The sequence below is a fragment of the Berghia stephanieae genome, chromosome 6, assembly GCF_034508935.2.
Source record: "Berghia stephanieae isolate SIO BIC M18660-M18661 chromosome 6, UCSD_Bste_1.3, whole genome shotgun sequence".
NCBI classification, from domain to species: domain Eukaryota; kingdom Metazoa; phylum Mollusca; class Gastropoda; order Nudibranchia; family Aeolidiidae; genus Berghia; species Berghia stephanieae.
The window spans coordinates 36,850,930-36,923,018 of record NC_088365.1 but is presented as its reverse complement, the minus strand read 5'-3'; the positions used below and the strand labels follow the sequence as shown (position 1 = coordinate 36,923,018).

The window sequence follows — 72,089 nt, the reverse complement described above, 5'->3', positions numbered from 1 at the left end:
TGCGTCTAAGAATTGATTTGTCAATTGATAGTGAATCAATAAATTTCTCTTTTTATGTCTCCATCATATAGCTCAACTCAATTCCGATGGGTTCATGATAATCACAACAAAACAGCGAGTTGGGCTTTGGATGACATCTTGATTGGGGAGCAGTGTGTGGCAATGTGTCATGGGCGTGGAGATTGCATCAATGGACAATGTGTTTGTGATCAGGGATACTTTGGTATGTTCAATTTAACTTTTTCTTTTGTCATTTATGTAACATGTCTAGATTTATAATTGAAAGCATTTGATATGAATATATAAAGAGTGTCTTTTAACTTTATATATCATGCCATTGATTTTATATGATTATATATATACGCAATATTTCTTAACAAATGTTAGACGCATATCAATAAGCTTTTTTACACTGACGAGGACTTTTAACTCCACAATTTCAGAACATTTATTTTTACATTTCTATTCTAGGACCTACCTGTCTACCAGTTGCATCAAAACTTCGTAAAAGACTCTTTGAGTCTTTTGAAGGAGGAATATTTACTTCTTATTGGGATAGGGTGACGGGTGGAGCTATTGGCTTTGGTTGTGGAGCTCTTTTACCTTATGCATATGGAAAATCGCTTTACTTCAATGGCTGTGGAGAACGGGAAGCAATTACCGTTGAGATGGATACATCCTATGCCATGTAAGTTGCAATTCTAAGATAAGAGCTGTTACCTAGGACTAATCATTTTAAAATGGAAAATAAAAAACATTTTTTTGTTCAATTACTGAAATGTTAAACACCATTTGTTTGCTATCCTTTGTGAAGGACACTTTAGATTACCCCAAAGTTATTTCTATTTGATCTCCTAATCACTGCTGGATGGACTAAAGGGTGCTTTACCAATTGAGTCATCAGGATTTATTACAGTCGACTCCGCTTAATCACACACCCTCAGAAGTTCAGGTTAGTGAGTCAATTAAGCAGAGTGTGCGATTAAGCGGAGAATCTAAAAATAGCATCTAGGCACCCGCTTTCATGTGCCATTCATGTAGGACCTCCACTTCTGAGTTTTTTTACAGGCTTGGAATCGTCATGTTCTTGACATGACCTCATTAGAATGTTTTTTTCTTTATTTATGGGGGGTTTTTTTCTTCTTTTTTTTCAAATTTTTACTAATTCATGTTTTATCGAAACAAAATGTGACATTATTGTTTGTTAGAACAGTAATCGCAAAGCGTTGATTGCTTTCTATTCTGTACGAGCTGTTTATAAACCTTTGTCTCCAATCTCGCCAATGTAGATCATCTGCCAAGCGTTCTCCTTGGATTAAGTGGTGTAATTTATTTACCAGTGTTTGTTAGGGGTGGTGTGCCACATTCCGGTGACTCATCCTCATCTCGGCATTGTCTTTTGTGTGGCTAAATGGAATCCAGTGGTTTCTGAGATGTCAGTTTACCACTGTTGGATATATTGATGTCAATTATAACGAATAGATTGAATGCTTTGGCCAAAGAGCTGTGTGGAATGGGAACAGCATCATTGATTTGATATGGCTGTTGGTTGTCAGTCCAATCAAGGTGTAGCGATTAAGTGGAGCGATTATATAGAAAAAATTCCGTTATTCAGGAATGTGTAGCATATAAAGCGGAGTGTGCGATTAAGCGGAATGAACTGTATTACCCATTATTGTTTTTCAATCTCCTTTATGTTTGGAACTCTTTTTCCCAAAAAATACAATCATAGTAAACTTTAAGGTCCTTTGAAATTAAATCAGAAACTGAAATTTTAAAATATGATGGGTAAGCAAAAAACACATTCCAACTCTTACGTTTTTAATAGATGGTTTGCACATTACTAAGCATTAACCAATCAGAATATTTCCTGACATTTACCCCGTTTTGTCCCCTTGATTGTATATTTCCTGTACGAAAAGGCCTGAGATGCCCATAGTACATGTCAAATGCACATCTAGTGATTATTTCTCACATTATTTTGACACACTGATAAATCAATTGCATCGTAAAACTTGACGATGCAATGCCTTTTTCTTTTCATTCATCTGTGTTAAAATTGTGAGTAATGCTTAGGATCTGTAGGAGTGATGCTTAGGATCTGTAGGCTGTTTACTCCAGGTGATAGGCTCTTAAGATGGCTATGGGTCTTTGGTTCTGGTCAGCGGTTGATTTCAGGGACAAAATATACTTTATTTTAGATTTTTGAGTCAAAAATAAAAACAAATGTTTATTCCACTAGTTTTAATAAAATATACGATAACTGACGTAATTTTCAAAAGTGTATGCACTATATGTTGATTGAAGAACTGAAGGCTCATACTATAAGATAATGGTTAAAAAGCATCCATGTCAATAGCTTGACATGCATAGCAACGGATAACCATAGGCTGAATAACAAGCCAGTACAACGAGTTGGTAAATTACACACCTGTGCTAATTGTGTTGCAAAATCCTTCTTGTCAACTCAATAAACCAAAGACCAAGGGCTGTTTTAGATCAAATGTAAGCCTTTATCAGAGTCAAACAATCTTAATTGAGTTGAGATGATCATTATAAATTATAATGATCATCTCAACTCAATTAAGATGTAATATAATACTTAATTCGTCGAGCATTCGTTTCACATGTAAAGGAAATGAGATCGATCCTGGATAAAACCGAGATTTTTTTTCTGACCCCCCCAGGAGTGATTAGGTTGCTGGGTCTGTTAAATCTGGAGGAAAGTGTGTTTATCAACTCATATCGTCTCGATTGCTATTGTTCGTTTAACACAATAGAGAGTGGGTTAAACTCCGACTCAATGGGGCATGGCTCTAAAGGACTACCAACATAGAGAATGAGAGAGGGGTGAGGGAGAGAGAAGGGGGGGGGGGAGGGACGAATGGATAAAGATGCATGGAAAGATATATATATATATATATATATATATATATATATATATATATATATATATATAGAGAGAGAGAGAGAGAGAGAGAGAGAGAGAGAGAGAGACAGAGACAGACACAGAGACAGACACACACACACACAGAGAGAGAGAGAGAGAGAGAGAGAGAGAGAGAGAGAGAGAGAGAGAGAGAGAGAGAGAGAGAGAGAGAGAGAGAGAGAGACTGACGGAATCAAAATCATCAAATGCATCAAATTAATTATAGTTGGAACTCAGATCAGTTTCATTTAAAATTAATAAACATGTAAATTAGAAATATCTGACTGGCACAAGTCGGCCAGTTTTTATATATATATATATATAAAAGAGAGAGAGAGAGAGAGAGAGAGAGAGAGAGAGAGAGAGAGAGAGAGAGAGAGAGAGAGAGAGAGAGAGAGAGATGATTTCTTTGTGTTCTCGTTTCAGAATTATTTATATTTTATTTATTTTAGTCTGATTTGATTTGTATAGATATCACCAACCAGCATGACTGCAATGGGTGTTGGCGAAATGGAAATGTATATTATTTACTTGTAATAAATGTCTATTTTGATTGTATGAAACTATTATACAAATTGATATTCACGGTCAGGGCACAAAACGTCAAATTATGCTTTTTAATTCCCTACCCTCCCTGTCCACAACAATGATTGGGTACATCGGTCATTTCAGCTGTGATGAAAAATATAGTCTGTCCTAAACAGGCGATCTTTTCAGTAGGCAATGAGTAATCAATACAGTCTGTTCCAAACTATAACATTGAATTAAACTTCGACACCACTGTAGATGAACTCGGATTTTTAATCTTTCATTTGTTTTTGTTTTTTTTAAATCTTAATGGTAATTAAATTGGCTTGATCTGAACAGAAAAATCTTCTTTGTGATCCAAATTGGCTGCTATGCTCAAACTGATGAATGCAATGTCAGACTTGGAGATGAGAAAAAATACAGAGGAGTATTACTTCAGTACTCAAAAAATAAGGCAAGCTATCTTATCAATTTAGAACAGACATCCTAATAAGAAAGAGAATTAAAGAAAAAGAATGATAATTTAAGCTGTTGTGTCAAAAGTGTCAAAATTACGGTAAGAGCTATGTTAACATTTAATCATTGCTAATTGCTTTTTATGTATTGGATAAGTGATTTTGTTCCAAATTGTCTACATTTGTAATATTTTATAGAGGCTATAGAGGATGGAGAGATAGACAGATTGATAGATAGAGAGAGAGTAGATAGATAGATAGATAGATAGAGAGAGAGAGGGAGAGAGAGAGGGAGAGGGAGAGAGAGAGAGAGAGAGAGAGAGAGAGAGAGAGAGAGAGAGAGAGAGAGAGAGAGAGAGAGAGAGACAACTGTTTGCCCACAATGTTGTTTTTTATCTTTGCAGTAAGTGGACATAACAAGTTTTTTATATTCAAAGGTTAAAGGGAAGGATGTGGAAATCCAGTTTCATTCACAACCAACACCAATTTATCTCAACTCAAAGGTTTCTATAACAAAATTTTTATCAAGATAAATTTTTATAGAACAAAAATGTATTTTGCAATCAGTTTATAATTCAACATCGCCTTGAATATTTTTTAACACGATTTCAGGGTGCAGACTGGTATTTGATCGCTCAACATGATCCTGATGACTTTCTACAACCAAAGAAAGTAGCCTATGACATTCCACGAACAGCAAAAGGTGTTGGCACACAATTCAGGTGGTGGCAGCCACAGCATGATGGAAGAGGCTTTGACCAGTGGGCTATCGACCATGTTGAAATAATTTCGTAAGTTTGATTTGAACAGGCTTTTCGTAAATGATTCTTGAAACAAAATCGATTGCATTTGGAGGTATATATAACATTTTTGTATGCTTTGAAGAGACCTCATAAGATACAAAAACGAAGCTTGTGGAGAAATCAAAGATAATAAAAAACCTAATTCAAGAACCATTTATTTTTCAATTTAAAAAAAAAATTCATTGACAAAGTATACATATGTTTCAGAGATCCAACTCGATTTTATTGTTCCAATTCTACATGATTTCAGCCATTTTTATCCAATATCAGTCTCAATAGCTGTTGTTTTAACTTCCTCTTTGTGTTATGCTTCAGTTGAGTCATTTGAAAATGATGAGTTTGCATAGGTTTTCCTGCAATGGATTTCAAGGTCTAAAATGTTGGTGTACAAAAACGTATGTCTGACTGACCTAAGGGTCAAGTGAATCGATTTCAACTCAGTGGCAAGTTTTTAAAATTTCAGCTTTTATATCGAAGTGTCCACTTAATGTGCTTAAAGTGCTATAAAAGCAGTTCTAAGCCAACAACAACACTAAACGTGTTGGACGAGACATGACATAAGGCGCTATTACAATCTTTATAATCTATTTTCAAACAGAGACAACTTTTACCAGCTAGGTACTCATTTTACATCTGAAGTCAGTGAAAACTTCAGCCTCAAAGAGAACTGAGGGAAACGTAAATCAAAGAATCCATAAAAAAAATATATGCAAAGTAACTCACAGGTTAGAAAGGAAATGTGGAAAACAAAAGAGGATTGGGTGAATGACCAATGTTTCCGTGTATACATAGGAATGAAATGTTGGGGTAACCTAAGACATGTCTTTGATTAAAGATGCTATTCATAACAAATAATGCTAAATTGAGTGTCATATAAGATGAAAAAGGAACCCTATTGACCAGCAAGAAAGAAGTAATAAATAGATGGGCAGAGCACAGCAACGGCTTGTATAATGTGAAGCTTAATGCAAACAAAAAAACACTCTATACAAGCCTGGAAGATTGAGAAATAGACAATACCCCATCAATATTAAGAGAGGAAGTGGAGAGTGTAATAAAGAGCCTAAGCAATAATAAATTACCTTGAATAGACAATATATCCTCAGAACTAATAAAAAGTGGCGGGGAAGAAATAATATCAGCACTTATAATGCTCTGTCAGAGAATATTGGAGGAAAAAAACATGGCCTCAAACGTAGACGCAATCACTGGTGATACATTTACCAAAATATAGTAAATTAAGAATATGTAGCAATTACAAATAATCAGCTTTATCAGTCATCCCAGCAAGATAATGTTACTCATTATCCTCAACAGACTAAAAATAAGTCAGAAGAAATAATTTCAGAACAAGCAGGGTTCAGGGCAGGCAAAAGCACAGTCCAGCAGGTGTTTGTTGAATTCTTACAGGGAAATGCCTAGAGCACTAAAAAGAGCTATTTCACAACTTTATTGACATCAGGAAAGCAAGCATTTGACAGGGTGTGGCATGAAGCCCTCTGGAATACACTAAGACACAAAGGAGTCATGAAAACAATAGAAGCACTATATATAGCAATGACTATCCCGCACAAATCTTTGGGCCTCTTTATCGCTCACGAAGTTCCCGAATTCGCGTCAAAATATGAGACGAAGCCGTTTCGTATATGCTATTTAAAAAAAAATTAATTACGACGCTGTTTATCAATGAACATGACTGAAAGTTGGCACACAGTTAGAAAAAAGGTCATTTTAGATTATGTCAAGTGACAAAACTCGTGCAATTACCAGAAGACCGTTAAAAATAGATTTTTACTCTTTGGAGTAAAATATTTCTAAAACTACCGGGCGTGAACATTTCTTCTTTTTGGTTGTAAAATTTCATATGAATATGACGAGTACTTTTCCCGTATTTTACAAAACACCATCCTAATTTGCTCTTCAAGTTTCAATCTTTTAATACACTTATTACGCAAGATACAACCAAAGGTCGAAAAAAAATGCCGAAAAAGCGTCCCATATTTTCGCGTTTTTTTCCTCTTTGCGGGTCATCCAAATAAATGACACCTTTGAAACTGCATAACTTGTTTATTTATGAATGGATTTTCAAAATTCAAAAACATTTTTACTCAGTGGAGATAGGGCTTTGGTTTTAGTTAAATTTTCCTCAAAAAGAGAAAAAAACATTTTTCATAGTCATTGCTACTATATAAGAACACTACTAGTGCTATCCTATGACAACCAACAAGGACTATTTTTCAAAACAATGGTTGGAGTTAGAGCATACTCTCCTCAACTTAATTTAACATTTATCTCGAAAGAATATTACAAGAAACCATCCAGAACCATCAAATTGTCTACCATGGTTGGGAGCAGGCAAATATGGATTTTATGCTTTGCTGATCGCACACAGCGAACAAGAATTACAATCTCTAACAAACCTTTTCAACCAGGAGGCATCTAAGTACACTATGGAAATCAACACGGATAATCGCAGATTCTAGTCAACAGCCTAAGTATAAGTGATGCCAAAGATAAAATCTTCCTAAACGATGAGACAATGGATGTCAAATCAAAGATGGGCATTGCAGCAAATTCTGGAAAAGCGAGATGAACTGTCACTCAAAACTCATATTGTACAGGTCACTTTTGCTGTCTGTTACTGTTACTTTATGATTGTGATACCTGGATGATGAATGCAGAACTAGAAAAGCAAATATCAATGTGCTCCAGAAAATTCTACATGTGTCATATCTGTAATATAGAACTAACATGGATGTTCTTGAACATGTGGAAATGCTGGTGAAAAGACAGGAACCATTGCTGGAAATGGTTAAAAGAAACTTTCATGGTTTGTACATCTGGTCAGTCACGGCAGCTTCTGCAAGACAGTTATGTAAGGCATGGTGGAAGGTAAATGGAGAAGAGGAAGACTCGAAGACAAATGAAAAGGTGGCTGGATCACATCAAGGAATGGTCAGGATTGATATAACGAGAAGGCCACTGACCAAGTTGTGTGGCCCCGGATGTGAAGGCTGCATCCTGTAATTCCTCCCGACGACTATCAAGTCACGGGAATAAGTGAATCAGTGAGTGACAGTAAAAAAAAAATAATATGAGAAAACCTTTTCCTAGGACATAACAGGTTTCCAACCTATTGGTCAAAGGCTGATACTTACAGAAAGGATGTGCCAATACTTTCTCTGCCGTCTATCTGGTTTTTAAGTATTATACTGTATTCATGGTTTTGTTTTTGTTGTTGGGTGAGTCTGAAACGGAGACTGAGTGTCAGACCACAAGACCACCAAAGGCCCCACTGTGGATAGTGTGGTTTGTAATTAATATTAACGCTCACAGTCAAAATGCCCAGTACAACCCCTCATCTTCTCTCCTTTCACTCATTCTGAAAACAAACTTATTTACCTCTGACAATGTCAGTTATACCACTTTAACTTTAATTCGAGTTTAAACAAAATTATTCTTGAAGCTAATAACATAATAAGAAATTTAGTAACAATAACATTGATAAATGAAACCAAGGTGACCACTTCAAGCAAAAGATGTCATCAAGTGAGTTGACTGTTTGCAGACTGCTCTATATCTAGTGCAGCCCAGATATATCAATAGCACATATATATCAAAGTCCTGTATTTCTCTGTTATATCACAAGTTTGAGAAGATATTGTCTATCGACATACTGTTGGCCAGAGGACACTTATATTCCTATTGCAGTTTTATTAATAAGGGCAGTAATAGATTTGTAGCAGAGAGAAATTATCATCCAATGAAATTACGTGCCAGGAAAAAAAAAATCACCCCATCTTCCGATCAATACAATGGCACAATATTCAAAACTTGGCAATCTGTTTTTTCTAACCCCATCCTCGACTGCACCTGGGACCAATAATAAGAGGTTGCGTATGATTATCAGGCAATGCTCTTCATTAAGCTATTGGGACCCTGTCGATTTTTAAAGGAACAAAAGGAAAACAAATAACAGTCTGTTTTTAAACAGGATGGGAAAGGTTTCCTTGTTTTAAAAACATTTAATATCCTCTATTACATTGTCAGGATGAAATGCCAAGTTGAAAAGAAGCTCCAATAATTGTCATTGCTCCAATGAGGTACATGATTTACCATGACAATATTATGAGCTTGAGATTCTAAAGTTATTTACATACACAACTGTTTCTATTTTCAGAGGACGTCGATATACTCGACGAAGACGACCATGGGGAAGGAGCTACAACTAAAATTAAAATCAAGAACTTCCTATATTAATATGATAATGTACTGTAACCTTAATTTAAAGATGATTTTACTTTTACCTTGTACATTTGTATCAAATTCTAAGTGATTTGACATAATGAAGTTTGCATGTTATGATCATTAAACATAGTTGATATTGATAGAGCATCTTCATAGGTTACATGTGTGTTACTCGGATTAACAATTTTTTTCTAAATATTATTTTATTTGATTACTGGAGTCATCGTTTTTATCCAGTAGTAGTATTAGTAGTATTATTTATTATAATACAGTGCACCTCAGTTACAATGAAGTCAACTGTAGGTCAAATTTCGCTATAACTATAACCGAGGATTTGTTGAATCCAAAGTGCCACTTTTGACACTAATATCAGACTACAATTGACAAAATGTATGTGGCTGCTCTTTCCATTTCAGAGTGTGGTACTTACTACTACTGCCACTTCTATTACTACATCTACAACTACTATTATTACTACTACTTCTGCTTCTACAATTAATAACAATAATAGTTATACACTGTACTACTACCCCTGTTTCTAATTTCATTTAATCAATATTCCAATAGTCTACATTTTATTCTATTTTACACTCTATATTGCACGACACCTCCTTTTTCCTGAATTGCACACATCAATAGTCATTGTCATATTTTAATTCATACTTCCTTACAAAGGGGCATTTTATTTCCCGTCCCATCATTGTTTTTGTTTATTCGCCGTAACAACGCCATTCACACATATCTCATTCGTCCTTAGTTTTATATTCTTCATGTGTTCTTGATAAAGTGAAAACCCGAAACATTTTTGTTTAATAAATTGATGCTTACAATTCAATACTTATCTATCTTTTTTCCTTCGAGCTTCATTTTCATTTTAACATAATAATAATAAATGCCACAATCGCACAACTTTTCGTGGTTTTTTAAAATTTACCCAGTGGCATCCCTCAATCAGTAAAACACAATACAGTAGACTCCGGATAAGACGATGCTCAGGGGAACCGTCAAAAAATCGACTTAACCGGAGTGTAACCAAATGAGCAAAAATGCCTGTGAATCATTTTTGTGAACAAAGCAAGCCAATCTAGAATATGTCTCGTCATGTCGCGCTTTTCGCTGACGTTGCTTGGTTGCGTCGAATTGACCAGAGAAGTAGAGATCCTGTAGTGGTCATCAGAGGCTCCTACCCCCAATAGCCCCAAAGAGGAATCAGAATATATAAAAAGCGGAATTTGAGATAAAAAAAGCGGAATCAACTTATTTTTATTGACTATGACATGCTTTGCAACAGAAAATGTAATAGACAATCCAAAAGTACCGTACACAAATGATGAAATATAAAATTAAAATGTGTAAAAATGTGCAGATTATGTAAAGAGTAAAAAGGGGGTCAAATAATAATAATAATAGAGGACACACAGGTCCTGCCAGTCTCAGAGCAAAGCATTGAATGGATGGATTTAACCTTGTCAGGACCCTCCTACCCCCTCCCCTCAAAACAAACCTAATCAAACAAACGCGCGTGCCGGCACACAAATACACAGGGCTAAAATTAAATAGGGAAAGAATCTGATCGTACTCAATAATATTACCGATCGGAGCCAAAATATAATATTACCTAGGTCATTGACCTCATACATTGGAGTTGGAGTCAACCCCCCTCCCATAAATATAATATTATCTGACATCAGCTGCACACACTTTGAATGGACTAATAATCAGACACACAAAATGTGTGTTGATTGACCATAGGAGATGCTGATGAAAAAGCCATAGCTCACTTTTTTAGACTAGAGATTTTTAAAAAATAATTTTCGTTGATTGGAAAGCTGAAAAGCGGAATGTTTGCCTTGAATGCAGAATGTAGACCAATTAAGTTGAATTATTCCGCGAAAATCAGAAGGGCAGGAGCCTCTAGGTCAAGGTCATGCTTCTTGTAAATTGTTGAGATGATTTTCTGTCGCATGCCAAACTTATCAAATGCATCGATCAGCTGGATCTTTCTTTTCAGCGATAGGTTTGCCATTGTAGTTGTAGACTTGACTTGAATTCTTGATAAAATTGATACTAATTAAGAGGACCGTTACATAGGATGGCCTGGGATTAGAACCTTTAAAAAAAAATAATAAAAAATCTCGAACTTGAAGTTGCGACGAAGTAAAAAGTGAGATGGAGAATATATCAAAGTTATTCGATACCGCTTATGTAAATTGAGCAGGGACATCAGGCAAAGCACCTACATCACATTGGTGTGCACCAATCGTTCGCGGATATTCTTAATTATTGAAAATTCTTACTGGTAGCTGGAAATAATTTTTAAAAATTTAAGGTTCCAACTATAACATACGCCCTTTACTAACAAAATTAACGACTTCAAAATAAGCACTTGGGGGGCACTTTTTGATCTTGGAAAAAGTCATACCCTTCACAATTCCAGACACTTAATTGGGTCGAAATTTGACAATGACCACCCTTTTAAAATTGCTTTTTCGTTGTCTTCAATCATTTAAAATGATGGTTCATAAAATGCAAATTAGTCAATTAGTCATGTGTGTGTGTACCGTACATCACAGAGATGTGTACATTAGAATTTACCTTTATCAGTGTCATTGACTGCCATCATCACATTCACAAGTCTGGATAAATGCAGTGTGGACTATGGTAAATCTAAAAAACTGCTCAATTTCACGGCCACAGCTTAATTGGGACGATTTGTTGGGAACCGAACTGTCCCAATATACCGGCTTGAACTGTAGGTACTTGTTATTGCATTTGAAATCAATAATACACAAAAAATAAAAGTAGACAATTTCAAACTAAAGAACGTGCTGACTTCTTGCTTGCATCGGACCATCACAACTGGAGAAGCCGGATGATCCGGTCAATTGCCCAAATGCCGGATTTCTGGCTAAAACTGGAAAAGTGACATCCTTGTGTTGTATCTTCTATCAGCCTATTCTTCTTTTTCCATGTTGCTTTCTGTTTGTCTTGAAATCACATTTCTTGGTTTTGTCCTGGCCGTGACAAGATTTCAACCATAAATCCATTACTAAAGTGAGTGAGTATTCATTTTTCCAACCATTATTTACAGTTTTGATTGGTAACAGATCTGACAAATTAATATTATATCAGCCACCCATGAGCAGCATTTCTTGTTATTTCAAGGCACACACACACAAACACAGAGAGGCCCAGGTCAAGCTATAATGTATCGTAAACAAGCATGCATTTGAACTACTAAAAAAAAAGAAGAGCTTTTATTTTTAGATGGCACAATATCCACTTCCTGTGCTCGTAGCGCTTTGCAACTCTAGATACATAAGACAAGACAAACAGCCTGTTATAATGTAGTATTACATATAACAGCCTGACACCTGATGTAATGTTTGAATGGGTATTAAATGATAATTTAATAATGCAAAGATGGATGGATGAAGATTAAAGTTTATTGATAAGCATGATACAGAGTTGGTTGCTGCTTGCCTCAGTATACAAAGATAACCAAAAAACAGGAAGTGAAAGTAGAAGACTGGAAGTATTGAAAGTGAAAGTAAATTATAAAACAGGGGATGTAATTCATTAAATTAATTACTTGGAAACATTACATCACTCCCCTTTTTAATAAATAAAATGTAGTTGATTAATTGATATATTTACAACAACAAAATGTTTAAAGATAAAGCAGGGAAACTGAGTTGAATATAATATAGTAGCAATAATAAATTGATTCACAAATAAATTGCAAACATCTTGCAGTTATGTCTAGATCAGGAAAAGCAAAGTAAATTAATTGTCCCAGACTTGATGATGTCGTATACTCTGATATTGTTCCAATGATAGCATAGATCTTTCCTCCTCAGGGTGAATTAATAGTAAGAATAAGATGAGTTTAATGATAGTGGTACACTGCTAACTTGAGTATTTGAATAACTGATAACACACATATTATATATGTATTAGTTTTTTATTAGAAAACCTTCCAGACACGGGCACAAGGTTTTCACATTATGGTGTAGTGGGAACTGATGTCATGCCAAGATTTTAAGACTAAATCTTAAATATAGTTTTTAAATGCTTGTAGTTATCACTTTAATGAAAAAAACCTTCCAGACACGGGCACAAAGGTTTTTTATTTAATTATTCTTATCCACCATATATATATATATATATATATATATGATTAATATTGGTTTCAACTTTTAACACTACGTATTGAGGATTTAATTAAGACAATTATTTAGTACAAAATCGTCAAATTTTTTGGGACGACGAATGTTGCGACGTGGTCTTATCGGGGGACCATTTGTTACACAATTTTCGGGTTATGAATGTGCAGGTGGGGAATGCGGTAGGGTATTGGTATTTTGGGTAGTGTTGTCTGGCGAGTCTGGATCGGGATGATCTGGTTCTATTTCAGCAGTTGTTGGTGGTCGAGGCGACTTTTTGAAGAAGCTACTGTTGCGAGTAACTTGCTGTTGACCTCTTGCAGCTGGATCATGAATCCTTTCTTTTGGGTTATAACAAGAGGTTGTGATTCGTATGGGGGGTCGCGTTTTGTAAGGTTGTTGTGTTTTAGGAGAACGGGATCGCCAATTTTGAGCTCTGAAGGCTTTACATATGTTTTGTTGTCAGCGTAATGCTTCATTTTGGCTTTTTGGTGGACGTCTCGTTCACGCAATGAGTTATCTTCGAAGGATTTGGTGGTTTGTGGGAGCATTGTTCGAAGTTGTCGGCCGAAAAGTATTGTTGCAGGAGCAACGCCTGTTGTGCAGTGTGGAGTTGATCTGTATGATATTAGAAATCGGTACAGTTGTTGTTTTAGCTGTGGAGTTGGGGTATTTCGGAGTGTCTTTTTGACCGTTTTCATGAATCGTTCAGTTTCGGCGTTGGCACGAGGCCACAATGGGGTAATTTTGCGGTGTTTGATGCCCATGTGGTGACAATAGTTGGAAAAGTCATGTCCGTTGAAGGGAGGACCGTTATCAGTTTTCAATGATTCCGGGATGCCGAATCCTGAGAAAATTTTGTCCTGGCGGGGAATAACGCTGTGACCTGGAATGGAGTCGAGTATTTCCACGATGGGGTAGCGGGAATATTCGTCTGTAACGACCAATATGTACTGGCCATTAGGCAGATGACCAAAATCTGCTGAGAGCTCTGTCCACGGGGCTGATGGAAGCGGGGACATATGTAACGGTTCGCGTGTTGTTTTCGGTGTAGAAATTTGACACAGCATGCAGTTGTTTACAGTGTTCTCTACTCTGTTCTGCATGTTTGGTATCCAGACCTTTTCCCTAAGTAAGGATATAGTTTTGACTATGCCTTGATGTCCAGAATGTGCTAGTTTGATGGCTGTTTCATAAAGCGATTGTGGTAGGACGATTTGATGACTTTTAGTATGACAGGGAGTTTGTCTGCAATGGCGAGTTCAGAGCGGCAGAGATAGAGCGTTTGAAAAAGCTTTTGGTTGACTTCTTGAGAATTGGTGTACCAATTATTGGATCGTATTGATTGGATAACGAGCATTAGGGTTTGGTCTTGTGATGTTTCGTGTGCCACTTCTTCTAGGGTCATGGATTTTGGTGTGGATGTGTGTGTGAGGTAGTTAATGTATTCTTCGGCTATGGTTTGTTCTCTACAGCTTTGAGAGTGTGTGACTGGGTGACGACTTAAAAAGTCGGCAGGATTGTCAAATTTATGTCATTTATGTAGCAAATGGTGAAGTGGTATGGTAGCATGCGTAGCATCCAGCGTTCAATCCTTGGCGATGGCCTGGCTTTGGGATTTGAAAAGATGGTGGTAAGAGGTTTGTGATCGGTGTGTATTTTGAAGGGTGATCCGAAGATGTAAATGTGAAAATATTCACACGCCCAAGTTATTGCGAGAGCCTCGCGTTCTGTTGCGAGTATCTCTGTTCGGTTGGTGTAAGTGTGCGGCTTGCAAACTGTATAATGCGACCGTCTTGAACAAGTACTGCCGATATCCCTATGGGACTTCCGTCTGTATAAATATCGGTTTGCTTGTTTGGGTCGAAGTAGGCTAAGGTGATTGCTTTGCTCAGAGCTGCTTTTAGAGAGCTAAAATCGGTGGTATGGATGGTTGTCCACTCCCATGGGACGGTCTTTTTGGTGAGTAGGCGCAGATTGTGTGTGAGTGATGCGTAGTGTGGAATATGGTGTGCACTGCAAAAATTTATCATGCCGAGTAAGCTACGCACCTCAGAAGCATTTGTGGGTGTAGCTAGGTTAAGAATTGCTTTGACCTTCTCGTGGCTTGGAGTGACTCCGTCTTTGCTGAAGGTGTGTCCAAGAAATTCGATTGATGTTTGGTTGAACTTGCACTTTTCTTTGTGGATAGTGAGACATTTTTCTCGTAAGCGGTGGAACAATGCCCGTACGTTGGCGTCATGATCTTGTTGAGAATTGCCATAGCAGAGGATGTCATCGCTGATGTTAATGACGCCTCACAGACCGGTGAGTGCTTGTCTGATCTGTTCTTGAAAGATTTCGCTTGCGGAATTTACTCCAAAGAAAAGACGGCGGTATCTGTAGAGTCCTTTGTGCGTGGCAAATGTTGTGATGTATCTTGATGCCTCCTCTAATTCAATTTGGTTGTATCCTTGATTCAGGTCTACTTTGCTAAATATTTTCGCTCCGGATAGTTGTTTTTAGCTCGTCGAGTGTAGGTGTCGCGTGATGTTCACGTTTGATGGCTGTATTGGCAGAGCGCATGTCCACACATACACGCACTTTACCAGGTTGCTTGGGTTTTGGCACAACAACGATAGGAGATACCCATGGGGTAGGGCCAGTAGCTTTCTCGATGACACCCGTTCTTCATCTTTGTTGAGTTGTTTTTCAACGTCTTGGCGGATATGAAATGGAATGCGTCGGTAATGCTGCGCTATAGGTTGAATGTTTTGGTCTATGTGTAGTTTGACTTGAGTGTTTTGCAAGCAGCCTAGACCGGTAAATAAGTCTGAAAACTCTTGTACGAGAGCACTCTGGTTTGGTGAGATATGATTGATGGTGTCAATCAATTGCAAATCACTGCATGTTTGCCAGCCTAAGATGGGGCGTTCATTTCGATCGACGACGTAAATAGGAGCCGTAGTTGTGGTGGTACCATGTCGCAGTGTAGCATGGAAGACGCCCAACACAGGAATGTGTGAAGGAGAGCCGTATGCTGAAATTCGTTTGGATGATGTTTGTAGCATCTGTTTGGGATTTAACTTGTCAAAGTCAACCTTTGCTAAGAGATTGATCGTAGCACCTGAGTCAGCAAGAAACTGAAATTCATGGTCTCCTATCGAGACAGCGAAGTGAGGAAGGTTACTTCCCTTGTTTGTGGCAAACACGTATTCTGTATCATTGTAGTTGTACGTGTCGGTGGTGTTGAGACGATTGACTGGAGTGTCCGAGTCTGAGTCTGAATTTATGACGTGGACGCGACGCCTTAGGTTGTGACTTTGACCTTGACTTCTGTCTGAGTCTGAATTTATGACGTGGACGCGACGCCTTAGGTTGTGACTTTGACCTTGTCTTCTGGAATGAGATTGCGATTGAGATGGCTGGTCTTGATGACGTGTTGTAGTAGATTTGCATACCAAGGCAAAATGATGCAGTTTGTTACATGCACGACATGTTTTGTTTCGAGCGGGACAGTGGTTTTGACCTCCAATGTGTGGCCATTCACCTCCACAATTGTTGCATTTGCCATGATGATGACGTTGATTGCGGGGTAGGGTAGATCGTTGTCTTTGATTATTGTGATTTTGACCGAAGTTCGTATTGATTGCGTTTACAGGAGAATCTGATGCCATGAGCTTTGCCTGGACTGTGGTTAGTTGCACGGTGCGGGCATAAGTCAGAAGGTCAGCCAAACTAATGTCTGGACTGGATAAACCTTTTTCACGTACTTTTTGCGATTTACATCCTGATATTAGCTGCGATTTAATTTCGGCATCCGCGTCGTGGAACTGACAAGTGAGAGATAGCTGTTTCAGTTCTGCGTAGAATTCCTCGATGTTATCAGATGACTGGTGTGTATGTCGAAAAACCTATCGTTGGTATTCCCTATTGCTTTGTGGGCTAAAATGGTTGGTGATTGTATCACAAAGTTTTGAAAGTGTCTCATTGCCTCTCGGAGTTAGTTGTTCTTCAGTGAAGGTATCAACGATGTCATTGAGTTCGTCACCGGCAAAGGTGAGTAGCAGCGCTTTTTGTCTTTCAACGGACTCTATTCCGTAGCCAACAAACAAGTTTTTCAAACGAGAGACCCACTTCTGCCATCTTACAGCTCGACCTGCTGATGCACAGTCGAATGTTGGGTAGGTAGGCAAGCCTAGAGAAGCCATTGTTTACAAACACGATTGTGATGAACTATAGGTTAAGCAATTGATAAAATACTCTATTTGAAGTAGTAAATACTTGCGTGGATGTACCCTCTCGTCGCCAATGTAATGTTTGAATGGGTATTAAATGATAATTTAATAATGCAAAGATGGATGGATGAAGATTAAAGTTTATTGATAAGCATGATACAGAGTTGGTTGCTGCTTGCCGGCAGGATACAAAGATAACCAAAAAACAGGAAGTGAAAGTAGAAGACTGGAAGTATTGAAAGTGAAAGTAAATTATAAAACAGGGGATGTAATTCATTAAATTAATTACTTGGAAACATTACACCTGATAATACAAAAAAATACATTTGAGGAAAAAAAATATATGTAAACACAAGATGCAAACATCATTTTCGTCCCAATCCCAGCTAAACATACCAACACTGGTACCTTGACTGGTGTTGCACTAACCCCCCAGCTCAGCCCTAGTCCCAGTCTGGCTCCGCCCAAGGATGATGGTCCAGAATTAAGTGCACTGGATGAGCATAGTTGCAGCCCTATGACCCAACATGGACCAAGACAAGTAAGGCAAATTGTTCTAGGGCAAGGTGACATCTTTCCAAAGGAAATAAAGCCAGGACTACATCAACATTGATCAAATTGAAACCATCTTTGCAACATCCATCTCAAGACAGTTTTAAAGACATCGGTGCAGTTAAAGAAATTGTACTACCGACAGAACTGTGTCAAGCAAAGCAGCAATGACAACATTGCCCAATCTGAAAATTGAGTTTACAGGATTATTCCTTGCATACAGAAGCAGACCACCATCAACGACTTTTCAAATCCAAAGATTAAAAAAAGCCAGCATTGTTCACTTCTTCAATATCTGCTATTATAAGACCCTACCTTAATCCTTTTCAACTGTGCTTCACGTTTGCCATTTGTTTCCTTTAATATTTTTTGATATTTCTCTTATATATTGACACAAAACACGTATATCTTTCCATGATCCTGGCAATATGGGTGTATTGCTATAGTCAAATTGTTCAAAGTATCTAATATTTAAATTTTTTTGGAGGGGTATAATTCAAGAATTTTCACATTCTTGCATTTGGAAATTCAAACTCTTCACAATGCTCAAGCTCTCAAGATTGAGCTGGAAATGGCTACTCAAATGGCATTCCCAATGCAAAAATGAATACAGGGAAAGTTGTTTTTCCTTCATATTTTCGCACAAGTGTATTAAATTAGTTATGTTTGTTTGTTTGTTTTTAAGGGTTTTACGGCGCTTGCAACACATTTAGGTTATATCAGCGCCAGTAAAAAGGAAGAAAATGGGATAGTAAAGAGTTATAGAATTACAATTAAAGCACCCAAGAAAAAGTAAGACATAGGGGAACTGGGAACAAATAGGGATCAGATGTAGATTCCAAGAGCATACCACAAATGTACTTAGTTTGAGATCACCTAAAAGTCTCATCCAGACACAAGCACAGGTCCCAACTAAGAGGAATACACTCAAATGTTTACCAATTATATTATATAATATGTAAACTAAACATAATACAATACATAACAGAGAGAGGATTTACAAGGGAAAAAAATATCATCTCCCAAAACTATAACTATACATTTGACTGTTTCCCTCCCAGCCAAGGAGCTCCGGCAAGGATCAGGACAAAACTAAGTAATCTCATTCCAAGACAATGACAGGACACAAATGGGAAACGGGTATGGGGGGATAGAAGACAGAGCATGTACCTCCCTGCCCATTAAATTAGTTACAAACTTCCAACAACAAATCTAGAGCTTAAAAATTACACTCAAGTCCAAATGAAAATTTTATATGTTTATTTTTGAATGTCAAGAGTTCACAAAGAAACATTTAAAACTGGCAGTATACTGTAAAGATGAGGTGATAAAGCCAGCCATTAAAAATAAGATTAGTCTTTTATAATACAACAGTCAAGAAGGTGGATGTAAATGGGATGTCGGTCATCTTTCAAGGTCATTTCTTGCCAGACTTTTTAATTCCACCTCCAGCTGAAATCACAAGATAGATGAGATACACAAGTTTTTATAAAAGTAAATCAACATCGAAATACCCTTTTCTATAATAAAGATATTAATGACATGACGGTTCTGCCTCGAGAATGTATGAAGCTAAAAGTTAAAATTACCTTGGACTGTACAATGTATTCTATCTTACACACGCACACACACAGATCTGCCGTGCTAATCAACAAAAAATCAGTATATCTTCAGAAATCGTTTGGTATCCATTCTTTCTTCTATGAATTGCCATTTCAAAAATGCTTTGATATGGAGGGTTCAATTTCGCTACATATTCATATGCTGCTAAAAAATTATATTTTGATCACGTTTCCTTAAAAATTTCCTAATTCAACAAATATGGGAGTCACTGTATAAATGACAGGTCTCCAACCTCCTCTTCTTCTTCTTGCTTGATATGATGTCATCTCAAACTTTGGGGGAGCAATGCAATACGATGATGATCCATGTTTACAATTCAGATATTACTACACAACAAAACATGCACCATAAGACATTATGATATGGACTAAATAAAGGAGACCAGCTTGAATTGTCCCCTCACTTCCAGGATTTGTCTGTGTTCTCTGACTGTAGGCTAAGTGAACTTATAACCATGTCCGCTTATTTCGTCATCTCATACTTTAACCAATAAAAAAATATTTTTCCCCTCCCAATGAGATCGCTTTGTTACCGACCAATCAGAACACATATTTACTTCACTAAATGGAATCCACACTAGTTCATATGGAACCACAGCAAAAGAAGCTTATCAGTGGAGCTCTCAATGATCCATTAACCCTCCTTGTTAGCTACCTGTCTAAGGTCAGTGGAGGTTAAATGATATCATCAGACAATGCAGTGTCGAATGGAATGATGTGATGTCATTATCCTGTCATCGTGGTTTTTCGCGGCCGCAATGGCAAATTTGCGGCCGCAAAATTCGCACTTTTCCGCAATTTACCGCAAATTTTACAAATTTCATGAAAAATCTAAATTTTTCACCATTATTTAACCCGAGTGGTTTTTTTAAAGTGGCGAATTTCCGAAAGTCAGCATCGTCCCTTTCTTTCATTTTCTCATAGCTCCTGGTCTGTTTAAACTGCTACTGGAAGCTGCCCAGTCTGGTTTTTAAACTGCCATACTACTAACAACAGACGTTACATTGCAATTAAAAGGAGTTTTTCTACTTTCACTTTCACCTTAGTGACGAGTGACGCTATTATTGTTATCTTCAATTGGTTTCGCTACCGGCGTTCTTTTCTCTTACATCTACTTGTTGATTACAAACTCGCTATGGACAAGTTCCTTGGTTTAGACATGAAGAAGGCAAAATGTGCTCGCCATGTCACTGCACACCAGCGACACTCAGAATACAGCCAGTGGACCCACGTCAGTGGTTCAAAGCTATTCTGCACACCATGCAACAAGGTTATTGACCACTTACGAAAGTCTTCTGTGGATAGCCACCGCAATTCCGCAGACCATAAAACAAAAGAAGAAAGAATGAAGAGGTCACATGCCACTGACGTGGATGAGAGTGAAGCGGTGAAGAAGCAGAGGACATTGGATTCTGTTTTGAAGAAACCGTCTACAGTTTCAACGCAAGGTGAGTGGTGCACCCTTTCCCTCTAAATGAGTACTTAGTTTTGGGTGGATATTGCTCTATAAATCTATACAATTACAACTATATAAAAGATGAGGGTATTATTATTACTATTATTATTATTATGATGATGATGATTATTATTATTATTATTATTATTATTATTATTATTATTATTATTATTATTATTATTATTATTATCATTGTTGTTCTTTTTATTATTACTTTGTGGTATAGTGAAAAGACACTCGCTTTAGGATCGGAAGGACCTGGGTTCGAGCCTCGCTCAGTGCATAGTTGAGTCCTTGGAGAAGGCTCTTTACTCACATTCTCTCATGAAATGGAGGTGTAAAATGAGTACCTGGCCGTTAACAGCGTTGTCTCTGTCCGAAAAAAATTGTAATATCCCCTAACAGGCTTCATGTCCCATCCTACCTGTTAAATGTTGCTGTTGGCCACGGACCCCTTGTAAAGTGCTTTGAGCACGTTTAGTGGATATTGCGCCATATAAAGCTTATTTTTTTAAAGCTATTCATATTAACAAACTATTTTTTAAATTTCTTTCTTTCAGCAAGAAATGATATCTGCAATGAAGTTGTTTCAATGTTTGCTGCAGCAAACATTCCCTTATCGAAGGTTGACCACCCAGCAGTCAGAAACTTCTTGCAGACAAGAGTTGAAAACGGTGGTGCCATTCCACAAGCTCATCAGCTGCAGGAATGCTACTTAAAGAGGGAGTTCACCAACAAAAAAGAAGTGGTGTATAAGAAAGTTATAAACAAGCCTGTGGCCATCATCTGTGATGAAATGTCTGATGATGTTGGAAGGTGGGTTTTGTTTTTTGTTTTTGACTGACAATGTTTGTAGAAACTAAAGCGAAAGAGTAATTTATATATAGGAGTAGGAGGCAGGTGAATACACACACACACACACACTCACGCACAATCATATATATATATATATATATATATATATATATATATATATATATATATATATATATATATATATATATATATATATATATATATATATATATGTGTGTGTGTGTGTGTGTGTGTGGTATATATATATATATATATATATATATATATATATATATATATATATATATATATATATATATATATATATACCACACACACACACACACACACACACATATATATATATATATATATATATATATATATATATATATATATATATATATATATATATATATATATATATATATATATATATATATATATATATATATATATATATATATATATATATATATGGGCGTACTACACAACACAACATACACAGTGATCAGTTCGAATCCTTAGTTTGAATTCTATAATTAAATGCTGAGAGCAATTATGATATCACTTTTGCATCCTTCCCTATATGTTATTTTGTGTTTTCTCTTATTTGTATCGCCTATCTTTTCAGGTTTGTCCTCAATGTCTTAGCTGCACCACTGGAACCCTTGAGCGCTGATGTGGACAAAGTCCAAAGTTACCTCTTGGACACAAGATTTTTGTCTGTCACAAACCACACAACCGTTGCGACGGCCATAATTGAATGCTTAGTCTCCACTGGCATCAAGTTTACTGACGTCGTCACCGTAAACACAGACAATGCAGCATACATGAGGAAGGCTTTCAATGATGTATTGAAAGGGCTCATGCCAAATGCTACGCATATCACATGCATGGCTCATATCATGAGCCTAGTGGGTGATGCCTTCAGAAAGCCCTTCAATCGCACCAACAAATTCGTCAAAGCTGCAAATGCGATATTTTGGAACGCCAATGCCAGAAAGGCAAGATATCTGCGATTCCTGACACCACTCGTCAAATCTCCAAAGATGCCTCCAAACCCAATCGCTACACGGTGAGATTTTGAGAATTTTCCTTTCTTGGTCATGATTCATCTGGGTCTTTAAAAAAACTTTTTTCACCTAAAGGTGACACATTGTTAATATTGGATATTGACAAATAGGAGGGTCAGTCATTCTTATTACCTAATTTGATATGTTAGTAAACATATTTAGTAGTATCATGTTACAGTTATAGTAATCTGCTCCCTTTTTTTTGTTGAAAAGATGAGCTTTAATTAAGTATCTGACTGGGAAAGTGCTTGCTATGGCTTAATAGAATTGATTATTCCATTATGTTATCTTTTTAGATTGTCATCATTTTTTTATTTCAAAGTTAGTTTGCTTTAACCATTGATATAAGAAAATGCACTAGAATTTTTAAAAATAAATATTGGAAGCTATCTTGCACAATTATTTCGGGGTAAAGTAAGAGGGTCATAGTCAACCATTAAAGTCAATGCCTAACATTAGTCCTCACTAGGTCAAGTCATATGATGATGGTAAATTCAACAGACTATACTATAAGGCCAAAAACTGATAGATTAAGTAGGTATAATGTTATCTTCTTTTCAAATAAAAATTCAATTTAACAAATGAATTAAAAATGCATCATTTCTTTTACTTCCTTTTCAAAATCCAGATGGAATTGTTGGTTTGAAGCGGTCTCATACCATGAGAAAAATTTGCAGCACTTTGCCACATTCATTGTGAAGGAAATGGAGCACTGTGGGCGCACGGCTCCAGAGTCGTTAGTCTACTTGAATGATATCCTCTGCTCGGTGTCGGAGCGCCAGTTAATTCAAGCAGAGATGAGCTTTATAATCCAGCAGTCTCAGTCCATCGTTGTAGCTACTGATGTATTCCAAAGCCAACGTCCAATCGCCATGACAGTAAATATTCATTTTCTCCTCCTACCTTTAAATCTTATTTTATAAGATTAAGAGCAGGTATCATTATTAATGAAACGATTCCATCTTTGTTGAAACTCTGCCTTTGGACACAACATTATAGTTGAATGTCTTTGACTAGAGCAAGAAAAGAATTACAAAACAAAAATACTTTCTTATGTTTTTTAATCCTTGCCTTATTCTTATTTCTATTTTCACCAGGCGTGGTCAAAGCTCATGGAAATTAAGGACCAGTTTTCATCTTGCCATGTGACCCTACAAGATGTAGAAAGACACTGTCCGCATGACCTGGACCAACATCTCAAGCTTCAGCTCCAGGATAGTTTTTGTCAAGCTTTCTCTTTGGCCAATGAAAAGCTTGAGAAATATTCATCGACGGAAGGCCAACCAGGGATGGAATTATTGAAGGAGATACCTTTTTCAATCCTTGCAATTTAGTGTTCATTGCTGACTCTGATATTGATTCTTTGACCATTCCTGGTATTCATGAAGTACCTCGTGTAGAAGTACTTCGATATAAAGAGTCTCTTGGTCCAAGAGCAGTGTCGGCATCTGGAGGCATTCCACTTGATCTGACTGTTTTTTGGAACAGTGTTAGCTCAGATGTTCCCCATCTTGCTACGCTGGCAAAGAGATACATATACACCTGCCTTAATTCTGCTGATGCTGAGAGGTCCTTCTCCATTTATAATCTTGTATTTTCAGACAGGAGAAGGCGGCTCAACGAAGCAAACTTAAAGGCTTTGGTGTTCCTTTATTATAACAGTTTTATTTCCTATGAATATCTTGTTTAATTAAATTTTGATACCTCTCTTTGCAGGTTTTTCGTACTTTTGTTTTGATATAAGATTAAGATTGATGTTTTAAATCATTTTTCATTCTGATCTGCACCTGAGTGACTTTTGTGTGCATCTTCAGATCATTGTAGTATTTGGGGTCCCCGGGAACGAAAAAAAGTTATCCGATTAGTTAACAAAATTTGCAAAATATGGCAATTTTTACGGCAAAATGTGGCAAATTTTTCTATTTTTTGTGGCAAAATTGTCATTTTTTTGTGGCAAAATTTGGGATTTCAAATGGCAATTTTCCGCGATGCCAGATTATCCAGGGTTGCACTCTAGATGAATTCTTAAAAATAATATAAAGTAGTTATGAAAGCATAAATTTTTCTCAGGTTTTATCAAGCTTGAGAAGGAAAACAAAAAAACTTACTCATGGGACCTTTTCCTGCTGCTTTTGCCTGAGCTTCCTTCATGGCTTTGGCTTCAGCCTTTTGCTTGTCCTTGAAAGCAAGATCATCCTGATGACAGATTTAATAAAGGAAATGAAAAGCAAGTTAAGTGCGGCTATGTGGTCTAGTGGTATGACACTCGCTTTCGGATCAGAAGGTCCTGGGTTCAAGCCTCATGCTCGGCGCATAGTTTGAGTCCTTGGAAAAGTCTCTTTACTCACATTCTCTCACCGTACTCAGGTGTAAAATGAGTACCTGGCTCTTTAACAGCGTTGTCTTTGTCCAAAAAGTTGTAATATCGCCTAACAGGCGTCATGTCCCGTCCTACATGTTAAATGTTGCTGTTGACCAGGGACCCCTTGTAAAGCGCTTTGAGCACATTTAGTGGATATTGCGCTATATATAAAGCTCAATTTTATTTATTTATTTTTAATTTAAGAATACCACCATTTTCAAACAACAAACTGTAATAATCTAACAGGGATGGTGGGCCAGAGCAAAATCCCTGATTCATTCAATATTAAATGAAATCAGCAGCAGCAACGATAATAGTAGTGGTAATAGATGTAGTTGAAGTAATAGTAGTAGTAGTAGTAGTAGTAGTAGTAGTAGTAGTAGTAGTAGTAGTAGTAGTAGTAGTTGTAGTTCTTACTTGTAGTAACAATGACATCGAAAGTGTTAGTAGTTATTCTTATAGTGGTAGCTCTTGCAGTTGCACCAAATGCAGTTAAATGCTTCAGCACCACATTATCCAAATAATAACAATAATAATTATAATATTAACAAATACAGTTCAGTAAGGAAATCTAAAAATGTCACATTCTCGCATCTGAACGCGATTTGCGGCCACAACTTTCGACAAAACCACTATTTTTTCGCATTAAAAAAAAACAAAAGGAAAAAGAAAAGCAAATAAAAAATAAAGGAAGACAATTTTTTCACTGTAACAAGTGGAACAATTATTGCGCAGCAATTTTTTCACAATGTCTTTATCGAAAAGAGCTCTACAACTACTGTACTGCAATAGATTGCTCATTGATCAGAGGATAAAGAAGCGTCGCCCTTGTGTTGCTTCACTACAACATAAGTGGCTGTGCGGATTGAACCAGGGACCACTTAAGATGAACATCCATGGTGAGGTCAATATTAGAGGAAGGAACGTGAACAGTAGTGGGGAATGAATTCAAGAATGTAAACGCAAGTGGGGAGTGAACCAGGCACTAAGAATAAAAAGTGGAGAGAAAACCCAGGACTTTGAAATGTGAACACTAGTGGGGAGTAAACCTGAGGCTATGGGATGGTGGCATCTATGGGGAATGAACTGGAGTCTGTAAGATGTAGACACAAGTGGGGAGTCAACCAGGACTATAGAATATAAGAGAGGAATGTATACCTACTTTTTGAGATGGGACACTAGTGGGGAGTGAACACAGGACAATGTGAGGTAGACACCAGTGGGGAGTGAACCTGGCACCATGACAGATGGACATCACTAGGGAGTGAACACAAAACCGCCTGACATGGACACCAGTGGGGAGTAAACCAGGGACTTTGGGAGGTGGACACCATTAGTGAATGAACCCTGGAATTTGGGAGGTGCACACCAGTGGGGAGTGAGACCAAGGCACTAAGAGGTGGACACCAGTAGGGAGTAACTGGGCTATGAGAGGTGGTCACCACTGGGGAGTGAACCCGGGAGCATGGGAGGTGGACACCATGGGGGAGTGAACACGGGACCACTGGATATGGACAACAGTGGAGTGAACCTGAGACTATAGGAAGTACACATCAGTGGGGATTGAACACAGGGACATGAGAGATGGATACCATTGAGAAGTGAATGCGGAACCACTGGATATGGACACCAGAGGGGAGTGCACCTGGGACTATGGGAGGTGGACAACAGTGGGGCGTGAACCTGGGACTATGAGAGGCGGACACCACTAGAGAGTAAATGCAGAACCACTGGATATGGACTCCAGTGGGAAGTGAACCGGTGCTATGAGTATGAGAGATGGACAATCAATGGCAACTTTCGTCATTTTTTTGTGTGACAACTTTTGGCAAGAACATGAACATGGCAACAACAGATGCTAGATCATTTCCCAGTTTTAATCCCTATATTTTCATAGAATCGACAACATGAAAATCTCAAAGAGAGAGAGAGAGAGAGAGAGAGAGAGAGAGAGAGAGAGAGAGAGAGAGAGAGAGAGAGAGAGAGAGAGAGAGAGAGAGATATTAAAAAGGCAATAGGCACCTAAAACAGAGAGAGAAAAATCTAGACCAATTTGTCCCTCCCCTTCCCCTCCAACCATTAAAGAATACCACTGGTCTTGTGTCAATTGTGACATCTGGCGACATCATAAAACAGAGACCGTCAGCAAATTTCATGAGACTGTGCACATGTGTCAAGATATGACATAATGATGATTTTGTGGTTTTTGAGGAAAATGTTTGACACTGCAAATTCAGTGGAAAATTTCTGAGATATTCCCAAAATCCTGGAATCCCGCGGGAGAGTATCATCACTGAATGATGTTGTGTGCCGGGTGTGTAATCAATAATATGACATGCTGACTGTGTCATCTTACAGTATCAAGCTAACCTTGCTTTTGACGCAGTCCGAGATAAAGAGGGGAAGCGGTAATCATTATAACAGGACCCACCCACATTTACCTCATTCATATTGTTCTTAACATTCTTTGTAAAATACTCAACACAGAAATCTCCAACAAATAGACCCTATCTTGACTTGTTCGAGATTTCCAGGCTGGACTGTAATAATAATTCATGATGCCTAATTTTATTCTAAACCTGTTGCTATTATTCAAGAGTTTATTTTTGATTTGTTGATGCAATAGAGACCAAATTTGATATAATTTTGAAATCCCAGATTGATGCCGTGTCAATGGAGACACATATAATGCCCTGGCCTGTAGTCAAAAAATATATTAATGCTCTATTAGAAAATGAGTTAAAACCTTCAGGGGTGAGAATGACTGGTCACAAAAAAGGAGGAAATTTTTCATCGTGAAGATCATGACCCATTCATGCGACCATAACCTATAAATTTGAATTTCACTAAAATTTACTGAGATGCGATTCAAAATTTGTCTTGCAGCAATTTCTGACACAATTCGGTGGAATTCAAAAGTTGAAAGTGTAATTACAACATGTGGTGGTTGTAGTAGGGATGATGATAAGGTGGTGGTTGTAGTAATAACAGTGCTAGGGATGATGAGGTAGTGATTGTAGTAGTAGTATGGATGATTGTGTGGTGGTGGTTTTAGTAGCTGTGGTAGGAATGATGATGAGGTGGTAGTTGTAGTAGTAGTGGTGGTAGGGATGATGTTGTGGTGGTTGTAGTAGTAGTGGTGGTAGGGATGATGGTTTGGTGGTGGTTGTAGTAGTGGTGGTGGTAGGGATGACGGTTGTAGTTGTAGTAGTGGTAGGGATGATGATGAGGTGGTGGTTGTAGTAGTGGTAGTAGGGTTGATGGTGTGGTGGTGGTTGAAGTAGTAGTGGTGGTAGAGATGATGGTGTAGGGATGATGTGGTGCTATTTGTAGTAGTAGTGGTGGTAGGGATAATGATGTGGTGGTGATTGTAATCGTAGCGGTGGTAGGATGTTGATGTATTGGTTTTGGTGAGTGTTTTTTTTTATTCAGTGATGATAATAGCAATTTGTCAAAAAGGAGGAAAATTTCTCGGTCTATCGATCAAACACAAGCAAAGAAACCTAGTTATTCAGCTTATAAATACAACCCAAGAATCTCTCAAATTTAAAGCCATAGTCCAAAGGTAAAAATAAAAAAGATTAAACTAAGCCAATCACCATTGCTTTGTTCTAATATATCATCTCTAAATCTCTATATACCAGATGATTAAATGGATAGTTGCGAAAGAAAGAGAGAGAGAGAGAGATAGGGGTGGGGGGGAGACTTCTTTACCAGAATAACTTATGTATTGACATTTTGAATTCTATATCAAAAAAAAAAAATAAAGAAGAAAAGAGAAATAGAAAGAAAGGCAAAGGGAAAAAAAAAAAAAAAGAGAGAGAGAGAGAGAGAGAGAGAGAGAGAGAGAGAGAGAGAGAGAGAGAGAGAGAGAGAGAGAGAGAGAGAGAGAGAGAGAGAGAGAGAGAGAGAGAGAGAGAGAGAGAGAGATTAAAAAGGCAATAGGTACCTACAACAGGGGAAAAAAAATCCAGACCCATTTGTCCATCCCCTTCCACCATCAACTAACTAATCAAAGAACACTACTGGTCTCTGTTTCAATTGTGACATCTGGTGCCATACTGTCTGGCCCAACGTCATAAAAACGGGACCGTCACCAAATTTCACGAGACTGAGCACAGGTGCCAAAATATGACATAAGACATAATGGTGATTTTGTGGTTTTGAGGAAAACATTTGACACGGCAAATTTGAAAAAGGAGGAAATGTGATGGGATGGGCGGAGATAAAATACCATTTAGGCAGAAATCCGCCTTTAGGCGGAAGATTCTCAGCCCTGAACCTTTGTTTTATAAACTGCTTTAATCCCTTTTGTTGTATTTGGTCCTTGAGGTCTTCTCATTATTATTTAAAAAGGCTTTTAGTCCAGCATTTAATAATAATAAAATACCCTGAGCTTTTATATAGTGCAATATCCACTAAACATGCTCAAAGCGCTTTACAAAAGGTCCCTGACCAACAGTAATGCGTAACATGTAGAACGAGACATGATGCTGGTTATGGTGATATTACAATTTTTTCCAACAGAGATTCATCTTAAACCCGAGTACAGTGAGAGAACGTGAGTAAAGAGTCAGCAAAAACATATCCATATTTGACTGTTTCCCTTTTAACCAAGGATTCCGGCAAGGGCCTAGACAAAACCAAGTAATCTCACCAAAGACAAAGCAACATAGAGAAGGAAATCAGATAAACTGGGATAGAAGATACAGCAAAAGCGACCTCTCCACCCACCATGAGAGGGTGGTTGTAGGTGATGATGATGTGGCATAGCAACCAACTTTTCCAGGTGAAAAATCAGAACATCCTAACGAGACCCATCGTTTAGACTCAACACAGCACAATATCATAGCCATAATGGTAATTGATTTATCCTCTAGGGGTCTATATGATATTTACATAAACCATCCCATTCACAATTTAAGTGAGGGATGGTCAACAGTCCTAACATGAAGTGAGGAAGCCTTTGAAAATTCAACACTCCAAGTCCAAGGGATTCAATAAATCTGTCTAGTGCAAAGCACTGCTGAACTGAGGAAAGCTGAAGGAATTCCTGATCAAAGCTTTCAGTGCTATAGATATTGAATTCACACTCCAGATTGTCCATAGCAGTATCAAAATTTTCTCCATTCTTTACAAGGATCAAAACACTAACCCTCTCCTTACCAACTATAGGAAAAGCGTCACATTCGTTACGATACAACCAACATTTTTATTATTCAAAATTCTCTTGTACAGATTTAAAGAAAATGAACAGTGTGTTGTAGAGCATGTTTTGCTAAAGAAATTATTGCTATTGTGTTTGAGTGATAAAAAATATATTTTTGTGTTAGTTGGGTGTGAAGATTTGGAGAAAATGGCTGGTAAGGAGAGAGTTAACTTTCTGATAAAAAGCCTTACTGCGCTGAATGATACACAACTGTTATTGGATAAATCCCCCACTTCAGCATGTTTCAAGATCTCATTTTCTAGAGGGAAGTTGGCAATTATATGGTAACATGCCTTCAAATAATAGTCCCTGACACACTTATAAAATAGCAGTAAGTCATTTCCACCTATGGAGGTTTCTAGAATGTCCTATGCTTTGCTGCCTATACTAATGTAATAATTTTTTAGAATTTTCTTTTAAAATTTAATAAGCAGGTGAAATTGAAACAGGTATGATTTTTTGTGGTAAAAAAAAAAAAGAGCTTCTATATAGCGCAATATCAGAGGTGCCTACCCTAACATACTCCAAAGAGGAATCTCAAAGCTGAAAAAGAGGAATTTGAGACCAAAAGAGGAATCCACTTACTGCGAATATTCTTTCATCTTTCGAGTTTCTCAGATCTAAGGTTGGTTTTTATTCCACTGCCAGTCAGTCAGTCATCTTTAAATATCTTGCATTCTAATCATATCCAGTCATAATTTTTAACAATCTTACAAATATATTCAGTCACACGTATCATAAAACAATATATAAAAAAACAACAAGCCTATTTACACCATGTACAATATTATGTTTCTGACAAACTAATCAGAGGGTTGCAGGCTCTTAGAGTAAGCACTTTTGGCCTTCCTTTTAAGAGCAGAGGAAAAAGTATGTTGGTAACAGGCCCGAGCTCTTGATGCCATGTGTACCTTCTGTACAATAAGAGAGCTCAAGGTCTGGGTGGAGAGAGAAGAACAGAAATCAGTTTTATTCTTCCTAACCAAACTGAACACTCTCTCTGTGTCTGTATTTGAATGGGTTAAGCAACACAACCCCTTCATCACTCTACTAAGGCATGGAAATTTCTGTATATTGTCCATGGTCCTAATCTGGCTATTTTATGGCCACTGCTCATCTATCCTCTCTTCTGAAAGAATTTCGTTGGACAGTGGCTCTGCCTGAAACTTTGCAAATTCCAAGTGGAGATTTTGGACATTCTCATCTGGGATAAGACAGGGAAATCTCTTGATGAAATACTCCACCATGGAATATCTGTTTGAGAGCCTCCTGCTTACATCCAGAACTGAAGCATTCATGAGAAATTTGTCCTGCAGAGGAAATTTACTGATAATGTATCTAAGGGCAGTGATAAAAAAGTTCTTCACTTCTTTAACAAAGCAGTCCTCTTGTTGACCTGAGAAAGAGGGATCTAGTTGGAGCTTTTGAAATAAATCTCTTGTGGCTGAACCTAATTTCAAATCTTTCCTGGTCAATTGATTTTTTTTGTCGCTCACGTCAATATCAAAAATGGTGTTTGAATTATGGACAGCAGACCCTCGGATGAACCTCACAACCAAATCTGTAATAAGCTCATCTAATCTCCCCATGAGGCGATGAATTTGGGGTGATTCCTTTTGCAACATAAGATTTGCAGAAGTGAAAATTGTCAGATTTTCAAGCAGAAAATGGCAATATAACTTAGAACTACTGCTTGCAAAGAATTTATTAACCCTAATAAGGCGAGTATGTTTTGAGGTTTCCTTGTCCTTGGATCCTAAGGCATCCAGTTCGGATTTGAAGAATCCTTTTAGGGGCTCCCATTGTTCAAGCATGCGCTCTATGCAGGCCTGCAGGGAAAGCCATCTTGTGGTACCATGATTAATGATGGCATGGAGAGATGTACAGCACTGTTGTTGGAAAAAGATCAATTCCTTTTACCTTTTGCTGCTTTTATCTAAATAAAAATATATATCCACTAATTGTTCTTCCACATCTATTGAAAGTTCTTTGGTTGCTGTTTTGGCAGCAATATGTAGGAGGTGACATGGACAGCCATTTATATACACGTCTGTGAATAAAAGCACTCACACCTTTGTTGCTTCCTGCCATGACACTTGCATTGTCACATGCAAATGCCAAACAATTTCTCCACTTTATCCCATTTTCTTGCAATCAGGGATGCCACCAGGCATATTTAAAAAAGCCTGAAAATTTGCGCGGACGAGATACAAATCAACGTCAAGGGCTTTGTAAAATATCAAATTTGGAATATTGTTTCAGTACTTATTATTGCAATTGAGAGCAAATAACACACAAAAGAAAGGAGAGTTAACAGTTTTCAAATTGATAAAATAAGGTGCTGAAAACAAAATATAGACAAATTAATATCAATAGCTATCAGGGGTGAGAATGACTGGTCACATAAAAGGAGAAAATTTTCATCGTGAAGTTCATGACCCACCCATGCAACCATAACCTATAAATTTAAACTTCACTCAAATTCACTGAGATGTAATCCAAAATTTGTCTCGCAGCAATTTCTGACACGACTCGGAGAATTTCAAAAGTTGAAATTATAATTACATTTGGTGGTTGTAGTAGGGATGATGATGTGGTGGTGGTTGTAGTAGTAGTGGTGTTAGGGATGATGTGGTAGTGATTACAGTAGTACTGGTCGTATGGATGATTGTGTGGTGGTGGTTGTAGTAGCTGTGGTAGGAATGATGATGTAGTGGTAGTTGTAGTAGTAGTGGTGGTAGGGATGATGTGGTGTTATTTGTAATAGTAGTGGTGCTAGGGATGATGGTGTGGTGGTGGTTGTAGTAGTGGTAGAGAGAGAGAGAGAGAGAGAGAGAGAGAGAGAGAGAGAGAGAGAGAGAGAGAGAGAGAGAGAGAGAGAGAGAGAGAGAGAGAGAGAGAGAGAGAGAGAGGAGAGAGACTTCTCTACGAGAATAATTTATGAATTGATCTTAGGAATTCTATATCAAAAAACAAAAAAAGAAGAAAAGAGAAATGGAAAGAAAGGCAAAGGGAAAGAGGAAAAGTGTGAGAGAAAGAAAGAGAGAGAGAGAGAGAGAGAGAGAGAGAGAGAGAGAGAGAAAGAGAGAGAGAGAGAGAGAGAGAGAGAGAGAGATTTGTCCCTCCCCTTCCCCTTCAACCATCAACGAACACCACTGTCGTCTGTGTTAATTGTGACATCTGGTGCCATATAGTCTGGCCCGACGTCATAAAAACGGGACCGTCACTAAATTTCACGAGACTAATGCACAGGTGTCAAAATATGACATAAGACATAATGGTGATTTTGTGGTTTTGAGGGAAATGTTTGACACGGCAAATTCAGCGGAAAATTTCTGAGAAATTCTCAAAATCACTGTTTATTTATAATTTTTTTTTTTTAAAAGGAGGAATTGTGATGGGGATTGGCGTAGATAAACTACCATTTAGGTGCCCAAATATTCGACCGGCGGTGACAGCCCAAATTATTCACCAGGCGAAAAAGTTCCGGCTCAAATCTCGATCGCGATTTTGTTCTTCTTCTTTAAAAAATTTTTTATTTTTTTTTTGAATAGTGACGACGGACAAAAACCGGAGGTTCCGGATTAAAACAGGCTGGTGGTAAAAAAAAAACGGATTTCCGGCTAAAACCGGAAAAGTGGCATCCCTGTGCAATGCAGAGTCTAACACTTTGAATATATTCTCTCCAGTAGAGGCACCATCACAAGTTTTCAGAGAAAACATATCAGTCATTACATTTCCCACCTCCTCATCAAAAGTCCTTACTACAATTGGATAAATTTGTCCCTCACCTCCATCATTACTTCCATCCGTTGAAATACTAAATGGCTGAGACTTCATTTTGCTGACAATGTCATTAGATATTTCATTTGCCATACAATTATTGATGGCTGTTGCCTTTGTTCTTCTGCATGAAAATTTTTTGGCGATCTCTGAGTCTGGGAATATGGCTTTGAACAAAGCCCCAGCATGATCAGATGCAGCAATTGGTAAGTTGTGCTCAACTAAAAATTTATTCCACAGCATCTCTGCATTTATCACTTTGTCATCGAGTGGGTTTGGGGTAAGAGTAAAATATGAAGACACAGAGTTCATTTTGGATTTTAATCTGTCATTATCCTGATGTTTCTTTGATTTCACATGCCTATCGATATCACTTGATCCACCCGATTTGATAGTGAAATCTGTCTCACAAATAACACAACGAGCATGATAATCCCCAGGCTTAGATTTCACGATAGAAGCCCAGGTCGATGTATATTCTGGCCTAAACTTTTGCTCAACTTTAGGTTTTTTCGCTGGCGGTGCCATTCTTCAAACGTAATGTCATCTAGATCCAGATCTAGCTGAATTTACCACTATTCAGTTTAGCTTAGTATCTATACTATAATAATAGTTATTTGAAGTAGAGATCTAAAACAATCGGATTTAGAGATAATAGATAGATAGACTGACTGTCTAACGAAATTAAATCAATCACCTACAGCACAAGTCCAAATGTGACACGTTCCGTAAGAATGAAATCTGAAAAGTACTTTATAACTCTTAATTCAAGTATAAATCAGTCACTGAATAAACCACAGCACGAGAATCCAAATTGAACAGAATAGGAGAGGCGCGAGGATGTCTTCTATTGCAACAAGAAAGAATGCATGAATGATTGACCGACGCTAATAGGCAACTGGCGCTAAATGACCGATTGACCAAAGCGGGTGTCGAAGACTAGGTTGGGCGACTTGATACTTTACTTTGATCAACTATTGAACAGTAAAGTTTGCTGCCCCAAACGTAAACAATAACAAGTTGCTAGTGATTTCCGTTAGGGACCGGAATAATTTACGCACAATATAGGTCTCCCAATTTTGTAGTTTGAGTTGTAGGCAATACACTTTCAGTATTGAAAATATGTTTACATAAAATCTAACAGTTGCAGAAATAATAATATAAGGCTAAATTATTATGAAAATCAGGCTCCGAATAATTCTCGTTTTGTTCACACCAGCGCAATAATTTGCTCTGGTCTAAAAATAGATAGACTGTAACTTTTGATAAATTTTAGAAAATTTTACCTTTTGTTCCATAAAATATCCATATCTAGACATTATTTGATGCATGATCGAGTATTTATGAATATGTGTTTCTTTTGCCACCTAACAGCCAAATTTTAAAGGTTATTTTTTTCTATTATTTACATTGGAACGTGAGCTGTCAAGACAGGAACATGTGGTTTGCCACGTGCTTCTCGACCTTTGTTTACGTTTGGGGCACCTAACTTTACTGCTCTATTGAAGACTGGAATTTTAGAATCGATACCTTAAAAAGGCTTTGACTTTGTTTGTGTCGGATTGATGCCTCTAGGTAATCGTACTTGTAGGCCAAGAGAATCGGATATCAAGACAATGTGTCTAAAGTCACCCTTCACCGTTCACATAAATTTTCGTTAACTATCGGTCCGGTCGAAAAAAAAGTGGAATTTGAAGCAGGATCGCGGGATGAAAGGCAATTTCGCGGATCGCGGGATGATAGGCACCTCTGCAATATCCACTAAATGTGCTCAAAGTGCTTCACAAGGAGTCTCTGTCAACAGCAACATTTAAGATGTAGGACGGGACATGACGCCTGTTAGGCGATATTACAATTTTTCGGACAAAGACAACGCTGCTAACGACCAGGTACACTTTTTACACCTGAGTACGGTGAGAGAATGTGAGTAAAGAGACTTTTCCAAGGACTCAACTATGCACCGAGTGTGAGGCTCGAACCCAGGACCTTCCGATCAGAAAGCAAGTGCCATACCACTAGACCACATAGTGGTAATGTTTATTGTTATGAAGATGATATTTTAGTGGTGGTTGACATGGAGGTGATAATTATGATGATGATGATGTGTTAGTGGTGATGATGATGTAGTGGTCACTGTACTAGTGACGTTAATGGTGTTGTGGTGGCTATAGAAGTGGTTGTGGTAAAGATGAAGATCGTATGGTGGTGGCCACATTAGCGGTAGTGATGATGATACTAGTGGCAGTAATAATAGTTTATATTTATTTAGAGCCAAATCTCATGCAGTAATAATAATAATGACGATGATAGTCTCTAGTACTTTTGTGGAGTTCTCTCCATTAAAAAAACAATCACATTACCATAGCTGCCAACTTTTCAAAAATAAAATAAGGAATGCTCATTTGGCCCTGGTTTGGGGGATGACGCGTGCCCCCCCCCCCCCCCCCTCCCTTTCATCAAATCGCAACATATAAAAGTCAGCCTTTTTAATTACTACAACTAACACTAATAAGTTTAAGATAGCAGAAGCTAGTCCAATGCTGCTATAGTTCCAGCACATTTGAATCGTTATGAAATAACACTTTCGACAACGAGATCAAAATTTCAGATCAGACAAAATCAAGAATTCAACTGCCTCAACCTTGATAAGGACCAATACACAAGCACAATTGCAAAATAAATTAAATAACTTAGGATGTTTAGAAATACATAACTGGCAACCTGGTACATCACTTGAGAGGGGGTTTTGGGGTAAAAATTAGGGAGATTGGCTAAACAGCAGCGATTGCATATATGCAACATTTCATGCAACATAATGGTCTTTTTTTGTTTGTTTGTTGCTTTAGGTCTCTTCCAACACAATTGAGGTTATATGAGAGACCGCTGAAACAAAAAAACAAGCAATCTAACAAAAATAGTACAAATGTCAATCAAAATCATAACCTAAAGATATCATAAGCTAAATTATAAATAACCAAGAACAAACAGGCAGAAGATTTACAGAAAAAAAATATCCCCTGTCAAAAATACAATCACAAACCAAAGAAGCAGGATAGGCTAGTAAAGAGAAGAAGAAACAACATCACTATCGGATCGTACACCCATGCGAACATCATAGGTATATGATTCAAGGGTGATGCTCCCATCCAACCACCCGCAACATAATGGTCTTTAAGTAGTACACTATATAGTAGTTATAGTAAAATAAACCTCTAAATATTGGAGAATTCCCACCCGTTTACTTTGACAATATAAACACACCTAAAAATGGAGTATACTTATTTCTCTTGAACCTAAACCGTTATAAAAGCTTGCTTGAAAAAAAAAAAAATTAGAATCAGATCAAGATGTCTATTTTAAAGGGAAACAATCATTGATATGTTTAAGCTATATAAGCAGTTGATTTTCTGATTGAATACCTTCCAATCAAAGATGTTGATTTTATTTTATTTTTAATTAAAAATATCTTTTAAACAAATAGTGAAAGTATCGATACTATCTGAGAACACCAAAAGTATATTCAAGGATAACGTGCATATTTTATGCAAATCTCCAATACATTATGAAAGGTTTTAGTGAAAAACAGGCATCATATAATCAAATGGAATTTTTTTAATTGTTGAAAATCATTTATGATAGAGAGACATAATTCAAATTAAAGAGCTACATAGGAATGAAGAATATGCTGTGCTGATTTAAACCCTGCCCATCATCTCTCGCTGGATACCAATAATAATAATAATAATAATAATAACAATATAGTAGTAACAGTGATAATAATAATGGCCTTCTTTACCACAAATTAGCCAAAAATTAAAAATACAGATTTTGAACTAAAAATACAGACTCAGGAAGTCAAATTAACGGTTAGCAACTATGCATTACCACACTTTCTGGCGGGACACCAAGGTCAACTGTAAAAAAAAAACCCGCACCCTGGAAATTTCCAATCAACAAGAGCAGATTGATGCAATTCCGCAACATGATTACTCATTTGAGTGTTACTTACGTCATCAAGATCTTTCTGTTCTTTCTTAGGGGCCTTCAAAGGCTTCTTTTTGCCACCTGAAAAACAGGGAATATAATAAAAGAAAATAAGTCTCTCCTCACAACTGTCATCGTCTACCTGTTGTCTAAACCATGCCCAGCCCACTCGCTTATGGTCACAGATGACAGCACAAACCCGAACTGCAAAGCCCTGCCCCGTTTGTCTAATGGAGTGATGACACACTACTGTAGCAGTAAACCCCACCCACTCTCGATTCTTCAACGTGACATGATTTCACCCATGATGAAATCTAATTATGAGATTTTGTTTGATTGATTCCTTGAATTTGCCTCCTTTTGAGGTCGAAAATTTGTTGCGATTAACCAAAGTTTGGTGCAATTTACCAGTGACATTTATATAGAATGAATTCCGTTTCTTGGGAAATGTTGCAACTAACCGAGTTGGGATTATCCAGAGTGGACTGTAGTAGTGTTGGTGGTAGGGGAGGTATGGATAAAGATGTGGTGGTAGGGGCAGGTAGGGATGATAATGTGGTGGTGGTTGCAGTAGTTGTGGTGGTTAGAGTAGTAGTGGTGCTTTTAGTAGAGGTGGAAGGGATGATGATGTGATGGTAGTTTAGAAGTAGTGTTAGTGGTGAAAGGAATGATGATGCAGTGGTTGTTGTAGTGGTAGGGATGATATGGTGGTGGTTGTAATAGTAGCGGTGGTGGGGAAGTTGATGTAGTGGTTGTGGTGAGTCTTTTTTATTCATAATATCATTTTTGGAAAAAGGCGGAATTGTGATAGTGATGGGCAGAGATAAACCACCATTTAGGCGGAAATCCACCTATGTTTTTGTTTTGAATACATACTTTCCATATTTTTTAATGGGCATTTTATAGTTATTTAAAAAGTTTGTATATTTCATTTCCTACTAAAATTAGGTACTCAATACTGACGAAAATCGGCGCTCAACGGCTGCCGATTGTAAAAATGAATGAAATTAACTATCGTATAACTAATTCGTTTTTTTTTAAAAGTACAAGTGTCTAGTATCAATGGATAGAACTATTACTGAACTTTCCAAAGATGCTAAATTTATTGAGAAAAAGCATTTATCTGACGTTATTTAGCAGTGGATAGGCAACCCACTTTATCAGATTTCCCGCGGTCAGCTGGCCGAAAAAATTCATGTTCGCCTTACATTTATTTTTCAAAACGCGTTTGCTTGCTTCGTATCGAATTGACAAACGTGTAATCGAGCTTTTCATGGAGTGCTTTAATTGCGTTTCTCGTGATATATTTTTAGTAACCCAATCCACTTTAGAAAGCTCGAAAAAATCAATATAAAGAATTCAAATGAAAGTTTTTCTTGGAAAAAACAAATTTAACGCTCTGTCGAGAGTCGATAGGGAGACTATTCAATTTCCCTTTCTCAGCCAGTTCAACACAATCAATTCGCGAAAAAAAAAAATTCAACGGACCGCAAGGGAATGTCCAATGTATTTGAGATGTTTGTGTGCAAATACTAACGAAATAGAGGGATTAAAACTGGGAATTGTACCGAGTTTGAGATTTCCGAGATTTCGAGGTTTGTAAATGCTCGCTTTTCTAAATGAAAATGACAAAGGATTATTTGAATTGAGTTACTTCTGCATTTATTAATTAAATAGAGTTTGTTGTCAAGAGTTTTGTCCTGTGGATGAAATTTCAACTGTGTTGGTGAGAACGGTGACCATAAAAAAAAAAAAATATTGATATGTCTTTGACAAATTCATTCTATGACAATGATTTTAATTATATAGCCATTTCCAAAAATTGCTAATGAAATGTCTCTTTTTTAATTCCATTTTTCAAGCCAGATAAAGATCAACTCTCTTTGTGGAACCACAGAAAAAGCAGTCGCAAACAAGTGGTGTTGACTTTTCCTGTATTGAGGCGAAAGAACATTTTTTTTCTAGGAGTTTGCGAAAGAAAATTGCTTTTTATTCGGAGCTAGACCTAGATCTATTTTCATCATTTAGCTGTTTTCTTGTCTAAAATAGATTTGATTTTGTAGTTCAAATTGATTTGATACTTCTTATCTCCTCACAAGCAGCATTTAAAATTTTTTTTAAATGAGGGTAGTGCGTCATATCATTCATATTTGCGAAATCATATTTCAAGAATTTTTAATATCTCTATATCTAGAAATCATCTGAATAACCTGTTAAATACAGTAAATAATTAGTTTTTGTGATTACAATGATGAATTTGTAAGGTATAAATCATATTTGACCACAAAATTAGAGTACGGTAATATTTCACTTTTACTTTTCAGCATTTATTTTCTTGGGGAATGGGTTAGCAAATCATTTATACATTTTTAGACAGATCAATCTACACAATTTTCATGTTTTCTTGTTCTATGATGGTCATTAATTTGAAAATTTTATGGATCAGCTTACGCTTCTGTCAAATTAGCGCTTTCTCAACTTTCCGTTTTTATTTTTATTCATTTCTTTTTCTGATTTTCTAATTCTAACAACCATATTCATATTAGATTTATAGATGTCATTTTCATTTAGATTATTTTCAAATTTATTCAGAATTTTTTTATGATGTGTTTTACATCATGGTGGAAGCGTTTTGGGGTAAATTAAAATTAGATAGATTTAGACTAGAGGGTCTAGAAGATATCTATAGACGTCTTGAGAGGTGCGCCGGTGTTACCAATACTTAGCTTCTATACCAGGACAAATCATTCGTTTGGACAGAAAAATAAATAAAAAACTTACCGCTTACCGTCAAAAGCAGTTTAGATTTGAAGATACATTTGTTTTCTATCAAAAAACATTCGGTACTAGACAATCCTTGATGAATATCAAAAGTTGTGTTTGAAATTATATCCTAAATATTTTCATGATTCATTCCTCGCTAAATCGTGTGTGTTTTTCGTCTGTTCAATGGATGGTGCCCCCTAGTGCCTGCCGCCTGCCGCGCAAAACAAAGGTTTTTAAAAAAGTTTATTGAGAAAAAGATACGGAAAAAAGTGTCCCTAGATAGGTATGCAATTTGGTGCATAAGTGCAGTAAAAATTGGTGCGCAAAATTAGTTCGTAGAGGATGCGAGACTGTGTGTGTGTGTGTGGTGTGTGTGAGTATGTGTGTGTGTGTCTCTTTCTTTCTTCCTTTTTTTTTTTGGGAGTGCCTACGTACACGGTAACGGGGCATCTAGCCTCAGGATCTATGTACACGTAAACCGGTTTACCGTTGCAACATTCTGTCAGTGATGGTCCTCACTGTCGTGACCGCGCGCGCTCGTGTGTGTGTGTGAGTTGTTTTTGTTTAATCAAAACAATTTTAACCATTAATGGCGAGACTCCATCTTAAACACCCCAAACTCCAGATCTTAGTCTTAATGTTATCATTAAAAGACAAGCTTTGCGATTTATAGTTTAATTGAAGCCCGAGTCGAAATATACTCTTACTACTGCTCTCTTGGTGGAAACGATTTATTCTGCATAAGCAATCTGGAAAAAAATCAGTGTCACTGTAAAAGGTTAAAATTTCACGAAGTACGCTCCGTGAACACCGCTGTAACAATCCTTTGATCTACGTCATCAGGCAACCCATTGTTTCTTTCATCTTTTCCCATTCCCCCTTACTATCCCCCCGCCCATCTCTCTCTCTCTCTCTCTCTCTTGTCATAATGTTATCCCTTCCCCTTCCCATCTCAATGTAAAATGAAAACGTTCTGTTGTTTGCAGATACATGTATGATTGTTTTGTTTTCTCTCTCTCACTAGGCTAGGATTAAAAACCAAGACATCAGGTAATGGGTGTCTAATGCCAAAGTATAGATTCTCTCTTTGGCCAATTTAGTCACGCATGTGGCAGTCCAGCTATTTACTATGTTCTGCCTATACCACACAATAAGTGGGATTTTGGGGGATGGGTACGAAAGAAATCAAGGTCAGAAGTAACCGTGCACAAGAGCTGTATAGGGAATTGGTTTCTGGGGGTCTTGCAAATACCAAATATTTTATGGAAAGCTCTTTCGAACTCCAAGACGTCTGGTTTGTTTTGCTATCTTGGAACAAACGAAACAGAGATGTCTTGATGTGTGGCCTAGTTGTCTGATTTTGTGACCTGGATGTAAGGTTTTGTGACTTAGATGTATCCTTTTGTGTGTGCAAGCCATGCGGGTAAGTACAGCGATAGCTTGCCAGTTGAGGAAAAAAAAGGAAGAAGCAGCGTATCCGCATTTGAAAAACAAAACAAAAAAAAACCTGAAAAAACAAAACAACTTAACCTTTTAAAGGCGAATATCAATCTTACTTGGACCAAAAATAAAATCTTACCGTTTTCATCAAAAGACAAAAAACAAATTACAATTTAAAAACTTGAGCTTTTATATAGAGCAATATCCACCCAACGTGCTCAAAGCGCTTTTTATCAATATTCTTACTGCTCTTATGGTGGAAACGTTTTTTTTTCTGCGTTAAAAAATAATATAAATGAAGACTATTATTTGAAAAACAAAAAAAATCAGTGTTACTGGCAAAGGTTTAATTGCAGTACTACTGCATCCTGTGAGACTCCTTCGGCACTTGCTAATCATAAAAAAGGAAATAGCAGCAATCAACAATACTAAGGTGAAAAAAAAAAGGTGGGTGGGGGGGGGGGGAAGAGCAAACCCAGTAGCAATGCAACCTTTTAGCGGCGAAATTCGATCTTTGACCTAACACCAAATCTTCTATCATCAAAAGACAAGTAACGGCAAAGCTATTATAGACAATTGAAGTCCGAGTTGCGATAGTCTGACTACTCTCTTGGTGGAAACGCTGTATTCCCCGTTAACAATAATAAAGATAAAAGCAAACTACTATCTAAAAGCAAAAAATTAGCTTCGCTGTTAAGGGGTTAAGAACCCCTGCAACCGCAACTGCCAGCATCCTTGAGATGCTCTACGTCACCAAGGTCACCAATCGACACGTCCCCCTCTCGTCGGCATGCCCCCCCCCCCCTCCACTCTTTCAAGGTGGTGGTGGCGGCGGATAAAAAAGGCCTTTTTTCTTTCATTCAATCAACTTGACTGCTGGTGGACCCTAGGCCTCTCTACGAGTACAAGAAATAATACTCACTTTTTCTCTGCTCCAACGAAAATATCTACCCCCTACCGGTCTAATTATTTGTAGCAGACGACAAATTTCTCAAAACGGTCACGTGACACTGTAAAAACAACACAGGAAGTCCATGAAAGCTTATTTACGGCATTTCCTTTGAACCGTGTAAACAACAAAATTTCGTTTTCATTCGACTCAACGGGTCAGATTGGCCGGTATTTTTTTAACGAACTAAAGTTCTGAAAAATCAAAATGTTTCTTAGAAAGTTGAAAGATGCTAGTTTTTGAAACAGAGGTAGGTTTTTTAAAAAAAATCTTTATATTTTACGTGAATGCATGCTCAAGGCGAGTTGGACGTGCAGCGGAGGTTGGTTGGCCAAAGGCCCACCTCTCTACTCTAGATGTTTTAGAGAGCCTCGCCTTTGGCCGACCAACCTCCGCTGCACGTCCAACTCGCCTTGAGCATGCATTCACGTAAAATATAAAGATTTTTTTTTAAAACCTACCTCTGTTTCAAAAACTAGCATCTTTCAACTTTCTAAGAAACATTTTGATTTTTCAGAACTTTAGTTCGTTAAAAAAATACCGGCCAATCTGACCCGTTGAGTCGAATGAAAACGAAATCTTGTTGTTTACACGGTTCAAAGGAAATGCCGTAAATAAGCTTTCATGGACTTCCTGTGTTGTTTTTACAGTGTCACGTGACCGTTTTGAGAAATTTGTCGTCTGCTACAAATAATTAGACCGGTAGGGGGTAGATATTTTCGTTGGAGCAGAGAAAAAGTGAGTATTATTTCTTGGACTTGTAGAGAGGCCTAGGGTCCACCAGCAGTCAAGTTGATTGAATAAAAGAAAAAAAGGCCTTTTTTATCCGCCGCCACCACCACCGTGAGAGTGGAGAAGGGGGGGGGGTGTTGCATGAAGACGAAAGGGAGACGTGTCGCTTGGTGACCTTGTGTGATGTAGAGCATCTCAAGGATGCTGGCAGCAGTTGCAGGTGTTCTTAACCCCTTAACGGCGAAGCTAATTTTTTGCTTTTAGATAATAGTTTGCTTTTATCTTTATTATTGTTAACGGGGAATACAGCGTTTCCACCAAGAGAGCAGTCAGACTATCGCAACTCGGACTTCAATTGACTATAATCGTTTTGCCGTTACTTGTCTTTTGATGATAGAAGATTTGGTGTTAGGTCAAAGATCGAATTTCGCCGCTAAAAGGTTGCATTGCTACTGGATTTGCTCCCCCCCACCTTTTTTTTTCTTCTTTTTTTTTCACCTTAGTATTGTTGATTGCTATTTCCTTTTTTATGATTAGCAAGTGCCGTAGGAGTCTCACAGGATGCAGGAGTACTGCAATTAACCCTTTGCCAGTGACACTGATTTTTTTGTTTTCAAATAATAGTCTTCATTTATATTATTTTTTAACGCAGAAAAAAAACAAAACGTTTCCACCATAAGAGCAGTAAGAATATTGATAAAAAGCGCTTTGAGCACGTTGGGTGGATATTGCCCTCTATAAAAGCTCAAATTCTTAAATTGTAATTTGTTTTTTGTCTTTTGATGAAAACGGTAAGATTTTATTTTTGGTCCAAGTAAGATTGATATTCGCCATTAAAAGGTTAAGTTGTTTTGTTTTTTCAGGTTTTTTTGTTTTGTTTTTCAAATGCGGATACGCTGCTTCTTCCTTTTTTTTTCCTCAACTGGCAAGCTATCGCTGTACTTACCCGCATGGCTTGCACACACAAAAGGAAACATCAAGGTCACAAAACCTTACATCCAGGTCACAAAATCAGACAACTAGGTCACACATCAAGACATCTCTGTTTCGTTTGTTCCAAGATAGCAAAACAAACCAGACGTCTTGGAGTTCGAAAGAGCTTTCCATAAAATATTTGGTATTTGCAAGACCCCCAGAAACCAATTCCCTATACAGCTCTTGTGCACGGTTACTTATGACCTTGATTTCTTTCGTACCCACCCCCAAAATCCCACTTATTGTGTGTTATAGGCAGAACATAATAAATAGCTGGGCTGCCACATGCGTGACTAAATTGGCCAAAGAGAGAATCTATACTTTGGCATTAGACACCAATTACCTGATGTCTTGGTTTTTAATCCTAGCCGAGTGAGAGAGAAAAAACAAAACAATCATACATGTATCTGCAAACAGCAGAACGTTTTCATTTTACAATGAGATGGGAAGGGGAAGGGATAACACTATGACAAGAGAGAGAGAGAGAGAGAGAGAGAGAGAGAGAGAGAGAGAGAGAGAGAGAGAGAGAGAGAGAGAGAGAGGGGCGGGGGAATGGGGGGGGGGGGGGATAGTAAGGGGGAATGGGAAAAGATAAAAGAAACAATGGGTTGCATGATGACGTAGATCAAAGGATTGTTACAGCGGTGTTCACGGTGCGTACTTTGTGAAATTTTAACCTTTTACAGTGACACTGATTTTTTTCTCCAGATGGCTTATGCAGAATAGATCGTTTCCACCAAGAGAGCAGTAGTAAGAGTATATTTCGACTCGGGCTTCAATTAAACTATAAATCGCAAAGCTTGTCTTTTAATGATAACATTAAGACTAAGATCTGGAGTTTGGGGAGTGTAAGATGGAATCTCGCCATTAATGGTTAAAATTGTTGTTATTTTTTTTAAAAATAACACACACACACGAGCGCGCGCGGTCACGACAGCGAGGACCATCTATTGCTTGTGTTGCAACGGTAAACCAGTTTACGTGTACGTAGATCCTGAGGCTAGATGCCCCGTTACCGTGTACGTAGGCACTCCCAAAAAAAAAAAAAAAGAAAGAGACACACACACACATACACACACAGAGTCTCGCATCCGCTACGAACTAATTTTGCGCACCAATTTTTACTGCACTAATGCACCAAATTGCATACCTATCTAGGGACACTTTTTTCCGTATCTTTTTCTCAATAAACTTTTTTAAAAACCTTTGTTTTGCGCGGCAGGCGGCAGGCACTTGGCACTAGGGGGCACCAACCATTGGACAGACGAAAAAAAAACACGATTTCGCGAGGAATGAATCATGAAAATATTTAGGATATAATTTCAAACACAACTTTTGAAATTCATCAAGGATTGTCTAGTACCGAATGTTTTTTGATAGAAAACAAATGTAGCTTCAAATCTAAACTGCTTTTGACGGTAAGCGGTAAGTTTTTATTTATTTTTCTGTCCAAACGAATGATTTGTCCTGGTTATAGAAGCTAAGTATTGGTAACACCGGCTCAGCTCTCTAGTTTTAGTTTTAATTTTAAAAATAATTTTTTTCCTGTCGATCTAGGGAGTTTAATAGAAATTCTAAATGTACCTCACACACTTGAAACCAATGTCATATGAAAGAGCTGGCAACACAGATTACAAAACAGTTTGAATTTTGTTTGTATCTTGATTAGAAATGTAGTTACGGCAGTTCAAAGTCTGAAATTTCAGACCGATTTTTACCCCAAAATTACCATTGCAAAGTTGTGACCGAAATCGCGTGATGTTAATAAAAAATGGTTAAAACAGTCAATATGGAGTTCTTATATATTGTATACCAAAATGTTCGTCTTATCGAGGACAATGCATTTACATTAATAAAGAGGAAGATAAACATTTCAAATTAACACATTATTACATAATATGACGCAAATGTTACATAATCAAAAACTCGGCTAGACGTAAGAAACAATTTGCTCTATCACTTTTGGATTTATCCCCAATATCTCATTGAAACAATTGCAAATAATTCCCCTCTTCTAATTAATACATAGAGAATAAAAAAGGGTTTGAGAGTATTTAAATGAAAAGATATAAACATGTTGTGTAATGTCATAATGAGTTTATTTTTACCTATGGCAATTTAATTGCATATAAATAAAATGGTAGATTGAAAAAGTTCAAATAAATTGAAACAGATTCCCTATTATACCTAATTAGAAGGAAAGTTCTGGCTTTTAATACTTTAAAAAATTCTGCTGAACCACTTTGGGTTTATTGCTATTACATCATTTGAACTGACAATTAATATAATTTTATCCCCCCACCCCCTCCCCCCTTCTCTCTCTATATATGGGGGTGTCAAAACTAATAGAACTTCTTACCATAATAATTATTAAGGCTAAGGCCTTTAGAATATGGATACAAATGATAAACATATCTAAACATATGGGAAAGAAACTTGATGACTTGATGGCAAAGTAAAATAAAATTAAATTAAAGCAATTGGTATTTTTAAAATATCGATATTATTAATATCGGATTTCACAAAGAGAAGAAATATACGAACTTTTAAAACAAAAACTATAAAAAGCCTATAAATAAAGTTGGAAAGTATGTATTCAAAATAAAAACATAGCAAATAATAGTACTGAAAATATTATGGACTAAATTTAACATAATACATAACTAAGTTTAAAATATCGATATGAATATCGATATCGTCCGGCAGCCATGATGAGAAGATAATGTAAACAAGGCATTTCGGCGCAGAGTTAAAAGGTGTCTGCGCATCGATATAGAGCCCTGAAATTTGGCATGAATAAAGTTTAGATGTTATTCTAAAAACAGGCGTTTAAATTTTTAAAACACACGCGGTAAATAAAAAAATAAATGCATTTGAAAATTGCCAAATTTTAACTTCATATAACTTCTGAAATTATCAATGGATTTTTCCTTAATTGGCACCATTTAAAAGGAAATTGAAAGACGAAAATAATGATATCAAAATATCTGCGATATTCCTCTTTATAACGAAGTTATGCATCTTTAATTGAACCCCCCAAAACGCGAACGGCAATTTTCGGTCACAACTTGCCTATGGGCGAGTTGGGTCAAATTTGACTGCCACTGCTGCTGCTCACTAAACTGCCTAGTCGATCCGATATTCTAAACTAAGAATTTCTTATTCTTTTCATGACTAGCGGTAAAAAAATGCAAGCAACTAAGCATCACACGAATAGTCAAAAATTCGTCGTCCGTCAATAGTCAATAGCCAAACAACAAATTGGAACACATTGTCACATGTTCATTGACATTGTTGTTGTGAAACACCATTCAATGAATAAAATAATTAACGTTCCCACCCTTTCACTCCGACTCCACCCACCAGCCATAGAGTTTGACAGACCGTTACCGTCTAATATCACTTTACCTTCCCTTCCAGACATGTTAAGACCAATTTCCAAATGTTTAAATAAAGAAAACTAGAACTGTCGCCTGCTGGTACTTCTGGCGGGTAAGACTCACAAGAGTGATGAAAGAGAAAAGAAGGTTGTGAAGTGAAATGGCAATTTCCTTTTTTCGTAATTCGCATCTAGGAGTCGGTCCCAACTTTTAGCGTCCAATGGGAATATAGATATACGGTTAAATGTATCTCTTCAATTGAAACCTATATTTTTACTAAAGCTGATGTAACTGTACTAAGAGCATTACATTTTGTTTTCTTTGGTTACATTCACACAAGGAGATAACTTTAAGACATTTATTACCAGACGTTATACGAATATTCGACAGAACTCATTTATCCAACGGACTGCCAGGACATGGAAAGCAATTGGTTTTAATAGAAGACATACGTAATTAACGCTTTCAAAAATTCAGTTGAGAGAGAACTCCATGCCTTGAAATATGTCCTACGTTGAATGAGTAATCCACAAAAATGAATATAACAGTTTCAAAGAAGAACAATATACCAAACACGGAAGGTACTAAATAGTTAGTTTCCAGTACACACAGAGATGCCTCAGAGAAACCAAACGTACTACACAAGAACTGTAGAATTTAATAAGAAATAATGGCAAAGGGCCACACACATCACTGTGAATCAATCCCAGCACATCATTGAGACATTGGTTTTCAGAGTGAGTAGGAAAGGGAGACCTGTGTTGCTTTCCCTTGGTACAAAATTCACAAAATTTTGTTTTCTTCTTGTGATCAAAATCAAACTTTGATACCATCTTCTTTTGTGACAGTTTACACAAATTATCAGCTCCAAAATGACCAAATCTGCAAAGCCACAAGTCTTCCTTTGACACACTCTGACCACCATCATCAAGAGAAACATATTCATGTTTACTTTCAACACTCATAACAGAATTATAGTCGGTGTTTGGCCTGGTTTTACTAGGCATACATTTCACAATAAACGGATTGTCTTCTTGATCATAATTTGCATAAGCAAGAGTTCTTTTTTCATTCATGATTTTTCCTGAAGCTTGGGAGAAAGTTACACTTCTCCCGTGTTTCAGGATTTTGGCTACACTTATCAAATTATGAGCAAGTTCAGTTACACAAATCACATCATTTAAGATGCACTTTTCACACTCTAAATCCAGGTGAACTTTACCAATTCCAACTGAATTAATTTTGTGTCCATCTCCTAAAGTAACAACTAAATTGTCAGTTCTTTGGAATTCATGAAAAATTGTAATGTCATTACACAAGTGCGAAGTTGCTCCTGAGTCCAAGATCCACTTATTATCTAGTGTTTCACAGAGTTTGCCGGATAAACATTGTTCTTCCACAAGTAAAGATGATGGCTTTGAATTCGACGAAATCTTCTTTTTGTGTTGTCTTAACAACGGGCAAGAGTTCTTATAATGTCCGTCTTTATGACAGTGATAACACTTTCCTTTTAAAGCTGTTTTTACTCTTCTGCCAGCGCTCTTCACTTTCATAACCTCTTCAGGCTGATGGACCATTCTATCCATGGAACACCGTGTGTGTGTGTGTGTGTGTGTGTGTGTGTGTGTGTGTGTGTGTGTGTGTGCGTCTGCGTGGGAAAGGGATACGCAAAATTTAACACCTACTCGCCAGCCGCCAAGGATTACGTATTCATTTCCTGAGCAGTCAATTGGGTATTTAAAAAATAATAATGACAAATAATCTAATTGCGATAAATTTGAAAACCTCATTGTTGGAATCAGCTTGAAAAGTGAAGAAAAATTGTCTTTGTCTCATAAAAATCAGTCGAGAAATAACCTTTTGTGTAATAGATTTGATTTTGAAAACAGCTTTCTCAAATTTTATAATTTTATGATAATTTCCTTATTTCCCAGTCGATGTTCTTGATTTATATATCGTTTTTTTCATTTCTCAATGAGACGAGCGCACTGATGTAACTCGATTGATTCAAGAGTTTAAAACACAGATTTCGTGTTTTGATTGTGAATCCAGCCTTACTAAGAATTCACGAGCGTTGAGATAGTGACGTAACAATACAAACAAGACCTCGTTCTCCACGCCACAGTAGGGCTTCCATTCATCGCTTTCGGTCAACCGTGGTCTTTGAAGTTACACAACATATACCGCCTGTGATGCCTGTACATAAATCAAGGGCTGAGCTGTCTCATGTTGACAAGAGAGCTATCAAAAGAGCAATCGTTGATTCGTCAAAAACTCAGGATTTCATATATGGACATAAGTTCTGGAAAGCGATACCCACCCACCTGTCAGTGGACAGAACTGATATGATGAAATTAGGGCTCCATAAAATGTTATATCATGGTAGGCTCCACCCTCCATTTCTATTCTGTCGTAGATGTAGACGGCGATAGCATTTCCGATATCATAATGACAAGTGGGCAAAGGGTTAAAGCTTCCAAACAATCCCAATCGTCATCTATCTCTAATCGGCCCCGTTAGCGCCCCGATGCGCAATCTGTCTAGTGTCGCAAACGTCGTAAAACCCTTAAAAACATTCAAGATCGTGATATAGTTATCAGACTGGAGCTCAACATTCGTAGTTTTTACGAAATTTCGTAGTAGAAGCAAATCTGGTAATCAATCAGAACCTGACTTTTTATTTCCTGGAAACGAAATAGTACCTATGTCAAACATTCCTTACTTCTCAATGGGCTACCAGAGAGCCTATATAACTAATTACATAATATCATATAGTAGTAGTAGTAGTAGTAGTAGTAGTAGTAGTAGTAGTAGTAGTAGTAGTAGTAGTAGTAATAGTAATAGTAGTAGTAGTAGTAGTAGTGATGGTGGTATTGCGGGATAAAAAATGTTTTGGGTTTGTGACTCAACAACGATATAGATATCCTACTGAAAACAGGTCTTACCATTCATCGCGCCTGGAAGACAACAATAAAGTAAGGCAAAGACCTCGTACTTTCTTTCCAGATTCGAAGCCATCAAATCCTGCAAACAATTTGGCATCTGTAATGATCTACATACTTGGACGTGGAAGATGCAATTCATTACCATCAACACACACAACCCCCCCCCCCCCCCAAAAAAAAAAAAAAAAAAAAACAAAAAAAAACAAAACAAAACAAAACAAACAAACAAAAAAAAAAAAAACAAAAACAAACAATTATCATCTCATCTTAAGAACAACGGTTTGGACCAACTTTTCCAGTCAGCCTACAAATAGCATCACAGAGTACTGTACGGTGTTTCTTAAAATCTTTAATGACTTGTTATATAATGCCATGCTAACAAAATCAACGAGTTAGGACTTAGATCTTTTAGCTGCCTCTGACACCATTGACCATGGCACTTTATGAAGAAGACTAGAAAATACGTTCGGCCCTTAAATGGTTAACATCATATTTACAGGATATCGACGGTAGACTGTCGTGGTCAATGGTATTCAGTCAGAACAAGTTTTGCTAAGCTTTGGAATGCCACAAAGCTCTCTTTTTGGCCCTGTCCTTTTCACTCTATATAGGCAGCCCCTTTCTATTTCTAGTGTGATATTCAGATTCAATCTGAGTTATCATTTTTATGCAGATGATACGCAAATGTATGATTCAGTACCCCTTAGTAATTTACAATCCTTAATACAACGACTTTCGAGCTGTTTTAACGAGATTTAATATTGGATATACCAAAACAAGTTAAAACTAAACGATAATAAAACTGAGATCTTGATGTTTGGAAGGCTGAGTATCACTAAACAGGCAAATAAATCAGCTATTACTCTCGGAAAAAGTACGATCGAATTTTCTAATCAAGCAAAAAACCCTGGGCCATAATTGATAAAGATCTTTCCATAACAAGCCATGTGGATAACACCATACAATCTAGATAACATGTACATAAAAATGAAAAAAATTTATTTTAAAATTCGTCATTTAATACCAAATCTTATAGCAGAGCTTTTGATTAATTTCATTGTTTTATCCAAATTGGACAATTGTAACACCCTCTGGGCGAATTTAGCTAAAGACAAAATGTGTAAACTTCAGGTTGTTAAAAATAACGCAGCCAGACTCATTGTATACCATAAACACAAATACCGGTCAGTAACTCCGCGAGTTACATTGGCCTCCTTTGGAGAAAAGAGTTGCCTATAAGATTTGTATTGTTGTCTACAAATCCTTGAGTACTAACAATCCCTCCTATATTAACGACCTTCTGAACATCTATGTCCCCAATAGAAACGAGGTCAAACAATGACCAATCAATCCTTGTCAAACCTAAGACCTTGCGTAAAGTAGATAGATGAGCAATCCTTTCAATTTTCGGCGCCACATTTTTGGAACTCTCTCCCATCACATGTTAGATGATTGTTTGTTTTTGTTTTTAAAGGTTTTACGGCAACACATTAAGTGCCAGTAAAAAGGAAGGAAATGGGATAGTAAAAAGTTCTAGAATTACAATTAAAGCACAAAAGAATAGGTGAGACAAAAAGGAATTGGTTTAAATAGGGAACAGATGTAGATTCCAAGAGCACACCATCAAAGTACTTAGTTTGAGATCACCTAAAAGTCTCATCCAGACACAAGCACAGGTCCCAAGAGGAATACACTCAAATGTTTACAAATCATATAATATAATATGTAAACTAAACACAGTACAATGGATAACAGAGAGATGATTTACAAGGAAAAAAATATCATCTCCCAAAACTATAACTTTACATTCGACTGTTTCCCTCCCAGCCAAGGAACTCCGGCCAGGGCAAGGACAAAACCAAGTAATCTCATTCCAAGACAACGACAGGAAACAATTGGAAAACGGGTTGGGGGGATAGAAGACACAGCATGTACCTACCTCCCTGCCCATTATAGGAGGTCAGGATCCCCAACCAGACAATTAAAGTACCCAAGAAAAAGGAAGACAAAGGGGAATTAGGTCAAAAGGGGAACAGATGTAGATTCCAAGAGCACACCATCAATATAATTAGATTGAGATCACTTAAATGTCTCATCCAGACACAAGCACAGGTCCCCGCTAAGAGGAAAACACTCAAATGTTTACAAATTATATGTAAAACAAAAATAATACAGTGCATAACAGAGAGATGATTTACAAGCAAAATAATATCATCTCCCAAAACTATATACATTCAACTGTTTCCCTCCCAGTCAAGGACTCCGGCCTGGGTCAGGAAAAATCAAAGTAATCTCACTCATAGACAAAGACAGAAAGCAATTGGAAAACATATACATGGGGATAGAAGACACTACAAGTACCTCCCTGTCCACTATGGGAGGTCAGGAACCCTACCCAGTTAGATGATTGGATTCGTTGACAACTGTCAAATCTCGCTTAAAGTTTTATCTTTTTACGTCAAATGGTGCTATACTATTGTCATGTTTTGTTATCGTTAAATTGAATTCTTATCACTTTTCCATCTACACTTGTCTTACTGTAATATGGTTTGTTTTATATCACCGTAAAGCGCTTAGAGCCTGTGTCAACGGAGTGAAGCGCTATATAAATGATATTTATTATTATTATTATTATTATTATTATTATTATTATTATTATTATTATTATTATTATTATTATTATTATTATATCCCATCAAAAGATTTCCATACCTCGGAAAAGAAAACTCAAATCTCAGAATGAACAAAAATAAAAACATGAACACTGGAGCAAAAATTGTACAGATTGATCAAGAGAGAATGTAACGTATGACAATTGTTTCATTGATATGGAACACGAAATACAATGTGTGTCTAATGCCAAATACCATCCCAAAGTCTCTTTATTTCAAATAAGGCAAAGCTCCAATACCTAATAGTGATGGTTGTTGTCGTGATGATGATATGTAGGTGGTTGTGGTAGTATTGTGATGAAGATGTTTTTGTTTTGTTTTTTTAAAAAGGATTTTACGGCGCTTGCAACACATTTAGGTTATATCAACGCCAGTAAAGAGGAAGAAAATGGGATAGTAAAAAGTTCTAGAATTACAATTAAAGTACCCAAGAGAAAGTAAGACAAAGGGGAACAGGGAACAAATAGGGATCAAATGTAGATTCCAAGAGCATACCACCAATGTACTTAGTTTGAGATCACCTCCAAGCACAAAATTCAATCCAACAAATACACTCAAATGCTTACTTTATACATTCAAAATAACAGATATAATAATACATAACAGAGAGATGATTTACAAGGAAAAAAATATCATCTCCCAAAACAACAACTATACATTTGATTGTTTCCCTCCCAGCCAGGACTCCGGACAGGGCAGGACAAAACAAAGTAATCTCATTCCAAGACAAAGACAGAAAGCATGTTGGAAAACAGATATTGGGGGATAGAAGACACAGTATGTACCTCCCTGCCCACTATGGGAGGTCAGGAATCCCATCCAGGTAATAATGATGTGGTGGTGGTGGTTGTAGAAGGAAAGGTAATGATGTGGTGGTGGTTGGAGTAGTTGTGCTTATGATATGAGTCCAACGCACCAACCAATCGGCCATGGCACCTCCTAAAATTATCGATATCTCCAGGATTTCTCTATGTTATGTCAGAGTATACGGGTGCAATGTATCCAGTTGAGGGAGATAGGTATAACAAGTGTTTTTTCCTCTTTGTGAGTATACAGGTGCAATGACCCAGTTGAGGGGGACTGTATACAAAATATGTTGAGGGTTATATGCTTTTATGTGTTAAAAAATTAAACAATGTTTTATTCAGAGATGTTTCATAAATCGTACACATTATGTTTCCATTTTCCTCAATTTGCCACGAGTCAGACCCTGGGGGTGGGAGATGGGTGGGCAATGGTAACACAACAGAGTCAAAAAGCTGTTAGGTTGTCACCAGCCTGTCTGCCACTCGGCTGCTGCGCTGACCACAAGTCCTCTATGAAGAATTCGGTAGTCTGAGTACAAAAACAAAAAGAGTAACGATGTTCTTACGGTTTATAATTCACATTTTTATTTGTAATACCAACTGCTGTGATGATGAAGAATAAAACACAACTATATGCATAATTGTCGACTTCATTAATATTTAATCAATCAGAATTAAATGCAATTATTCCCTCACATTATAAATAAGATTTGACAGTTAAAAAAAAAACCCCAAATAATTGCCTACAGTCTTAGCTTCTCATTCCATCTTCCGATTTTAATTAACTGAACTTGATTAAAAATTTTAAAGAGGAAAAACAAAATAACAAACATGAAGACTCCCCTCCCCCCCAAAAAAAAACACCACAAAAAAAACAACAAACGAACAAAACAAAAAGACAACAAACAAAACACATCGAAAAAAAAAAAAAATTACAATTTACCACAAGTTTGTTCTGAATTCTAAATTTTTAGCATTGAACTCAGTAAGTTATATTTTATACTAGTAAACAGGTCAAAACCATTCAAAGGATAATTAATTCTGATTCTAGTTCTTAAAAAAATAAAGATCTACTCAAACTCTTTCAGGAATAGTAATGTTTAAAAAGCTCCAACATATCGATTACCAGTAGTTCTATACATTTATAATAATATAGTACTCATAGTCTGAAGTCAAGCTCCATTCTTCAATAAAAAAATTAAAAAGCAAACAATGCTTTGTGGCATGTCGACTCTCTCCAAACAATCAACACCAATATTCAATATCAATAATACATACATTGGAGATTGCACATTATAATTATAATTGTAAATTAATGCACTTTCTTGCATATTTTAGCCCGTAAGCAATGGTCAAACAGAATCTTGTATCACTTGCAGCATGGCAAGCTCAGCTTGGTGCATAGTTTCAAGAGTTTTCTAAATCATTTCCACATATTACTCCACAACGTAAGAACAGATTGTAATCAAAACAGACATCTATGATAGACAGTGTGTTTCAATCAGGAAGTGACTTCAAAACCTGCTAAGTCGCATTTTTTCATTCAGAAAAAACTACATTTTTGTATCAATTATTATGTAACAAAGAGAAATAAACTCTTTGCAAAGATACTGATATTTACAAACATTTTGATATGTCATAGCTAATACTTCAATGTAAAAAAAATATTCTTGATATTGATATGTAGAAATGAATACAATTTTTAAATGTATTGTTTTAGTGGGTTTTCATTTAATTATTCATCAATAAAAATGAATTTAAACATGAAAAGCAACAAATTTTCGTTTCTTATTTCAGAGTGATGTCACTATATTAATTGTTTTACACTCTCATAGAATTTGTGATAGCATTGGACATCTTGAAGATGGATAGTGCAAAGGGGTGACTAAAAGTGGTCTTTGAAGTAGGTAGTCAAATATTTAATTTTCTTGCGTTGATAATAAAGGAAAGAAAGCAGATATAAAATTTTGCTGTTTTCACTAAGTGAAACTCCTCTGTAAAAGAGATTTCCCATGTTATGTCCGTTTTAAAATTATCTATAGTAAACAAGACACAATGGGCCGTGGCATTAGGCATTGAGTACAATGTCGTATCCAGTCACCAATTGGCATCCGCAAAAGTAAATAAGTGCAGTCACACACTGTCAAGTCACATTAGGCAAGAAAGGGTTAAGGTGTCCAAAAGATGACTAGAGAGTGTTAATTCATTTTGTTTGTGGATGTGATCCAGCAGGTTTGAACGTCACCTCCTCAATTAGTTGTTTGTATTTTAGAGGCTTAACAGCTCTGGCAACACATGTGGGTCATTTAGGCACCAGGAAAAGAAAGATGATAGATTGAGATAAAAAGGAGAACAGGAATAGATGATGAAAGAAATGTTTGGTTGTTTTTAAGGGTTTTACAGCGCCTGTAAACAGGAAGAAAATCAGACAGTCAAAAACTTATAGATAAACAGTTAAAGGCACTCAAGAAAAAGTAAGACAAAAGTGACACAGCAAAAGTGATCTCTCGGCCCACCATGGGAGGTCAAAAGACCCCAACCAGGGAAAGTAATGCACCTATGTACTTAGTCCTAGACAAAAATAATCAATTAGCCTGGATCTTTACCAACATTGAAAATACATTTGTATTATCACTAACCACACATCATTAATGATACTTAATATAGATTAACATATAAACATAAGACAGAGAGATCTCATAAAAAATGCAAGACAACAGTGACATGATGGCATCCATAAGCCGTGATCTTCTATCAGCCTTTGAGTACTACAGTTCATCTATAAATCAAATTATACCCAAATGTTTTTCCAAGAATACACTTCACAGGATATGGTCACTGTCATCTTTTTTTTCAAACTGGGCAGGGGAAAAAATCCAGGCAAAACTATTTTATCTCATTAGGAAGATGGTTGCAGAGAGTACCACGTTGCCTCAGCGTATGAACTCTGCAGTTGTATGAAACAGCAAAGTTTGTGTTATTTCACTCAAAGTACAGCATTGTTGATTGTTCACAAGTAAATACTTTGTTAATTACATTGACATTGGCATGATGTGCCGTGCACTTGTTTCAAAACTCCACCATTTTTCTTATATGTCAAAGCAAACCTGTAACAGAATTATTGCTCAATTCGAGACTCAACATGCTTACACTGCTCTTGGGTCAAATAATGCATAGAATAACGTAAGAAAATTGGTTAGGAACAGATGTGGGCACAATTTATATAATATAACCACTATAAATATTGCCGAACATCAAGAAACCTGTATTAAAATAACATCATGTACATGTGTAGACCATATATTATTCACATTCATATAAAAGCATTTTGCTAGATCACTATTTCGAGTAGTAAGTAATGTGTAGTAGATTTACCATATCTAGAGAACACTTATACATCTTTCTGTCTCAACCTCTCTGTCTCTCTCTTTCTCAATCTCTGTTTATCTCCCTGTGTTTGTCTCTTATCAAGTCTTACCCCCTCTCCTTCTCTTTCTCTGTTTGTCTGTCTGCTACCCCCCCCCCCCCCTCTCTCTCTCTCTCTCTTTCTCTCACCATCTCTCTCTCTCTCTCTAGTCACCAAAATTTAATGGTAAAACAGTACAAGACATATGCTGTGATCATCACATAAATGCAAACTATAAAACTTACATAAATATGTCATAAAAATATAGCTAAGTTATCATTTTGTAGATTGCTCATAAAAATGTGATGTACAGTATAAATAAAAATACTATAATAATAATAATAATAATATTGATGATAATAATCATAATATTAATAATAACGATAATAATAATAATAATAATAATAATAATAATAATAATAATAATAATAATAATAATAATAATAATAATAATAATAACAATAGTAATAATGATGATGATGATGATGATGATGATGATGATGATGATGATGATGATGATGATGATAATATGCATGTCATTTCAAGAATATTAGATGTTGTCTATACACGCCAGAAATAAATAAATAGTAAAAATTCTAAAAAAATAAAAATAAAAAAATAAAAATTATTCTGTGCATATGGCATCGCCGAAAGGCGTTCAAATTATAACATGAAAATAAATCAGTGTAAAAAATCAAGGAATATTTATGTAAAAAATGGGCCAGATTGTATTGAAACAGTATTAGTATGTATAAGATCGATATGGAAAAATTAATGAGTGATGTGTTTAGCAGGTCATTTCAGCGTCAGTAAAACGGAAGATGATAGGAGAAAGTTGAAGATCTGAAGTAAAAGTATGAAAGAAAAAGTAAGACCACTGGTTCTTGATTTACTTCAATTACGATTTGTTTGTTTTTGTTTTTAAGGGTTTTACAGCATTTGTAACACAATTAGGTCATTTCAGCACATGTAAAAAGGCAAATGGTAGGGGGTAAGTTGTAAATCTGAAGTTAAAAGCACCACAAAGGGGGCTGGTTGAATAAGAGAACTAAAGATTCCATGAGCAATCCATTGATGTGCCCATTTTGACATTACCTAAAAGTCTCATCCACAAGCAAAGGATCCCGATATGTGAAGGATACACTTAAATGTTTACTAAGTATATATTCAAAACTAAAAACAAAAATAGCACCTAACAGAGAGATGATTTACATGGGAAAAAAATCTTTCCAAAAAACGGTATTTTACATTTCTCTGTACACCTCTCAGCTTAGGATCCTTGCCAGGACTAGAAAAAAAAAAAACAAAACAAAAAAAACCCCAAAACAAACGTGTAATCTCATCCCAGGACAAAGGCAGAGAGAAACATGAAAAGGAATAATAGATTTGGGGGATAGAAGACACGGCAAGTGACCTCACTGCCATCATTGGAGATCAGAAGACCCACCCAGTGAGTATTGGCGTGTTTTTCCAGCAACAGGCTCATAACAGCACAATGATTGATTTAGCAGCACAGCAATGGAGAACATTGACCAATACCAATTGAGGATTGCTTAAAATTATCTAACTAAATTTTACATTGAGTTTTCAAACATGTTATTCAACAAAGATGAAGTTAATTACAAATTTTGTACACAGATCTTAATATTCCAAAAACAAAAAACAAAAAAGATTTTAATGAAATAAGTAATTAAGTAACATGTAGAGAAGTGGATTTCACAAATAGATAAATATACACTATAAATCAAGAGATATAACTGATAAAGATCATATATAGAAATGGTTATAGACGGATTGAAATGACATTGAGAAATTGGAGAGCACCATCAAATTTGTTTACAAGTGGCAAGGGTCAAGTTATTTCAATATCTGACAAAAATCATAATTATCAATACAGAAATTACATTACAGATTCAAATACCATACACAATTCCATTGAAACAGTTCATTCTACCTCAAGAAATCATCAACTCTATCAGGCTTCCAATCACTGGTCCCGAATAAGGCAGTAAAATGAGGGATCGCCCATGTTTAATTAATTGTGAGGTCATTTGTCACCTATCAACGTGACTACAAAAATCATGTTCTAGAATATAAACTATGATTTTCAAATGATAATGAAATTGAGTATTAGAGTAGAGAAATATAAGCTAGCATTATGTCTAAAGTTTGGTTATAGAAATTCCTAAACAATTGTTATTAATAGTTAGATTAAACTGAACAGATCTATTTCTTGCGAGCAGACCTCATTACACAAATTACACGACTTTCAATCATATCAGAACATTAATACATTTACGATGGTTCATTGTTTGTTTTTATGGGCTTTACAGCGCTTTCAACACTTTAGGTCAATTTAACACCAGTAAGAAAAGTATAGGGTAGAATAGTCAAATGATTTAGACAAAACTAACAAACACTGACAAATAAAGTTAGTTTAGAGGGACAATTTCAACAGAGTTCAGCATAAAATATAAGGGCAATATATTTTTGTGTCTTGTCCAAAACCACCCACCTATGAGTCCATGACAATACTACTTGATTTCTGCCAATAAAGTACTCAAATAGTCAATTTAAAAATCATTATATTTAAGAACTAAATAATGGCAAATTATATTATGGAGAGATGATTTAAAAGATAGGATTTGATTGTTTTCCTCTCGGCAAAATATTATACGAAGGTGGATTCATTCCAGACAAGTACACAACTCGAGATGAAAAGGGCAAACAATATAGTGTAGGGCAGTAGAAGAAATAAGGGAGGATGGGGACAGATGTAGATTACATCAGTTTAGGAACAATAACATTCTCCTATCTTAATGAGAGTTCATCCACCACAAATTGGTTCATTAATATGATATATCATATAAAATCAAATTACAAAGGCATAAATAGGAATCACACATTGATTTGAGCTGTGGTGCTTGCAACACTATCAGTCATTTAAGCGCCAGAAAAAAGAAAACAGTCAAAAGATTTAGATCAAGCTGTAAAGCATTTATGTAAACAATTAAGATAGAGGAGATGATTTCAACAGAGATCATGTATGGATCCAAGAGCATTATATCCTTTATTTAGTCTACAACACTTAAAATTACCAAGTTAAGTCTAAAACCACTTAAAAGTCATACACTGACACTGGTACAGGATCCCTGCCAAAAGGAATACACTCAAGTGGTTACAGAATAAGCATTAAATAGCATTCCAGGACAAAAATCTATAATAGAGAGATTATTTACAAGGGAAAAAAGATGAATCCATCTGACTGTTTCCCTCTCAGAAAAATACTCAAGACAGGATCCAGGCAAAACCAGATGGTCCAATTACAGTACAAGGAAACAAAGCCTCATGGAAAGGACAAATGATTTAGGGGAGAAGAGAGAGCGATGAAGACTTCATGTGCCCGGAGGGAGGGTGGTGATGGAGGTTCCAATGTTCCCCTGCTTAAAGGTGAATTCCACCTGCCTCATCACAAATACTTGACTTAGATAGACTTTTTCAGAGATAACATAACATATAACATATTTATTAACTGCAGAGTGCATCATTGCCTTTAGAAAAATTCTGTCAGACATACTTATATTGTTTTCTTAATTCATCAAAAAGCATGATGTGCAAATGTTAGCATCAGCCTTCTATAATGACAAATTATTCTTTCCATTTAGCAAACTGTGTTAACTACGATTTCCCCATGCCTTGTTGCCTTTCCTTCAAAATCGGTGTGATTGGGATGTTTATGACTATTTTACTGCTTTACTTTTGAGATTTGTTACTTTTGTCCATTTATATTTCTCTTTATGAATAGTGGCAAGTGAGGAATTTAGCATATCGCTAGGTTTGAGGTCCATAGGGGTTTTAGGGATTATATGGCGTTCAAACAAAGCAACCTACAAAAAAGTGAACCTCTGTTATTTTTCTATTTGAATAGCATATTTGGTTGGAAAACAGAATCGCTCATTTTACATATTGTTTTGGCATAAAACATTTCAAACCTGTAAGAAAAAAAAAATGTATTTTTCATGTAAGGTCGATTGCATGTTTAAAAAATAAAATAGATTCACGTTTCTTCTGAGCTTATCAATTGTTGGTAATCATCACTGCCTCCAACATCCACAGCACAATTTAATGGCTGTGACTCTTGATTATCTGCTTCATTGTCTCCTGCTGAAACATAAGGGTTGAGACGTTCTAACAACTGTTGGAAGGAAGGCCTGTTGTCTGGTAATGACGTCCAGCAACTCATCATGACTTGATACCTAGAGATTAAAAACCATCCATAAAAGTTTTGTCTATTTTTAATAGTCTTTTTCAGTAAGACCATTTTTACTTTCAGTAGTATCTTAAAATGTCCCTCTGCATTGCTTTGTAAGAGGCAGTTGAGTAAACATTCCATGAAGGAATATAGACAATCTGGCAAGCAAACGTCTAAAACAACAGAATTCATAGACAATCCATCAAACAAACGTCTAACGTCATCAGAAATCACCCAGGTAAGGAAATTGGGGGTTAATTACCGTGTTCAAGGAGTAAAAACAAAATCCCTGAAGTGGGGATCGAACCTTGCATTCCCTTGGTCGCAGCACAGTGTAATGTCTTAATCACACAATCACCACAAAAGTGAGATACCCGTAACAAATAAATATTTAACATTGTCAATTATTGTATAAAGAGTGGTAGATATTATATTGCCTTCCTTTGTTTACTAAACTTACTCAACAACTGGAAATCTCTTTGAGTAAGATTATTCAAAAAACAAGATTAGAAGTTGTTCAGAGTGGAAGAGTTCATAAAAACATGTTTTTCCTTTCTAAATGACTTTGTACTTACACATCTTCAGGACAATGCTTTGGTTTGGCCAGACGTTTGCCATCTCTGACTTGGTGTGCAACATCTTTAGGGGCCAGACCTGGATATGGTTCAACACCACGTGTAAGAATTTCCCACATAACCACACTATAGGACCACTGAAAATAGAAAAACAAGACTTGTAAAACAATGGTTATTGTTCAGCGTTTATTTAACTACGTATGTTTATGTTATGTTTTTAAGGGTTTTACGGCGCTTGCAACACATTAAGGTCATATCAGCGCCAGTAAGAAGGAAGAAAATGGGATAGTAAAAAGTTTTAGAATTACAATTAAAGCACAAAAGGAAAGGTGAGACAAAGGGGAATTGGTTCAAATAGGGAACAGATGTAGATTCCAAGAGCGCACCATCAAAGTACTTAGTTTGAGATCACCTAAAAGTCTCATCCAGACACAAGCACAGGTCTCAACTAGGGGAATACACTCAAATGTTTACAAATCATAGAATATAATATATAAACTAAACATAATACAATGCATATTAGAGAGATGATTTACAAGGGAAAAAATATCATCTTCCAAAACTATAACTATACATTCGACTGTTTCCCTCCCAGCCAAGGAACTCTGGCCAGGGCAAGGACAAAGCCAAGTAATCTCATTCCAAGACAACGACAGGAAACAATTGGAAAACGGGTTGGGGGGATAGAAGACACAGCATGTACCTCCCTCCCCACTCAGTTATTTAACTACAATAATAGTTTCAGATGGGAAACAGGAAAAGGCATGTCATGAGAATCTCACGATGGGGTTCAAGACATTGTGATAACATCATGTAAAATTCTACATTTTGGGAGCCTCTAGTTAAGCACATTAGACAATTCTTTTTTTCATCTGACCTTTATGTAAAAATAAATTATCAATATTTTTTTGTTCACCTTGATTGAGAGTTAGTAGTAAGCCTCACAGTCTGAATGACACTTACTGATAATTGTGTGATTCAGTCAAAGAGTTTTTAAAATTTGAGGAGTAGCTGCTTTCTCCATCCATGTTGTTGTTTCCATTGGTCACAGTCCTGGGCCAGTTGTTGTGACTTTAGTACAGAGGCATTGCAGTTTTTCTTAGTTCTTCAAGGATTAATTCAGACTCAACCGAATCAGGAATTTCTGATATGTAGAGAGATCCTGGTTCAAGGTAGTTACTTTCGATGTTGGTAGTCTCCCTACATATTTGTTGCAATGTAGGAAATATTCTGTTATTACATTTTGGGTTGGGATGTTATCTTCATGTTTTTGTGTACTACTTCTCTCAGGCAGTGTTCATTCCCTCTCATCAGCACGCATTGGACAAGATGCTGTTGAATTTCAGCTGGGTTACAGGCATCCTTTAATTTCTTTGACGAAAGATTCAACATGTGTTTCTGAAATTTTCCTTGACTAGGTCTGTAGATGTTTTCGTTCCTGCATATGTTTGTGAATCATTGAAAATGCGTGTGTAATGGTCCAAAATTATGATAAAGTCTATTTGATTGTAAGTATTGATAATCTTATCATCAGAATTTTTCCACATTCCTTGCCATGTACTAATATGGTGGGAAGGGTGTTAAAAGGTACTATTACATATGAATAATTTATGTTTGCAGCAAAAATCAATAAGATACTGGCCATTTTCACTACGCAGTCCTTTGGGATAAGCACCAAGGCACGTTTCATTATGGTCTTCCTTTGTTTCATCCTATTTTAGCATTGTTATTATAATGTTGTCATTTACATGGTCTCGGATTATCATTTCAATTTCATTGTATAATCTATCACTTACTGTTCAGTCTTTTTGGATGTCCCCGCAGTAGGATGGTGGATGTTGATTATAAGTGTAGGCTTGTTGCTTAGAAAGCATGGAATGTTTTTACAGCGCAAAACAGATATTCTTTCATTTATGAGTCTAAATAAGGTGTTAGTCGGTTTGATATTAGAAAACCGAGCCCTCCCTGGATATTTTCATGTTCAAATGTAATGAGACGGCAACCTCGTATTATTTCATTATTGGCCTTGTCTTTGGTCTCTTGTATGCTTATTACATCTAATTTGTAAGTAAATAGGTCCTCAACCAGGTAGTTTTTCTTAAATTTTGAAGAGATACTGCGAATATTGAATGATGCAATGTTCATTCCTAATTTATAATCAATAGTCGAAGACTGTACTTCCGTAGATAAGAGACTTAAGTAGACGTTACTTTCTTTTAATTTTAGTTATCGATAATAGGTTGTTGAAGGGGCTCCAATACAATGGTTATAAATTTACAAATTTCAAACAGTACCTTGTTAATCCGTTATCAAATTTACATAGAAAACACATTTAATAAACAAATGAGTAAATAGACACAATTCTCTTGTAGTTTTATCGACACAGAGTCAACCAAACTCCAATCACAAAAGTTCACCGTGGTGTTGGAGAGTAGTAAAAATGAATTCCTTATTACCAAGCCAACCATTTTCCTTTAGAAAATCATAAGCATTGTGGTGTTGGTTGCACAGATGGAGTCGAATGAGGAAGTGGCTATATTGAACCAAAAACCATTTGAAAACCCCAAGTAGAGGACGATACAGGAAAGTTTATAACTGCCCCCAACACACAATAGTAGGTGTATTATCAAAATTCTACAAATACACAACAAACATCCTCATTTGAAGGAAAGCCAAGACTGCATCTCTTCGAACACATAACACATGCTGTCAACAATAGGGTGCCTTGAAAAGGTGTCTGGTGTGTAGAACTGTTGAAATATGTGTATATAAATAACAAAATCAAACTCACCCCCCCCCCCCCCTTCCAAAAAACAAAAAAAAACAAAAAAAAAAAAACAAAATCAAAAACAAACCATATAAATGAAAACAATTCTAGCAAAACAAATATTGTCCACTGATGAAAAGTGGTAGAGTACTTTTACAGTTGGCTGCAATGATAGGCCAAAACTACATATGACACTATAGGTACTGATTCCACTATCTGGATGTCTCTGAAATCCAGGCAAAATGCTGGGAATGTAAATGTTTGGATAATGGAGACCTGACTGTATCTATACAAATAAATATATACATGTATATATATATATTATGCCCAACTCACCACATCCGATGATGATGAGAAATAGAACTCTTCAATAGACTCTGGAGCCATCCATCGTACAAGTTCAGAAGTTGCGCCACTGTCTGAGTCAATATAAAAGTTGTGTGAAAATAGACTAGCACTGACCACATAATCAGTCAGTTTAATTGTGGATGACTTGTCTTCCTCCTCAATAATTCTGAAATATAGAAATTCATTTTTACACATATAAGTGGTGATGCATGGAAATTGTTTTTTAAATAACAGAAATAAACTTGGTGAAAAATATTACAAAAACTGACTTGTGTGGTGACCAAGAGATAATACTGTGAGATAACAGGTTTTTATAAAAAGAAAGCAAAGGTACTTACATGCAGTTTCTGGCAGCTAGATTTCTATTGACTATACGTAGATTTTCTAAATATGCCATGGCCTCTGCAATTTGATGACTGTAACTCAAAAGCTGGACTAAAGTTAATGACTGGAAAAGAAAAACAGAAGGGACGATATGTATATTCAAGTAACAATAATAGGTAAGTGCATGAAATCATAATTATTAAATTTCCCTAAGAAATGACATTTTTGTCACAAGTGGACAATTAATCTAAAAAAAAACAACAAAAAATCAACAGGGTATCAGAAATGTTATTTAATTTTTTAACAGACAAAAAGTAATTTATACTTATTAATTTCAACAGAATTGTGACTGTCATTAAAAAAAAACAACACAACCCTCAGAAGAAAAAAAACATTGAAACTATTTACTTTGAATTTCTGTTAGGGTGTGTGAAAGGGGGGAAAAGGAGGAATGATAAGTATCATTTCAAATTTCAATCCCGGGATTATATAAAAAATTATAAATTAAAACTTGGCTACCTTGGTAGGCTCTCGGACAAAAGATCCTAGGTCCTCAGTAGCCATGAAGGGCATGACAACGATAGGATCATCACTGGGACTGATGCAAGCCCCAACAACAGGAAGTAAATGTGGGTGGCTGAGGTCACGGACCATAGCCACATCTTGAAGGAATTGTTGTAAGGCTTCAGCCTCTGATCTATGAGCTGGAAGAAATGTTATGAAGAGGAAAATAGATTTCTTAAATAATGTCTTCTAATGAAAGCCAGTAGATTTTTGGTCAACAACCATGAAAGGTGGAAGGATCTAAAACAGAGGATAGAAGAGGCAGTCGAGGATTTCCAATTATATGACAAAGAGGAGAAAGGTGCTAAGTTGAGTTAGTCAAGTCAATGAAAGCCAAAATTATCATCAGATCAGTTTAAATAGACTGAGCATGCATAATGGAATAGTCATCATCATCGTTATTATTTTTATTGTTTTTCTTATTATTATTATCATTTTATTTATTTCTCTATTATAAAAAATGACTATTTTTACTATTATATTATTATCATCATCATCATCATCACCATCACCAGGGTCACCATAGTCTAGAAGTAGTGCTGAGCCAATAAATGTTGATAAATTTAAATTTAAAAAATACCAATTCCGAAACAACGTAACGTTAAATTGAAAACCCAACAGAGAATAAATGACATTCAGTTTTAAAAAGAAAAAATATGAAAATTACCATTCCCACTCCCCCCCCCCCCCCCCCCCCCCCAAAAAAAAAAACCAATCATAAATGGAAACAAAAAAAGATTGAAGCTAGTAATATGTATTGATAAGATTCAGTTAAAAAATAAAAATAAAGAATAAAAGTCCACCTTGTAATGTCTTAACAGCAACATCAACTTCTTTCTCAGTTTCTGGATGTTGATAAACCGCTTTGTAAACAACTCCATAGTAACCTATAAAGAATATGAAAGGTAATGATAATGATCTGGGCGAGCATTGAGGAAACAAGTACAGAAATTAAAGAAAAAAAAAGTAATAAATCAACTCCAAAATGGGATGGAAATTAATGGAATAATCCTCATTATTCTAAAGCGTTCTAGTTGGAAAGGAATCTGTTAAGCGAAGTCCCAGGTTTGAGAGTTTTTGCCTTGATGAGGGTCATTTAAATTGCTCAATATTTGAAGGACAAGTTTTCTGGCCCAATTTTAAATACAAGTCTTTCCAGAGTACGGCACTTAACTGGTTAAATAATGTTGATATCAACTGATGCCATTTATAACAAAAGACTCTAGAAAGTTTGTATTAAATAAAGAGAAATAAGATCAAGTTGTATCTATATGAAATTATATCTGAGCAGCAAAGATATTGTCTCACCTTTGCCAATAAGATCTCCAACTTGAAGCTTTTGTCTAGAAATGAGAGCTGATGCAATATTCTGTTTGAGGACTGGTTCTTGAAATTTAGCCAATAGTTCATTGATGTAAGGGGTTGAGTCTGTTTAAAAAATTGATGAAAAATAGCAATCACAAGACATAAACAAAAATGTGGACTTTTTGAGCCATCAGACCTATGGAGCCCAATAGCATCTATCCTAATTATGATCATGTCATGAAAAAGCAGTTATTCAATACTATAAAGGCCCTATAAGGAGGAGGGGAGGGGGGGGGGGGGGGAGGAAAACGGGTTCTGACAGCTCAATTAACAGATACTAGCTTTTCATGCAAGGAAATTATTTCAATCCTATGTACGCTCGAGATATTTTTTTTTTTGCCAACATAGGACAAAACAAAAATGAGGACATTATTCCAAGTTTACAATGCCTATAGCCAGGACAAACAACAGATACCATTCCCTTTGTTTCCAGATTATTAAACAAAATCCTGGAAGCGAGAGGACAATTCACAAACCTGTCTCCTATATTTAGCATATGTACTTTGACATGCTGCCTGTGTCTTTGTTTTGAATTGGATTGTTATGGAACATTGTATTGATTCTCCCAAAGCCATGGGTCGCAGAATTTTCAAAAAGGAACATTTTGTGGCTTTCACAGAACGCAATTTTTATTAGAAATAAAGTGGATAAATATACAAACATAATCTTTTTTATTAGAGGCAGAACATTGTTGTAAAAGTTATAACAATGTATATATTTTCCTCAAATTGAGTTAAGTTTCTAACCTTCATTTTTCATAATTTAGGACATGTTTTTGTTTTTAAGGGTTTTACTATGCTTGCAACACATTAAGGTCATATCAGCGCCAGTAAAAAGGAAGAAAATGGGATAGTAAAAAGTTCTAGAATTACAATTAAAGCACCTGCTAAGAAAAGGTAAGACAAAGGGGAATTGGTTCAAATAGGAAACAGATGTAGATTCCAAGAGCACACTATCAAAGTACTTAGTTTGAGATCACATAAAAGTCTCATCCTGATACAAGAACAGGCCCCCCACTAAGAGGAGCACATTCAAATGTTTACAAATCATATGTAAAACAATACAATGCATAACAGAGAGATGATTTATAAGAAAAAAAATATCTTTCAAAACCCTAACTATAAATTTGACTGTTTCCCTCCCAGCTAGGGTATCCGGCCAGGGCCAGGACAAAACCAAGTAATCTCATTCCAAGACAAAGACAGAAAGCATGTTGGAAAACAGCTAAAAGGGGATAGAAGACATCGTAAGTGCCTCCCTGCCCACTATGAGAGGCCAGGAACCCCACTCAGTAATTTGGGACAAATTTTTCTCTTTTAAAATGGGATTTCACAAACAAAAGAAGAAAAAAAGCAGATAGCATCATACGTGTTCCACAAGTTATAAGACACTATAGACAGCAATCTTTATGAATTTTATCGTTAAAATACCACCTTTTATGTGGAGAATATCCCTTCGGTCAGATGAGCATTAAAAAAAATAGAGGTGGGCTTGAAATAAAAGGAATGAACTAAATAGTAAAAATTTGAGACCTATGCAAAGTGCGAGTTCCAACACATCAAGCATAGCAAGCAATACGTTTTTATTTTACATATTTTTAATAACTGAGTCTAACACTGAATGTGATAATTGCAGGGTTGCTAAAATTCTGGTAATAGTGTCTTCTTCCTCCAAAAATGATATGAAGAAATGTCCTTACCCTCATATTGTCCACCATTCATGTCAACCTTGATGGGCATGTTATTCATCCCTATCTCATCCTCCTCTCCCTCTTTCAGTCCTTCATTGTCCTTCAACACATCTGGGATAAAGTTCTGGTCTGGCTTGTGCTTACGGTGGCGCTTGATGACACAGATGGCCAGGAGCAAAATGATAAAGACGATTGGCACCACCACCCCTAACACAATCCCCACTGTGATAGGTTTGTCCTGGGCAGATTCTACGTTGTACTTTAGATATCCAGGAACAGATTTCATATTACCTATCTTAACCTGGGCAAGATAAAATTTGAGATATTGTTTTACAGTATATGATGAGAGGGTACATAACAAGATTCCTTAATGTAGAATAAAAGGTTGTTTTTGTGGGCATATATTCTTATTGCTATTGCCACTGCTCTGTGACACTTAAATGTTTTAGATGTGCTTAGATTTTTATGTAAAATTAATTTTGAAATTTGTGGCTGATAAACATAAAAAGATAATAATGGAAACCGTTTAATTGGATCAGTCCCGTTAAGCAGAAATCATTCCATTAAGTAGAACTCCAATTAACCGATTACCTTAATGATTGGAACAATCTATCAAGACTTGACATTGTAGCATTTGAAGTAATGTAGTTATTGTAGCAAACATAATACAGATGATTGAGAGTTTATTTTGGAATGTGGGGAAAATAAGTTTAATGGATTTCTGAAATCATTCCAATTAATCGATATGCGTTTCAATTAACCCGTAGAAATTATATAGAAAAAATTCTGTCACATATAGATTGTTCCAATTAGGCTTCTGTTACAATTAAGCACCACTCGAATTACTGGCTTCAACAGTTGTAAAAGACATTGTTAACCTTTTAGCATGCCTAGAATATTGCATTGAAATGTTGTTTTAAAAAAAAAAGTTCTTGTATTAAAAGAGCACAGGAAATTGAAAATCAAATGATTTGTATCCTTACAGTGATTGCTGCTTTCCCACTTGGATCTGTTCCACGGGGCGTCTCAGTTGGTGGCTCACACGTGATGGACAACTCATTAGCAGACGTCTTCTGACACATCTCATCTCCGACATAGACATGGACACTAGCCATTAGGACATTCACCATACGGAAACGACCCTGATTCAGAAAGAAATGTATTGAAGTGGGTTTGTAAATTTAATTCAATCTGTTTTATTCACTTTGTTTTTATATTGCTGAGAATATGATACATTCAATAATTTCAATACTAATATATCTGACTGACATATGCCACAGGAATGCCAACAAAAAAGGATTTCACAGAAACAGCATGGTAAATCACATTCAAAACAACTGACAAACAAGTTAATTGTTTAAAAAAACACTGACAGTTTTTATTCATATTTGCCTCCAAATATTCCTACAAATTTATTGGCCTGAGAAGACCAGCAACACTTGAGTTCTGTGAAAAGTTCAACTGACAATGAAATAAGCATCAAAAATAGTGGTGTATGAGATACACCATTGGTAAGCCATACACAAATATTAGTTGTCAATTCTTTAATTTGGAACTCTAAAAGGGAAGAGAGAATAGGGAGTTTTATCACCATTCATTAAAGTTTTTATCATGTGCCACTTGGGTCTGTTCCACGAGGCGTGTGTGTGTGTGTGTGGGGGGGGGGAGATGGGTGTGGTGTCTAGCCAGAGATTTCAAATCAAATGAATGAGACTTGCCTCAGCATAAGTATAAATATAATTCAATAATTTTCATCCACATTAAGGAACTCAGTGGAAGTGTTCAATATAAAGCCCAAGAAAAATCTTTGGGAACGACTTCTAACAGAAGAAGAATACATTGGCTTTATATGAAAGAGAAAATAACAGGAACAATAAGCCCAGCATCTTGTTGATAAGACTATACACCAGGAAGGGTCACTGGCTCAAGCAAGGTTATGTATGATATA

At 36.4% G+C, this 72,089-nt stretch overlaps 6 protein-coding genes across 9 annotated transcripts in view; 2 read left to right on the top strand and 4 right to left on the bottom strand.

The window, feature by feature from the left end:
- LOC144974979 (reelin-like) overlaps nucleotides 1-9,798 on the top strand; it is a 120,605-nt gene extending 110,807 nt beyond the window's left edge. Inside the window, exons 60-64 of the mRNA XM_078918559.1 lie at nucleotides 72-223; nucleotides 472-688; nucleotides 3,797-3,911; nucleotides 4,525-4,703; nucleotides 8,896-9,798. Coding sequence (XP_078774685.1) covers nucleotides 72-223; nucleotides 472-688; nucleotides 3,797-3,911; nucleotides 4,525-4,703; nucleotides 8,896-8,947 — 715 coding nt within the window. The 3' untranslated portion in view covers nucleotides 8,948-9,798. The remainder of the gene's footprint in view (nucleotides 1-71; nucleotides 224-471; nucleotides 689-3,796; nucleotides 3,912-4,524; nucleotides 4,704-8,895) is intronic.
- A 5,650-nt stretch (nucleotides 9,799-15,448) lies between these two features.
- On the bottom strand, nucleotides 15,449-17,319 carry LOC144975839 (uncharacterized). Its single transcript, XM_078920029.1, has 3 exons — nucleotides 17,260-17,319; nucleotides 16,500-17,001; nucleotides 15,449-16,436 (listed from the first exon to the last, which is right to left on the bottom strand). Exons 1-3 carry the CDS (start codon nucleotides 17,317-17,319, stop codon nucleotides 15,631-15,633), a joined length of 1,368 nt encoding a protein of 455 aa, XP_078776155.1. The 3' UTR covers nucleotides 15,449-15,630.
- A 1,822-nt stretch (nucleotides 17,320-19,141) lies between these two features.
- Nucleotides 19,142-50,028, bottom strand: LOC144974978 (translation machinery-associated protein 7-like). Its single transcript, XM_078918558.1, has 4 exons — nucleotides 48,456-50,028; nucleotides 38,211-38,266; nucleotides 24,956-25,043; nucleotides 19,142-19,350 (listed from the first exon to the last, which is right to left on the bottom strand). The coding sequence occupies exons 1-4, from the start codon at nucleotides 48,469-48,471 to the stop codon at nucleotides 19,316-19,318; spliced, it is 195 nt and encodes a 64-aa protein (XP_078774684.1). The 5' UTR covers nucleotides 48,472-50,028; the 3' UTR covers nucleotides 19,142-19,315.
- Nucleotides 20,242-24,181, top strand: LOC144975546 (uncharacterized). The gene is made up of 5 exons (XM_078919706.1): nucleotides 20,242-20,968; nucleotides 21,537-21,792; nucleotides 22,406-22,849; nucleotides 23,476-23,725; nucleotides 23,945-24,181. Exons 1-5 carry the CDS (start codon nucleotides 20,656-20,658, stop codon nucleotides 24,179-24,181), a joined length of 1,500 nt encoding a protein of 499 aa, XP_078775832.1. The 5' UTR covers nucleotides 20,242-20,655.
- On the bottom strand, nucleotides 25,051-36,615 carry LOC144974977 (uncharacterized). Of its 2 annotated transcripts, none has more exons than XM_078918556.1 (2): nucleotides 29,492-36,615; nucleotides 25,051-27,955 (listed from the first exon to the last, which is right to left on the bottom strand). In XM_078918556.1, exon 1 carries the CDS (start codon nucleotides 34,727-34,729, stop codon nucleotides 33,887-33,889), a length of 843 nt encoding a protein of 280 aa, XP_078774682.1. In that variant the 5' UTR covers nucleotides 34,730-36,615; the 3' UTR covers nucleotides 25,051-27,955; nucleotides 29,492-33,886. Both variants share the same exon structure in this region, with proteins under 2 accessions (XP_078774682.1, XP_078774683.1).
- An 11,953-nt stretch (nucleotides 50,029-61,981) lies between the features above and the next one.
- LOC144974976 (uncharacterized) overlaps nucleotides 61,982-72,089 on the bottom strand; it is a 145,356-nt gene continuing 135,248 nt past the window's right edge. For 2 of the 3 annotated variants that reach the window (XM_078918554.1, XM_078918552.1), the window contains 9 exons: nucleotides 71,125-71,283; nucleotides 70,151-70,442; nucleotides 68,395-68,514; nucleotides 67,890-67,973; nucleotides 67,042-67,226; nucleotides 66,537-66,646; nucleotides 66,187-66,364; nucleotides 63,084-63,220; nucleotides 62,174-62,512 (listed from right to left, as the gene is read on the bottom strand). In XM_078918554.1, the coding sequence (XP_078774680.1) occupies nucleotides 62,314-62,512; nucleotides 63,084-63,220; nucleotides 66,187-66,364; nucleotides 66,537-66,646; nucleotides 67,042-67,226; nucleotides 67,890-67,973; nucleotides 68,395-68,514; nucleotides 70,151-70,442; nucleotides 71,125-71,283 (1,464 nt within the window). In that variant the 3' untranslated portion in view covers nucleotides 62,174-62,313. Of the gene's footprint in view, nucleotides 62,513-63,083; nucleotides 63,221-66,186; nucleotides 66,365-66,536; nucleotides 66,647-67,041; nucleotides 67,227-67,889; nucleotides 67,974-68,394; nucleotides 68,515-70,150; nucleotides 70,443-71,124; nucleotides 71,284-72,089 lie in introns of all 3 variants that reach the window. The other variant, XM_078918553.1, reaches the window with a different exon arrangement.

Coding starts and splice junctions, on each gene's coding strand:
- LOC144975839 (XM_078920029.1), bottom strand. CDS start 17,319: ATGGCTTCTCTAGGCTTGCCTACCTACCCAACATTCGACTGTGCATCA. Junction 17,002..17,259: donor GTGCATCAGCAGGTCGAGCT/GTAAGATGGCAG, acceptor CATACACACCAG/TCATCTGATAACATCGAGGA. Junction 16,437..16,499: donor ATCTCATTCCAGAAGACAAG/GTCAAAGTCACA, acceptor ACAGAAGTCAAG/GTCAAAGTCACAACCTAAGG.
- LOC144975546 (XM_078919706.1), top strand. CDS start 20,656: ATGGACAAGTTCCTTGGTTTAGACATGAAGAAGGCAAAATGTGCTCGC. Junction 20,969..21,536: donor GTCTACAGTTTCAACGCAAG/GTGAGTGGTGCA, acceptor TCTTTCTTTCAG/CAAGAAATGATATCTGCAAT. Junction 23,726..23,944: donor AACGTCCAATCGCCATGACA/GTAAATATTCAT, acceptor TATTTTCACCAG/GCGTGGTCAAAGCTCATGGA.
- LOC144974977 (XM_078918556.1), bottom strand. CDS start 34,729: ATGGCACCGCCAGCGAAAAAACCTAAAGTTGAGCAAAAGTTTAGGCCA.
- LOC144974978 (XM_078918558.1), bottom strand. Junction 25,044..38,210: donor AACAGAAAGATCTTGATGAC/GTAAGTAACACT, acceptor ATCTGTCATCAG/GATGATCTTGCTTTCAAGGA. Junction 19,351..24,955: donor AGCAGGAAAAGGTCCCATGA/GTAAGTTTTTTT, acceptor TTGTGATTTCAG/CTGGAGGTGGAATTAAAAAG.